Genomic DNA, 58,043 nt, shown 5'->3' with positions numbered 1-58,043 from the left:
AGGTGTCCTTACACAAGGATTCTGCCTTTTTATCTCCCTCATCTGCAACAGGGGTGCACCTCCCAGATATTTCCTTCATCAGTACTTTCACGGCCATCAACCAGATCTGAAACTGTCCTCTCGCCCCAACAGAAAGCTGCCCAATCCCCCTCCAGGTGCTCAGTCCCAATTCTTCCTCCTTTTTGTGGAACTGGGCCCTGGGAGAGCCTTGGGAACCCTCTAACTTGGTGCCCCCAAACCTTCTCACCCACCAGCATATGCTTCATTGTCTAACTTCCTGTACCTGGATGCCCCAACAAAGCTGTGTAGCCACTTACCACACCAGGGTGGGACCAGAGGCAGGGTGAGCCTCTGCAATGGAGGAGGGAGTAACACTAGGTTTTGCAGGAGCTGTGTCTGTGGTGAATCCAGGACATTCATCCCTGCAGGAACCCTGATCCAGGGCCACCTCCCCTCCCCTGGCTGGCCCCAAACTAATTAGAGGAGACTCTGGGCAAAGGAGCTGAGACATTTTGGCACCTTGCAGGAGGGTCCCTACCAGCCCTCCAAGCCTTTCTGATTTCCTCAGAGGCCCTGTGAGGAAAGCTCCCCTTGTGTCTGAGTACCCGAAGACAGGCCTCAACGTCTCCATCACCGAGAACGCCACCTGGGTTCCAACCCCTCGGACAGGTCTGGGCTTTTTCAGCCTTCCCCTTGTACTGTTTCCAGACCTGGGAAAACACACCACTGAAGCCACTCTCTACCCCAGGCCCGGTCCTCATCCCCAGCAAATGAAACCATATATCTCTCTCCAAAACAGACACCTTAGTATGGAGCTTGGAGCTTGTTTCCGTCCCCATCCCAGTCCCCGGGATGAGTGCTCCCAGAACCCCTCCTACCCCAGGAATCTGGCCGAGCCCCTCACGAGTCGGGATTGTAGTTATGGATGCCACTGGGGCCGTGTGCGACCAATCTTTCCCGGGGCCAGGGCTTGCACACAGGGCCCATTCCGTGAGAGCTTTTAGGGCCGAAGGGGGACACGACTACACAGGCCCCTCGGTCATTAAGTGAGCACACATTAGCCGCCTGTTGTGTGACAAGCTCTGTACTGTGCTTTGCGGGGGGACACCTCATCTGTGCCTGTATCCGGACAAACGAATTCGTTACTGATCTTTGTGAAAAGAGCCAGCCGTTCCACGAAGACGGCAAGTGAGCTGTAACTGTTGTGCCAGCTGCAGGACAAAACACCGCTAGAGAACATTCTCTGATGAGGGTGGCAACACGCATCAAGGTGACACCCGGGTGCACCTCCCCGCCACACCCAAGATGGCCACCTGCCGGGTTCCCCCGTCCCTGAGTTCCACGCAGGCGCACTTCCGCCTGCCACTCCCAACATGGCGGCAACAGCGCCCCGGGGAGGGGCCACGAGCGGAAGTGGGTGTGACAGGGACGGGAGCCTAGAGGGCCCTCTGAGGCGTGACGCTGGGCTGTCGGAGCCGCACGCAGGGAGGGTCGAAGTCATGATCCCCCCGCAAGAGGCGTCCGCCCGGCGGCGGGAGATCGAGGACAAGCTGAAGCAGGTGGGGCTGGGGAGGCGGGGGAGGAGGTGAGGGAAGGGGCCGAGATCCGGGCCGGGCGTCTACTCAGGGAGGTAGCAGGAGTGGGAGGGGGCCGGGTACCAGGAAATCGGGTCGGGGCGAGGCTGTGGAGCCGGGATGCGGTGATCTCTGGCTTCTGGTGATGTCCTCCCCTCCCCCCCCCCCCCCCCCCGCAGGAGGAGGAGACGCTGTCCTTCATCCGAGACAGCCTGGAGAAGAGCGACCAGCTCACCAAGAACATGGTGAGTAACCCCTCAGCTGGGCCTCCAGACGCTGGAGTGAGAACCCTGCGACCCAGTGGTTTTGCTACATAAAGCCTGAGGGTTCTGGTCTGGGTGGCGATGGGTGGTAACGTCTGGGTTTCTCTAGTAACAGTGTTACACTTCTCTTACACTCTCTTCCCCTTGCCCGCCCCTTCGCTGAGGATGCTGCAGCCCCCCACTGGCCTGGACTTGCTGCTTTCTGCTTAAGTTCTCCATTCTAATTTCTCTTCTTACAAAACATTAGTGAGACTGACTTAAGTGGGCTGGGTATTGGCCATGCGTCACCCTCAATTCAAGTGCAAGTATCACCGGTGGGGTTACCACTTCTGAGATTACTGAGGGCAGGAGACTCAGCTGTCACTCTGGGGAGCTGGAGGGGTAAAATGAGCCAGAAATCAAACAGATGTGGGATCTAGCCCTTGCCCCTCCACTTATTTGTGTGTGGCTCCTGACAGGTAACTCTGAGCCTCAGTTACCTCCTCTGCTAAAATAGACGATGCCAATCTCCATTGTAGCTGTGAAGGTCATGGAAGCTAATACATGGAAATGCCTCTTGCACAGTATCTGGTATACAGTAGGTACTCAATAAATATGAACTTCCTTTCTTATTCCTAAGAGAGCCTGGAAAACCCAAACTGAGTAGTAGATAGAAATATGGATATGTATTCAGTAACACAGCCATCAAGTGCTAGTCCTTACTTAATGAGATTTACCCTTAGAGAGATGGGGTTTGAAGGTACCAGGAATGCATTGAGGCTACTCTGTATGAAACTAGTTTCTGTTCAGTCTAGGAAAGCATCAGAGAGAACAGAAATTGAGATTTGGCTTTAAGGGGTGGAAGGGAAACCATCCTGAGGTGATTTTCTAAGGAGTTAATGTAATGCTTGCCTTCAAATCAAACTTCAGCCAATTTATTTGGGCCACCTCTGATCTGCCAGGCATGTGGTAGATCCTGGAGATACAGTGGGGAATAGGTATACCCTGTCCCTCTCCTCTTGGAGCCTACTGTCAAGAAAACCAGAGATAAGGCAGCAAATGCCGAAGACCTGGCAGGGGACAGAAGCAGTGCTGGGGCAACCCTGAGGCAACCCTGAGATCACAGGACTTCCCCCCGCAGGTGTCTATCCTGTCATCCTTTGAGAGTCGCCTTATGAAGCTGGAGAACTCCATCATCCCTGTGCACAAGCAGACAGAGAACCTGCAGCGGCTGCAGGAGAATGTCGAGAAGACCCTGTCCTGTCTGGACCACGTCATCAGCTACTATCATGTGGCCAGTGACACTGAGAAGATCATCAGGGAGGGGTGAGCTCGGGCCAGAGGGTCACATTCCTAACACCTCTTGGACCAGTAGGCTTTGGAAGGGGGGTAGAATATATATGAGCCTAGAGTCGCCTGTGTTAATTCTGTTCTCCCCTTTCCAAATACCATTCCCTTAGGCCTTCCTCTTCATCTTCCATCTGCCCGGGCTAATATGGCTCTTCTCCTTTCCAGGCCCACAGGTAGGCTAGAGGAGTACCTGGGAAGCATGGCCAAGATTCAGAAGGCTGTGGAGTATTTCCAGGACAACAGCCCAGACAGCCCAGAGCTCAACAAAGTGGTAAGGGGCCAGCAGAGTGATGTGAAAGGTTCGGAGACACCAATCCCTGCTCGGGTCTCATGAGTGACACTAAACCAGCTGAAAGATAATATAGTAGAATAAACAGAAGTATATAATACCATGCACATACTACAGACATTAAAATCTCTTTTTAAGGAATTACAGGTATACATGTTGATTGCATTTAATAATTTAACTAAATTATAAGTTGTTGTTTAGTTGCCAAGTTGTGTCTGACTCTTTTGCAACCACATGGACTGTAGCCTGCCAGGCTCCTCTGTCCACGGGGTTTCCCAAGCAAGAATACTGGAGTGGGCTGCCATTTCCTTCTCCAGGGGATCTTCTCAACCCAGAGATCTCCTGCATAGGCAGGCAGGTTCTTTACCACTGAGCCACCAGAGAACACACATTACAAGTTACCTATGAAATATAAATTTAACATTTGATTTTTATAAATGCATGGGTATTTTTTTATGGTAGTGAAAAGTACGTAATATAAAAATTACCATTTCTAACCAGCTTTAAGGGAACACTTCAGTGACATTCACGTTGTTGTATAACCATTGCCACCTGGCTACACAGAACACTGACAGGATCAGTACGTTGTTACACTAGTAACCCAGAGAGGACACACCAGTATAACCAGTATACTGCAGCCCGGACTGCCCACTGCCCACATTGGTGGGCAGCCTGGACTCAGAGATTGGAATGTCAGGGGTTGGAGAACTTTGTTCTTGAGGGTCTCTACCAAGTTCAGATCACAGAGTGAGGAGCTCTGTGCTAGAACTTGGGCGTGGGGGTGGGCTAGAGAAGGAGAAGAAAAAAAATACACAACTCCAGGTTTACCCCAGAGGACTTCACTTTTCAAGTAAGCAGAAACGCTCCAACTCCTCTATTTTTAAAGCATCTGTATTGAGATATAATTCACATACCAATAAAATTTTACCCATCTAAAGTATAAAAATTAATAGTTTCAGCAATCAGTAATTTAGTAGTTTTAATAATCACCGAGTCATGCAACATCCCTGGGATAAATTTCATAATATATTCATCCCCTGTAAAAAGAAACACATTGGCAGTCACTCTTCTTCCCTCGCCTCCCCCGTTCACCCAGCCACTAGTACTCACTCATCTGTTTTCTCTGTGCATTTACCTATTCTGGACTTCTGTAAATGGAATCGCACAATATGTGACCTTCTGAATCGAGATGCTTTCAAATTGCCTGATAACAAGGTTCACCTGTGTGTTACCGCGTGTCAGCGCTTCATTCCACTGTAGGGCAGAATTATATTGCATTCTATGGATCTACCACAGTTGGTTTGTCCATCCGTCGCTTGATCACTCCACTTTTCCGTGGTTATGAGCAGTGTTGCTATGATCGCTTGTGTACATACTTTTGTGTGGGCATATTTTTTTGATTCTCTTATCTGCTCTGAATACCTATCACTTATCAGATACATGATTTGCAAATATTTTCTCTTATTCTATGGATTGGCTTTTCACTTTTTTGGGGGGGGAGGGGGCGAGGGGCTGCTCACAGCATGGCCTGCGGGATCTCAATTCCCTGGCCAGGGATTGAAGCCTCGCCTCCCTCCGTGGAAGTATGGAGTCTTAAGCCTTGGACAGTCCGGGAAGTCCCCCTGTTTTGGCTTTTTTGATGGCATCATTTTCAGCACAAAAGTTTTTGACATCCAATTTATGTTTTTTTCTTTTGCTTTTCTAACAAGGGTTTCTAACAAACCCTTTTCTAACAAGAACACAAATTAATGGTGGAATGAGAAAATAATCAGCTGACATCTGTAAGCACCTACTTCTGTAAAACTCGGGGTTTCACCTGTGAACATACATTTTAAGAGAACACAAGGGAAAGGAATAATCAAGGAAGGCTTCCGAGTGTTTCTTCTCTGGGAAAAGGGAAGTGAAGGCGGACGAGGGCTGAGACCCCGAAGCAGGAAGGGAAGGGAAGGGTGTGGGGAGGCGCGGGCCAGCTGAGTGCTGGAACAGCTGTGGACCCTCATCTCTCCCCCCACCCTCCCTCCGTCCCATAGAAGCTGCTGTTTGAGCGGGGGAAGGAGTCGCTGGAGTCCGAGTTCCGCAGCCTGATGACCCGGCACAGCAAGGTTGTGTCCCCAGTGCTCATCCTGGATCTGATCGGCGGTGAGGACGACCTGGAGCTCCAGGAGGAGGTGCCCCTGGAGCACCTGCCTGAGAGCGTGCTGCACGACGTGGTCCGCATCTCCCGCTGGCTGGTGGAATACGGCCGCAACCAAGGTGAGGCGGCCCGGGCACTGGCAGCAGGGCCGAGGGAGTGGGCCTTCCCTTTGTTTCTTTAATCCACTTGCATGTCTTTTGATAAGGAGTTTAGTAGGAAGCAACGTGAGCCATAAATCCCTAGCATATGTGTCAAACTGTGAATCTAGCAAATCCAAGCGTTTCTTTATATACCTTCCTTTCCTGTTTCTTCCCTTTTTTTTTTTCCGATTAATTATAAAAATTTCAAATGGCACAGAAAGGTTTAGGTGAAAAATGGAAGTTTACCTCCCCGCTTCCCTGATGCCTACAGCATAACCCAAAGATGAGTACTGTTAAGGTTATTTACACCCTTCCAAAAAGATCTTTATGTGTGTGTGAGAGAGAGAGAGAATAAATATGTATGTATCTCCCCCTCATTCCCAGGTGGAAGGAAGCATACTAAACACTCTCCGACCATTGTTTTCTGGTTTTTGTTTTTAACTTAGTGACATGCCTTGAGAGCATTCCATATCAGTACATGTATTTCTGCTTCCTTCTTTTTGACAGCTGCATAATATTCTGTGGTGTGTTGGTCCCATCATTTCTTTGGCCTGTCCCAGGATTTTTAAAAAAAAACTCCTGAGTTAAGCAAAAATTTAGAAAAACTAATGAATATTCAATTTTAAGCTACTTAGTCCTCCACATGGAGAAGGCAATGGCACCCCACTCCAGTACTCTTGCCTGGGAAACCCCGTGGACGGAGGAGCCTGGTAGGCTGCAGCCCACGAGGTCGCGAAGAGTCAGACACGACTGAGCGACTTCACTTTCACTTTTCACTTTCACGAACTGGAGGAGGAAATGGCAACCCACTCCAGTATTCTTGCCTGGAGAATCCCGGGGGTGCAGGAGCCTGGTGGGCTGCCGTCTATGGGGTCGCACAGAGTCGGACACGACTGACGTGACTTAGCAGCAGCAGCAGCAGCAGCAGTCCTCCACGTTCTTCTTCCCTTTCGTAGTGTGTACACGTACCAAGCTGTCAATGTGCCTTATCACTGTCCCCTTCCTTCTCGAGGACTGCGTGGTACCAGGTCTCAGGGCTGCCTGTACCAACCACACAGGCTTCTCTGTGGCTCACAAACAGCACTCTGGGAGCCAAGGGGTTGGCAGGAGTGATCCAGAGGCTCCCTTGGGATAAGGGAGGCCAGTGGATGCCTCCAGACCCCTCTGCCTCCTTCAGCAGGAGCCTCTGTTCTTTGGTCCATTTTTCCTGCTAGTGACACATTGGTTCAGAGCTGCTGAAATGTACCATGGCATCTGTATCTTTTTTCCTCACTCATTTGAACTTTTTTATTTTCTAATTTTCCAGTATTGGTAAAGTGCCGGAGTGAGCATGCTTGTACTGCTTTCTCTTCTTATTTAGGAAGTTCTTTGGGATATTCGCAAAGGTACAGTTATCAGGTAGAGCTGTCTGAACAGATCTGTCACCTTCTTGCCATCTTACATTCCTCTCCAGGCAGATGGGGCCGGTGGACTGACCCGTTGACAATCCTCCAGCTGTTTGTTCTTCTTTAACTTCATTTATCTTAGCTATTTGACAGGGCTGTCACGATCCTCTGATTTTTTTTAAATTGCACTTCATTCACAGCTGAATAAATGGTCTGTTTTTTTCATTTACTGACATTTATTGTCTCTTTGCTGCCTATACATTGCTCACATCCTTTGCATGCTCAGTCGCTGAAGTCATGTACGACTCTTTGCAACCCCATGGACTTTACCTCACCAGGCTCCTCTGTCCATGGGATTATCTAGGCAGGAATACTGGAGTAGGTTGCCATTTCCTTCTCCAGGGAGAAGGACTTCCTGACTCAGGAATCGAACCCGGGTCTCCTGCATTACAGGAAGATTCTTTACTGACCGAGCCACCAGAGAAGCCCAAGAATACTGGAGTAGCCTATCCCTTCTCCAGGGGATCTTCCCGACCCAGAAATCACATCCTTTGATTTGATTACCAAGTTGAAGCTGGGTGTTAAGATTGTATTTTTTTAATCTAAAAAAGACTTAACCAGGAATTCCCTAGCAGTCCAGTGTGTTAGGACTCTGCTTTCACTTCTGGGGGCCTGGGTTCAATCCCTGGTCTGGGAACTAAGATCCCACAAGCCTCGGGTTGTGGCCAAAAATAAACAAATAAAATAAAAAATAAAAAAACCTTACTTTCAAAGGGAGCCCACTGGCAGGGTCCAGTGGTTAGGACTCTGCTTCCACTGTAGGAAGCACGGATTCGATCCTTGGTCGGGGAACCAAGAACCACATGCTGTGTGGCACAGCAAAAAAAACAACAACAGCAAAAAACAAAACTTACAACTAACTGTTGGTTGTGTTGGGGGATAGTTTCCCTCATAAGACTTTGCCTGATTTGGGACAAGGACACATTGGGGGCTGCTAGGAAGAGGTTCGCAGGTAGCAATAGCAGGTACCCACTGCTGCCCTGAGGAGCTGTGTCTGGAGGGGAGAGGGAGGCTCCGGGGCCAGGAGCAGGGACCTCATCTGTCGCCCGTCTCCCCTCAGATTTCATGAACGTCTACTACCAGATCCGCTCCAGCCAGCTGGACCGCTCCATCAAAGGCCTGAAGGAGCATTTCCGGAAGAGCAGTTCTTCCTCCGGGGTCCCCTACTCCCCTGCCATCCCCAACAAGAGGAAAGACACACCCACCAAGAAGCCGGTCAAGCGGCCAGGTGAGCCCCCACCTGGCCCACCTCAGAACCACCCAGAGGGCCATGTGGGACCTGGGTTGCCCAGGCCCCCCCGGGGTGAGCAGGTTGGCCGCTCTAGAGCTTGTCCTCACAGTACCCCTGACCGTAGGTACCCGGGACAGAAAGCAGGTGTCTGCCCACCCAGCAAGGCCTGGTCCAGTGAGCTCCTTTCTCGCGAGTCTGAGAGCTGCATAAGTGTCCTTGGAGCGGAGGGTCACAGGCCTGGAGAGGTGGGCTGACGGGGGCGCCCTTGGCCTCTCTCCATTGTCTTGTGAAAAGGCCAGGCCCGCCGCCACCACCAAAACTGTGGGATGGGACAGGGGCAAGCACGGCGGCCATCACCTTCCAGGAAGCCCAGGCCGCTTGACGTGACGCGTAGTTAAGAAGTGGAGAAAGGGAGAGTGTACTCTTTCACAGTCCATCCATCCAGAAAAAAACAAACCTAGGCCATCCTCGCCGAAGGTCACAGTCGGGCTTTTGGGTTCCACTCGAAGCTGGTGTCCAGCCATGGGGAGTCGGGGGAGGGTTGTTGAGGTGGGAGAGGCCTGGGCTGCGGGTGTCCTGGACGAACAGCTCACGTCTGTCCTTCTTCCCATCATCGTGTGCCCCGTAGTCTGTGCTCCAGGTACACAGTGTCCCCGCGTGTCATCTTCGCTCGGCAAGCCTAGCTGTGTCTAGCTGCTGAGAGGTGTTGCCCTCGAGAGGCTGGGGTCTTCCGGGGTGAGGGACTGCTGCAGACCCCAGGGAGAGAGAGAGCCAGTGAGGCCGGGGGCTGCTCCCGCCTCAGCCCACCCCGTCCAGCTGCTGTTGCCGGCACATGCGCAGAGGCACCGGTGGGACCGTCCTTCGTGACAGCGCATTTCTTCCCTGCCCCTCAGAGAGCAAGATTGCCTGTTCACAGTTGCCCTGAAAACCTGCTCCTCCTCAGGCTTTTGTTCAGGGTTTGGAGACACAGCAGAGCAGAGGCTGCCCGCAGGCAGGGCACCAGTGGGCAGGGCGTGAGGGAAGCCGGGGGCCCTTCCCCTTCAGTGTGGATGTCCTGGCCGCCCCCCTGGGAGAACCGGCTCCAAACGGGGACGCTACTAAGGCTGCTGCATGGCCGCAGCCGCCTGCCACATGGGCCTGTCCGTCTCTGTGCCTCGGCTCAGCGAGGCTGTGGGGCTCCTTGGGCCTCGGCAAGTCTGCGCTCTCCTCCCCTCTGTCTCTTCTCCGATGGGCACCCCCGGACCCAGACTGCACCCAGGAGGACTGCTGACCCTGCAGGGGAGCCAGGGTCTGATCTCAGCTCTCCCGCTGAACCTAAAGCAGCCTTGGCTTCGAGCCCCCGAGAGGAGGGCTGTAGCTGTGAGGGTCCCTCTGGTTTCCGTGGGGTTTCAAGAGTTGTCAGGAGCTGGGGGGCGGTGCTCAGAATTGATGTCGGAAACTAGGGAGACAGGCTCCCGGGACATGATTCCCAGCTCTTGAGGAGCAAAGCTGGGAGGTGTGGTGGGTAATCAGACACCGACTTCGCCATCGTCCGAGGTAATTGGGCGCGTGATGCATTTGGCAGCTGCCAGATCAATGTCCCCAGCCCACATCCACGTGGACGTGCTGGCGAGGCTCCTGAAGGCCGCACGGGCCCATCTGCTCCCGCTTGGCTATGGGGCAGGAAACCGATTTGCTCATTAGTGGGGCCGCTCGCTGAAGAAGGAGACAGAGGCTGAACCGGAGCCCCAGACTTGGTTGTTGGTAGCTAATTGTGGTTGGTGCGCTAGAGAGAAATGTCCCGACTCCCCCAGCCTTTTGGGGAGCTGCCAGGACCCAAGCAGCCTCACTGTGTTCAGAGATGCCGGGGGGCATCCAGGAGTCCCCAGGGGAGAGGGAACCAAGTTACTCTCACGGGTGCCTCCCCTGCCCCCAGCTTTGTTAACGAGGCAGCTGCACATACCCGTTTTGAATGCTGTTTTATTCCCCCCACCCCCACCATGTTCTGCCCTGAGCTCTCTCGCTCCCGTAGAGGTAGCTGACCCGAGAGGCTGTGGGCACCGCAGCGTTGTTTTCATTGTTCTCACGTGTGATACTAACTGTTGGTTTTTTCCCCCCATGCCAAGAGCATGCCCCCTTTCCTGCGGCCCTCCCCTCCAGCTGTCTGTGTGGTGGCCTCTGTTAACTTCTCCTCGGCGTTTGAGTCGTTCCCAAGAGCTCTGATGGTTCGGGTCCCTCCCCTGGTGTGTGGGCCACTCTGCCTCTGAATCTCCAAGCCTCCCACTGCTGTCCCTGGACGCCCAGTCCCATTTCACCACCTCCTGGGTTTCCTGCTTTCAGCGGGCTACTGTTTGGCCGCTTCTGGCACTGAGCAAGCCCGGAGAGCTCAGCCTGCCCTTTGGAGAGAAACCGAGGGCCTCAAGGTGTCCCCAGGATCTGCCTTCTGGGCTCGAGCTCCATGACTTGCTCCTCTGTCCCAGGGCCTATATTCTAAGTGCCACTCAGTACTGGGTTTTTTTATTATTATGTTTGGCTTCTCCTGGTGGACCTTTGCCCATCTCATCTCCTTCACCCACTGCACTTCCTCAAATGAACTCAGACCCAGAACCATGAGGGTCGCTGGCAGAACCAGGAGCACCCCTGGGGGAACGAAACGGCTCCGTTCCTCCGTCTCCTCTGGCAGGGCCTCCGGCGGTCCCGGGAGGGGCCCGCTGGGAGAGATGGCCGCTGGGCGTGCTCACTGCTGGGAGTGGGCAAGGGCCTCGGGGGAGGGGGCCGGTGGAGGGCTGCTGCTGTTTTCTCTCGCTCATTTCCTAGGTCTTCTTGTCTCCTCTCTGTGTGGCTCTGGTGACAGGGACGATCCGTAAGGCTCAGAACCTTCTGAAACAATATTCCCAGCATGGTCTAGATGGGAAAAAGGGGGGCTCTAACCTCATTCCTCTGGAAGGTAATCACCCCGTGTTCCTCTCCAGTTCCCTCCTCCTCCACCGTGTGTCCACTCCCGTGGCAGGGCAGAGCCTCCACCCCCCAGAGGGCCACTGGCGCAAGCCTGAAAGGGGCGGGGGTGCAGGGGGGGGAACTGAGGTCCCCGGGCCCGCTGAGCCCCACTGGCTGGCTCGGGGGCAGCCTTTGTGGCCTCGGCCCAGTCCTGTCTGGCTGACGGTGGCTCTGCCCCCCAGGAGGCTTCCCACCCCCTCCCCATCCTGTCTCTGTCTTTGTCTCCCGTTTGACAGAAAGTTCTGTCACGGGCAGCCCTTTCACGCTCGGACCAGCAGTGGCAGGACCAAGCCGGCTGCCCCACCCCCCACCGCCCGCCTTCAGAAAGGGGAGCGTGTGCCATGGAGACGGGCAGCCTGTATTCCCCCGTCTCCCATCAGAGGAGGGATAGCCCTGCCCTGGTGGACCAGGTCCGCCTTCAAAAGAATGACCCTGGGGGACAAAAGGAGCCTGTCCCCATTCATTCAGCAGTGACATTTCCCTAACTGGACCTCTCCCCAAATAAGTGAGACACAGCCCCTGGGGCTGAGCATCAGACCTTCCGCGGCTGCTGGAAACTCTTCAGAAACCCTCTGTGGTCCTCACAGCTTTCTCAGCCTCCAGGTTTGGGAAACCAGCTCCCAAAGGTGGTCCAGGCATATGCAAGTCGGGCTTGAAACGGCTGTTCCCGAGGTGGTCTGAGGCAGAGGAGGGGCTCAGGGCCCTCTCCAGTGCCCCCCACACCCCATCTCATATCCCCGCCCTGGAGATTGAGGGCCTCTTCTCAGCCCCACCCCCACCCCGAGAGGCAGCCACCCCGCCCCTGGATAAACGCTGCTTGTGTTTGCGGCCGACGTCTCGCTAGGTCACGAGCATGATTTCCGAATTAAGCACCTGTCCGAGGCCCTGAACGACAAGCCGGGGCCGCTGGCCGGTGAGTACCGCAGCCCAGCCCGCAGGCCGCCGCCGCCGCCGCGCTCACGGCCACCCCCCAGGAGGCCTGCGCCTGCCCACCCAGCCGGCCTCCGCTCCGAGGACGAGCCAGGCCTACTCACCTCTCTCTCTCCCCGGTCTCCCTCTCCCTCTCTCTCCCTCTCTCTCTCTCTCTCTCTCTCTCTCTCTCTCTCTCGGGCACTAGGTCTCCCTGCCTCTCTCCAGATGGGAGAGCAGGCTGGGCTCTCGGGGCCTGGGCCGAGGGCAGAAGCTACCGCTGCTCGGCAGGCGGCCCCTTGGAGGATAGGGAGCGCCCACACCTGACTCCAGCAGCAGCTCCAAGGCTCTGACCCCCTCGGAGCCCATCCCTTGGCACATATCATCCAGTTGCCTGTGGACATCACTGCCCCAGCCTCCAGTACCGTGAAGGGACCCCCCGCTCCTCCTGGGGCAGCTGACGACCTAGCAACCCTCCCTCTCTGGGGCTCACATGGCCTGCTCTCCAACTTTGATTCCATGTCAGCTAGCCTCATAGACCAGAGCCCACCGCCTTTTTACACATTCCAGAAGGCCTGGCCGGGCTGGTGTCTGCTTTCAGAGGCCCAGCATCTTCGGAGGTGGCGCCAGCCTCCTCAGGGTGGACATACCTCTTGCCCATCCCTGGGTATTGTCTTCCAGTACAATTCAGAATCCCCCGTTAGAGGGTCAGACGTGTCTTCTCCGGGAAGTCAACTGAGGGGTCTTCTTGTCCTTGCATCCAACTCCCCCACACCTCCCGTACCTGGCACTCTGGGACAGTAATACTGCCCACAGCAGAGCTGAAAATGAAGCTCAGACCAAGGCTGGACTCAGCCCCTGTTTTTCCCCCTCGAACCCTGGCGGCTCTGCTGGAGTCCTCTCAGCTTTCTGCCAGCAGTCTTCCTCCCATATGCTGCCAGTCTGGCTGCAGCCCAGGAGCTGGAGAGATTCATGGCCCCCACCCCAGCAGGGAGAGGGGCTGCCCCAAACCAGTAGCTCAGGAGCCCTGCTGTTCCCCCAGGGAGAGACGACATGCTGGACGTGGAAACTGATGCCTACATTCACTGCGTCAGTGCCTTTGTCAAGCTGGCTCAGAGCGAGTACCAGCTGCTGACGGACGTCATCCCTGAGCACCATCAGAAAAAGACCTTCGACTCTTTGATACAGGTCTGGCCCCGCCCTACCCCGACCAGACACCCCAGCGAGAGCTGTCCCTGCAGAAGCTTGAGTCCGGGCCAGGTTCATAGCCCTTAACTCCAGCCGCTGCCTCCACCCCAATCCTGGGGCATTTGAACTGGGTGGTGTGTCCTGATCCGAGGCACACTCCCCCCCACACCCTTCTGGGTGCGCTCACCGGCCGTGGGAGCTGGCTGGCTGCCCCTCCCCTGAGCCCTGCCCCTGCCCCACTCTCTCAGGACGCCCTGGACGGGCTCATGCTCGAAGGCGAGAACATTGTGGTGGCTGCCCGCAAGGCCATCATCCGCCATGACTTCTCAGCCGTGCTCACCGTCTTCCCCATCCTGCGGCACCTCAAGCAGACCAAGCCTGAGTTTGACCAGGTGCTCCAGGTATGTGGGGGCGGGGGGGGGCCTTGGGGACGCCGGGAGGAGGAGGAGTCCCGCTGTCCAACAGGGCCTCCCAGGAAAATCGAATTCTCTGCTCAGAGTAGGGGGCAGCGGCAGCTTCCCTGGGGACCTGGGCAGGTGGAGGTGCTCTCGGGGGAGTGAGGAGAAGAGACAGTCCCCGGGGCGGGGGGCTGGGAAGGAGCAGGGCTCTGTCACCCTGCGCAGCCCTGTGGCTACATCCTCAGGGCACGGCCGCCAGCACTAAGAACAAGCTGCCCAACCTCATCACCTCCATGGAGACCGTGGGAGCCAAAGCGCTGGAGGACTTTGCCGACAACATCAAGGTGCCCTTCCTCTGTCCACTGCCACCCAGGCTGGCCAGCTGGCGGGGCTGCGGGCAGGGCCACCGGCGACTGGGCTCAAGAACTGCTTCTGAGAGCAGGCCTCCAAGCAGGGCGGGCCTGCCCTTCAGGAAAGCCGGCCGGCCATGCTGCTGGTCTCCTGTCAGTACCCACGGGCCTCCCCTTTCTTTCCCAGGGTGTTCAGAGGCCCCCATCCGAGGCATCAAGCTCCTTTAGGTCCGACTTGCTCGTTTTTTTTAATGCCGATGGGGTGTCCTGACACTTGTCTGCCAAGAGGTGGCGCTGTGGGCCCACAGACTGGGGTGCAGGGTGGGCTGGGACCTCCTTAGGAGCTGTTTCAGGGACTTGGGCTGTCTGTCCCACAGAACGACCCGGACAAGGAATACAACATGCCCAAGGATGGCACCGTGCACGAGCTCACAAGCAACGTAGGTGCTGCCGGGGACTCCTGGGGCAGGCAAGGGGCACAGATGGCAGGGTGGGCGGGGAGGTGCTGAGTGCCCCCTGCACACAGGGCCCTTCCCCGGAGGCCAGGCCCACAGGGTGAAGCAGGAAATTTGCTGCCACCCATTTCACCAGGCAGACGCCTGCCCTCACCTGTCCTGGAACGATCAGAGGGCATGCACCGTGGGGGCTGATCCAGCCTTTGGGTCCTGCCCCTTGACCTTCTTCTTGGCCCCATTTTCTCCCCACGCAGGCCATCCTCTTCCTGCAGCAGCTCCTGGACTTCCAGGAGACGGCGGGCGCCATGCTGGCCTCCCAAGGTACTTGATACCTACCCCTCCCACCCCCGCTCCATTCCTCCCTCCGGGCTGGAGACTTGGGGTTAGCCCCCCAGGGGGCAGTGGCCCTCTCTGGGTGAGGAGATTCCCCCTGCCCTGGGGGGTGGAAAGAAGAGGTGGCCTGTGGCGGGATTCCCCCCAAGCTGCTTGGGCCATCGGACGCAGCATCAGGAGAGCGGGGGTCTGACCACCTGCCCTGGCCTCCGTCCCCTCCTGGCTCCCTCCACTGTCCTCGCCCTAAAGTGCGGAACCCACTTGTCTGAGGGTGTCTTTCCTGCCCTGCTCCCCCCTCCTGCATTTCCCCACCTCCTCTTGTGTTGCCTGTCCTCCTACTTGGTCTCACACGGCTGACCTTTGAGCGGGCTTGGCTGGCATCTCAGGGCCAGCCTGGTGTCTTCCTGTGACTGGGGTTGGGAAGTCAGCATGTGGGGAGGAGTGTGCTGAGACCCAGCCCTGGGCCTTCCCCCCGCATCCTGGGGGCGGCCTCTGGCCTGTCGTCATCCTCCTGATGTCCACTTTCCAGTGTGTCCCTGGCCTGCGGGGGTCCAGCCTGGGCCGTCCTGCTGTCTGTGTCCCGGCGTCGAGGGGCGTGGGCTGCTTGGCTCGGGTGTGGCGGCCGTCTCTAACCTGTTTTGCACTTTGCATCTTTCTCCCTCCTTTGTCTCCCCCTTCCCCTCTGTGCGCACTGCCTCTCACTGCGTAGTTCTTGGGGACACATACAATATTCCTTTAGACCCCCGAGGTAAGCAGCGGGGCTCTGCAGCCCCATCCTCCCCCTCTGAAGCCCCGTGGGTGAGGTTCCCTGGGGACAGAGACACCTGGACAGGCTCCAGGCCCCAGTCGGAGCAGGGTCAGAGGGGCACGGGTTCTCAGGGTGCCCCTGAGCCTCTCAGCTCCCTGAGCTCCAGTTTCTGTCTCTGGGCTTCTCCAGGCAGCATCCTGCTGTGCCCAGCACCCTGACTATGCCCTTCAGGCTGGTCCAGCACCTCCCTGTCCCGTTCCTCCACTTCCCACCCCATTGGCCTTCGGCTCTCTGTGGGCAGGACACCTCTGGTCTGGTAGAGAAGGTTATGGGCAGTGGGGGAGAAGGTGGAGAGGCCATGAGGGGCCTGTTCTAAAACTCCGCTGCTAACAAATGGGATACGCGGGCCTTGTAGGTACCACCCAGCATGGGTTGGGGGCAGGGGCTGTCTCCACACCCATCCTGCCCGTCTTCCTGCTGGTCCTTGGGTGCCAGCTCATTAACCCCACCACCCAAGACCATGGAGGGACCTCCCCGGATTCCAGGAAGAGTCCCAAGAAGCACTCCCCTTGGCGGGAAGGGAGCCCTGTAGCTCAGAACATACCCAGCTCTGCCCGAGGAAGCCTTAGGCCCCTCCCAGGGTTTCCCCAGCTGCTCCCTGGGCCTAGGGGAGGCCAGAGAGGGTCTTGGCCGCTGCCATCACCGCGGTAACAGGACTTCTCCTCTCACAGAGACCAGTTCCTCTGCCACCAGCTACAGCTCCGAGTTCAGCAAGCGTCTGCTGAGCACCTACATCTGTGAGTGCTCCGCACCGGCCCTACCTCCGGCGCCCGGCCTCCCTGCCTCTTCCCTTCCTTCTCCTCTTTGTGTGCTTCTGCTAGTCCTGGTCCCACTCCTAAGGGGCCCCCACCCCGCCCCGACCTTTAGAATTGCAGCCTAACCTCTGGTTGGGGGGCTGTAGGGGCTGGGCCAAGGGCTCCCGAGTCTGGCAGGGTCTTGGGTCTGGGAGGGACAAGGAGTGACGGGTGGGAGTTGGTTTGCGGATCAGACTGCCGTGGTTGGTATGTGACCACATCCTTCCCTGTGCAGGTAAAGTCCTGGGCAACCTGCAGTTGAACCTGCTGAGCAAGTCCAAGGTATATGAGGACCCGGCTCTGAGCGCCATCTTCCTGCACAACAACTACAACTACATCCTCAAGGCCCTGGAGAAGTGAGTGGCCGCGGGGGCTGCTCTGTGGCTCTCACCTGCCTCTGCCCGGCCTCCTGGGGATGGCCGTGCCCCCTGGTGTCCCAGTGGGGAGGGCACCCCTTTACCTTTGGCGGGCCCAGGACCCAGGGAGGTGGGAGGCAGGCCCCGCCAGGGTTGCTGTAGAGGCCAGCAGCCTGTGGGACCTCCTCTCTCTCCCCTCCCTCCTGCTCCCACCCCAGGTCCGAGCTGATCCAGCTGGTGGCCGTGACCCAGAAGACTGCCGAGCGCTCCTACCGGGAGCACATCGAGCAGCAGATCCAGACCTACCAGCGCAGGTGGGGAACCCCCCGACCTGTGTACCCACCACTCACACTTCCTTCCCAGAGCCTGGGGACGCTGGGCCCGGTCAGAGTGGGGTCAGTGATGGGGAACTACTACCCTATAGACCCCAATCCTCTGCTTTGTAATCACATTTGTTGGGGGGGGGCCCCTCCCACTCCCTACTCCTTGGCAGGGAAGGGGCCCTTTGCCAGCCTGTTCAAGGGTAGTCTGCCAAGGGTGACGGCTAAGAATGGTTGACTGTCAGAGATGTGGGTAACATTTTGGCCAAGCAAAGAGCAAGGTCACAAGGGCCCTTGAACTTGGCTGAGCCTCACTCTCCAGGGCTGTCTCTGGTCCTTTTCTCCTGTTTCTTAGTTTGTGTGTCTCTCTCCCTTCGGGTGTTTCTTCCCCGTGACTGGATCTCCCTCTTCCTTCTTGTTTATCTGTTCTCTGCTCCTCCTTTCTCATCTGCTTCTCCGTCTTAATTGGCCATGATACCGACATGAAGTGCAGTTGGTAGTGCTTGGTAATTTATTGAGTGCTCTGTTTCCTGTCCTTAATTTTAAAAGTGAGCAGCTTGAACATTTTTATTCCCGAGGTGGGGGGGGGGGAATCTCAGCTGTGTTTTGCTTAGTTTTGACCCAAACTGATCGCTGCCCTCACTGCCTACCCCAGTAGATCAAGAGATTTTTAAAAAAACAAAACCATCCGGCCCCAGGAAAGGGAACAGGCGCCTGAGGCTGTCCCTTTCCTGCCCTGTGCTTCCCTTTCTGCCTGACAGTTGGTTAAAGGTGACTGACTACATTGCCGAGAAGAATCTACCTGTGGTCCAACCTGGAGTCAAGGTGGGCTGAAGGTCTGGGCTGGGGAGGGGAGGGATGGCTAGTGGATCTGGTGCTTTGTGTTGTCTCTCTGGGAAAAAAGATAAACAACCAGGATGAGAAAGTAAGGATGCCTGTGGCCCCGAGGGCAGAAGGGAAGGAGGCTGGGCGTGGGTGTCCGGGGGAGGAGCCAGGGGCGGGGCGACTCTGGTCTGAGCTCCGCTTTGTCTGCCATCTCCCCCGGCCCCCCAGCTTCGGGACAAGGAGCGGCAGATGATCAAGGAGCGTTTTAAGGTAAGTCAGGTTCTTGTCCCCTCCGTCGATTGATGCTGCTCCCGTAGCAACACAGACCCGAACATTTGTCTCTGAGTCACTACTGTTTCTCCCTGTTTGGTGGCCAGGGCTTCAACGATGGCCTTGAGGAGTTGTGCAAGATCCAGAAGGCCTGGGCGATTCCCGACACGGAGCAGAGGGACAAGATCCGCCAAGCCCAGAAAAGCATCGTTAAGGAGACCTACGGGGCCTTTCTAAACAGGTGAGCCCTCCTTCTCTGCCTTCCCAGCCCCACGCTTCCCTCTGCCCCAGCTGGACCTCTGGGCTCTTTCCTTTGAGAAAACATGGAGAGAGGGTGGTGGGTTCGGGTGGCAGACCCAGCACCTATGGCTTTGGTGTGGGGCCAGACCAAAACATGACTCAGGGGCACCCTGTTAGGAGGGCCTTAGGCTGAGGCAGGGCTGGGGAGGGGCTCGGCCTGCCCCCCTGACCTCAGCACCTGGGCAGGTATGGCAGCGTGCCCTTCACCAAGAACCCGGAGAAGTACATCAAGTACCGCGTGGAGCAGGTGGGGGACATGATCGATCGCCTCTTTGACACCTCGGCCTGAGCTGCCGCTGCCCCTGCCTGGCTCTGCCAGAGCAGCTGTGTTACTGGACAGATAAACAAGTGTGGACTTGCCTCTGGGCCGGGTGAGTGTGGCATCCTTTGCGACAGGGGCCTTTCTCTGCCACCCGGCCAGGAGCCCCACCCCCAAGTCCTCGAATCCTGGTCTGCCCTTCCTCTCACAGCCCCCATTCCCTACCCAAGCAGTGCTCTCCCAGAACTTTGGGGTTCCTCCACACCTAGGGGTTCATGACCCTGACCACAGCCTGCAGCAGCCACGGGATGGCTTCAAGATGAGAAGGACAGAGAAGGGAGACCGAGGTCTGTGTCCACCGCTGCCTCGCAGGAGGAGGAGGGCTGAGTAGCCCTGCCCCCAGGCAGCTCGGGACTGGGGTGGAGAATGCCCCAGTCCCTCTGAGGGTCGGGCTCAGAGAAACAGGCCACACTGCAGCCCCAGGCCCTGGAGAAAAGCAAGGGGGTTGATCTGCTCTCAGACTCAGTGCAGAGAATGCCTGCCCCATCCCCACAGTCCTGCCACCTGAGGGGTTCTGCCCCCAAGGTGAGTCCTGGTGGCTGGAGTAGAAGTGCTCTCCCTGCCCTCTGAGCACTGGGCCGGAGTTCACAGAAAGGGTGCTGACCATCCTGGGCCTGTCTCTGGGGCTCCAGTGCTCCTGACCCGGGGCCAAGCGGCAGCGGTTGCAGGAGGAGCAGTTAGGCAGTGTATGGGGACGGGGTGACCAGCGGACAGTGGTGAGACGGTCTGGAGCAGAGCAGGGCTCGGGGACGTGAGATGGGGCCCACCTCCTCCAACAAGAGTGAACAGCTGAGCGCAACAAAGACAGACCCCAGAGGCGCCCTTGCCCTGGGGTGATGTGTTTATTCCACACTCCTTGCTTATGTGCTAACAGAAAGGAGAGCTCAGGGTGGCCTGGAGTCCTTTAGGCTGAGGGAAGAGAGTCCACCTCCCTTCCCCTCCGGAGGCTCCGTCACAGCCCTCGCTCCCCAGGTCTGCAGCCCCGGAACCTGCTGGTTACAGCCTGGGCTGCCCGCCGTGGGGTGCGGCCGCTCCAGGGGCTGGGTCCGACTTGCATGTCGCCCACATCCAGAGCACAAGGAAGATGAACTGGCTACACGCCACCCCTACCACATACACCTGGAAGAAGATGTGGTCAGCAGCCTCAGCCCAGCTCCTTCTGGACCCCTTCCCTGCTCCGGGGGCTTCTGTGTGGACAGGAAGAGTAAAAGAAGACATACTACACGCTCTGTGCACACACAAGGGTGAACCCCAGAGAGTGCTAGTCTGTGTCCCCCTTCATCAGATTCACAACTAATGAACATTCGGGTCTGGCCCCTTCTAGATCATCGTGAGTTGGGAAGAAATACCCTCTGAGAGAGGCTGTGCAAGGCACAGGGTTATCCTGTGCTAAGTCACTTCAGTTGTGTCCGACTCTGTGACCCCGTGGACTGTAACCCACCAGGCTCCTCTGTCCATGGGATTCTCCAGGCAAGAATACTGGAGTGGGTTGCCATACCCTCCTCCAGGGGATCTTCCTGACCCAGGGATGGAACCCATGTCTCTTATGTCTCCTGCATTGGCAGGCGGGCTCTATACCCCTAGTGCCACCTGGGAAGCCCAGGGAGTCTGCAGTCACTGGGCCTTAGGGAGGCTGATCTGCTCCCTGCTCCAGACCTGCTGCTTCTAAGTGCAGCCATGGTGGAGTCCAGTCAGCGGAGCCGGCAGAGATGGGTGCAGGAACCTCCAAAGATCCCAGTGACCTGCAGCCCCAGTCTGCCAGCTCTGCCCCTAGGCCTGCTCCCTCAGCCACCCCCCCAGGAAGGGGCCCCAGCCGCTGCCCACCTTCAGGGTTAGGCCCTGGCTTCCTGTGGTCGTGCCGCTCCCTGTTCAGCGCCGGACTGGAGCTGTGCTCGGCCCTGAGGTTGCCCCGGACCAGGAGCCCAGTCAGCAGCACAGTCTCGGTGGTGCTAACAAAGAGCAGCAGCAGCAGGATGGTGAAGTAGTAAACTGGAGAGGGGGCGGAGAAGAAAGGTCAGGAGCCAGGCCTGGCCTGGCGGGCCCCAGGACCTGAGCAGAGGCACCCTGGCTCCGGTGACAGCAGGCAGAGGCGGAGTGAGGCAGGCCCAGCACAGAGTGGTCTGGCCTCAGGCTGGGCGAGGGCGGGGTCCTTACCTAGCAGGGGGTTGCAGGAAGAGGAGCTGGGCAGCGCCTGCATCAGGGAGGAGTGGAAGACGAGATAGCTCAGAAGCAGGGTCACCTTGTAGGCGATTCGCTCAGTCTGGAGGGGCAGCAGCCCCCCGCACAGGTCAGCCAACAGCAGTGCCTCCCCCGGGACAAGGAGCGTTAAGATGGCCTTTAGCGCTGTGTTCTGCAGGCGCAACTGGTAGGAAGACAGGGTGTTCCAGGGGTTGGGCATAGAAGAGTGAGATCATGGCCTCTGACTGTGCATCCCCAACACCCCCCTCAGTCCTCGGTAGCCACCTCCCAACTCACCGTCACCTGGAAGCAGGGTACCAGCTGCTGGGATAAGATCTGGGTTTTCAGATCCTGGACCATGAACTCCCTCTTGACACTCACAATCTCATTCACCGCGTGGACCTGGAACTCCAGCTCCGTCACTGAAGGGGGAGGGGTGAATACGGTGAACTCGGAAAGAAATAGCCTGTCCCTGCATGTCTCTGGGGAGTAGGGGCAGGGACGGACTGGATCCTGGGGATGATGGAGCCCTCTGATGGTTGCTGGGGGCAGACTTGGAAGCTGGTCTGTCCAAGGGCTTTCCAAACTGATTTTGCAATACCCCAAGTTTTCTCCACCTAGAGGAAGGGCCATCTCAGATTCACAAAATGAATTTTCATTGTAAAAATAAACGCATTTTGCACCACTTCACAGAGGGGCAGGGGACATGGTCACAGACTCACTCACCGGTATATCATCTCACACCTGAAATACTAGGATTCATGGGGCAGCAGCTGTGGTATTTCCCAGAGGGGAGGGATGGAAAGGAAGATGGGACTACTCTGCCGAGTTGAACATCACCTGCTGGGTTTGTGGGATATTCAGTGAGTGGCTAAACCTTCAGGGTGTTTCCAGGAGTGAGGCTGCAGCAGCCTGCGCCTCTGGGCTGGACACAAGTGTGCAGTTTGGCCCAGGCTGTTGGGAGCCGTTGCTTTGGGGGTGGGGGAAGAAGACTGGAGGGGCCCACAGCCTACAGCAGGCGAGGACCGGGAGATGCGGCCGCTGTTTGGGAAGTACACAGTGAAAGAAGCATGCGCAGCTCCCCTAAGCCGGGGGTTGGACTGGTGTGAACACAGGCCTGGTCCCCCAGGTCAGGTGTTTGCTGGGGGCCAGAGGCTTCCCCTCCCCTCTCCCCTCATCCCCCAGCTCCTGTCCTGTCAGTACCAGTGTTGCTGAAAGCGAAGAAGGTGAGGTGGCAGTCGCTCTGGTCCCTGGGGAAGTGGAAGAGCTCAAAGTCGCAGTTGGTCTCCGTGGTGAGGGCCAGGTGGAACTCGATTTGGCCGTCCCTGTCCACTCGGGCCTGTGGGCTCTTGTCCTGCCAGTTCACCCAGAGGCTGCAGAGGGACAGGCACCCCCTCAGAAGGGGGAGGAGGGGGAACCCCAGCATGTTCCCAGCTGCCATCGGGGTTCTAGGGCACCATAGGGCACAGGAGTCATGCCAGTGGTCTGGCGGGGCCACCAGGAGGGCGATATTCAGTAAGAGGACCTCCCAGCTCCAAATGAGGAATAGAGAAGGCTGTGCCTGGCCCATGCCTGGGAAAACAACCCCCGCCTCACTTACGCCTCCCGAACAGTGAGTCTCGGCATCCAGAGCACGTTCCAGGGCAGCATGACTGTGTTCTGCTGATGCCCAGTTGAGTTCAAGGCCAGGCGTGTGTCCAGCCAGGACTAGGGACACAAGGATGCTACTAAGGCTCCCACTCCCCGTGTATATATGCCCCTGGGCCTAGCAGGTTGACAAAGGCCAGTACTTCTGTGCTGGAGTCGTACCAGTCTCTCCCTTCCTCAGCCCCCACCCACCATGGATGCTCACCAGCCGAAGCAGCAACGTGGAGGACACCGTGTACCGAAGGATGTCCTGGGGGAGGGTAATAGTGTGTCACCTCGGGGGTGCGCACTATGTGGCAAGAAGGCAGGAGACCCTGGCATTCACTAGGCTGAGTCCTGTTCCATCCCCAGCTCAGTACTTGGGCCCCCCGGGTCCTCAGGACACTTACCACGTTAAACACATTGGACACGAACACCCGCACGTCCACCACCAGGGGCTTGCTTCCGTTGCCTGGGATCTGGATGGGAGCCAGACCCTCCTGGGTTAAGTTGAGGTTGGAGAAGGATGGCCAGTCTGAAGGATGGAGGTCGAGGTCACCCTGTGCCTTGGGACCCAAATCCCAAAGCTCAAGACCTTATGCTCTCTACCTACCAAACGCTGGCACGCTAAAGCCCTGCTGCTGAGCCAAAGGCTGAGTCGTTCCGAGCCCGAGGAAGGTGACATGGAGCAGGAGCCGCAGGGCCATCGTGAGAGGCTACACGGAGGGGCTGGATGGAGCAGCAGCGCCTAGGCTACAACCTGTTTCAGTCACTTCTCTGGGGGACTGGGCAGTCAGTTGGAGGCAGCTGTTCTGTGCAATGACCCTGGAGCCTCAGGCTTGGCACACCTGCACCCCAGGTTCCGCAAACACCGAAAGACAAAGCCCAGGACCCAGCCCCCCACCCCACCCCACCCCCGCCTTGCATCTGCCCAGGCTTCCAGGTCCCCTCTCCATTTCCACCACCTGGAACCAGTTTTTTCACATTCAAGACTCACCAAGCAGATGAGGCAAGCATGGGACCCCTGCCTAAACACACACACACACCTTTCCCTGACAGGTCCTTCCAATCTGGGCAGGTGCAGCCTGGGTTTCCACAGCAGGCACCTGCCTGTCTAAATACCCAAACCCTTACCACAGTGCTCTGTGCCCAACCATGTGAAGGTGGCACACCCTTGAGGGTTTCCCTGCCTCTCCTCAAACAACCAATTTCACGTAAAACGCTTTGGCTCAAGGACTCCAGAAGTGGGCCAAACCTGGGGACAGGTAGAGGCTAGCTTCTGACCAAAGCCCCTGGGGTATTTCTGTTCTCTGCAGGATTCTCAGGCTGCCCCAGGCCAGCAGTGCCTTAGAAACACCACTGTGCACCCTGGAGCAGGACCGATGGGCGTGGGGGTGACTTTCCTAACCTAAGGATAAACCCACCTTGGAGACCAGGTCCCAGACAGCTGCAGGGAGGGAAGGAAGCTCAAGCGCTGAAGGTGGTTAGGCACTGATCTGGTTGGCGTGACTCCATAGGGCCTCAGAGAGCTGGCAACAGGCGAGGACCTGCCACACCCCTGCACACAAACGCTAATGGGAACACACATAATGTCCAGGTCTGCCAAGTCTGTCATTGGCTGACTTGTCCAGCGCGCTCTAGCAGTCAGCTTGCTTTTGTGCCGCTCACTGGCGGCTGCTGTTTCCTCATCTATATACACTTGGTGCGTCTAGGTGGCCACGTGCAAAGAGCCTTAGGTCGTCTTAGGTCTCCCCGCGCTCCCCAGCATCGGTGAGGGATTTCTACGCGGATTTTAACTCTGCTGCCTTCGGTGCAGGCCCCTCTCTTGTATTCATCCATCCAGAGCTCCCTTGGGAAGTCCCAGAGTTTCTCACCACGGAGCCTGGGGACCCTGAGACATGCAGAGACAGCGCGTCACAGCACGTGGAATGGTTTGCGCATTTTATTAACAAATGAAATTTCCTCCACGATCCCCCAACCTCTGACTCCAATCTTTCAACACCCAAGCGTACCCCCTAAGTGCCCTCAGGTCAAATTAACTGTCAAGATGCCTTTGGGGGCCTTTGGGTCCCTCCAGGACAGGTCGGGGACGGGGCTGGACGACTGGCCGCGGAGAGGCGCCGGCACAGGGGCAGAGGGCCCGGCGGTCTCGCTCACGTGCGTCAGGTCAGTGGAATCGCGCTCCAGCACGCTGCCGCCGTGGGGATCCCGGGGCGCGATGCACACACGGCCGGAGGCTCTGCGCGGGGCGCGGTGCAGCAGGCCCGCACAGATCTCTCGGAAACCCTTGCGGAAGTGCTTGGAGACGAGAGCGTAGACGATGGGGTTGACACAGGAGTTGGCATAGGAGACCAGGTGCGAGAGGATACGCAGCGCGTAGGTGGCGCGCGTAAGAGGGAAGCGGCCGAACCACACGCAGAGGATCAGCGCGTGGTGAGGCATCCAGCAGAGGCAGAAAAGCGCGGCCACGATGATGATCATCCGTGTCACCTTACGCTTGGCGCGCCGGGCGCCCGAGCCGGCGGCTACCGGGTCGACGGCGCGCCAGAGGTAGCTCAGGGTGCGCGCGTAGGTCAGGCCGAGCACCAGGACCGGCAGCAGATAGCTGAAGACAAAGGTGCAGAGGTCCATGGCTCGGCGGCGAGGCGCGCTCCACGCCGGGTGGCACACGGTCAGGTTGGCTAACCGGGACTGGCGGTAGTAACTCAGGTACGGCCCGGAGAAGAGCAGCGAGAGCCCCCAGATGAGACCGATGGCCGCCATCGCGTTGCGAGGCGTGCGCAGCTCGCGGGAGTGCAGCGGATAGCGGATGGCCAGATACCTGCGGGTCAGGCCAGAAAGCGAGACGTCGGGTGAGCCGGCAGGATCCGCGGGAGCCAGGCCGGACCCCTCCACCTCGAGTCCCACACTCACAGTCCCGAAAGTTCTCTAGCGCAGCGTAACGCCGCACAAGCCCAGAGGGCGACACAGAGCATCCCATCCGGGACACCCTCAGCCGCGCCCACACGTGGGCAGTAGCAAAGGCTACTCATTTGTTCTTTCTGAGACTACGACCACTGTCAGACTCCACCCGGGCGGGCAGCCCCGAGACCAGACCGGCTTCGGGGCTCTGGCAGGCTGTGATGACTCACCAGTGATGTTGTCCCAGAGGTAGGACCCAGGCGCTCTGAGGCTCTAAGAGACAGCCTGGAGATACCTCAGACAAGGGGACTTCTTACAGAACCCGATGCTCTCTGGGTCCCACTAGCCTATCAGAATTGACACACTTGGAGTTCAGTGGAACCGGGGGGGGGGGGGTGCGTGGGGAATGTGGCTTCACCTCGCTGCCTGTCCAGGGAAGAAACATGAGGACAGAGGGGGCCAGGGAGATAGAGTCAGACCAGGATTCCTGCCCCAGGAATCATCCTGGTGTCCTTCCAAGCTTCAGCATTCAGGGCGACCCTTGGGCCCACTCCTCTCCTGCCCTTGACTCTAGGCCTGTTGGTAGGGCACAGAGGTGGAGTGGGGTAGGGTGGGACCAACCTAGGGCCCCTCGGGCGGACTTGCTTGGCGTTTGGCATGGGCCCTCACAAAAGACCCAGATTCTGTGGTCAGAGCCAGAGTAGACTGTGCCGAGCAAACTGTGGTTTGGAGGCCAGCGAGGGGGAGGTGCCCGAGCTTGAAGAGAGGAGACAAACTGCTGGCTTCAGGCACGGGATTACAGGATGGGCTACTCGGAGCGAATCACTTATAAACCTGGTTTGGTCTGTAAACTGGGCACAGCAATCCCTCCTGTCCCAGCCTCTCAGGGGCCTTGACCCTCAAAAGAAACTCAGCATGGGAAAAGGCTTCGTACCCGGAAAGGCTATGCTTTGTCAGACACCGAAGGGCTGAAGAGCTGAGGTCCTGAGTCCCTGAGGAGCCTGGAGTCCCTGAGGAGGCACCTAACAGAGGGACACCAAGGCCCACACACCTGCTTGTCTTTCACTCCCTTCTGCTTCTCCTTCCTTCCTAGCCTTCTCTCTCTACTCTCTGCACATCCCTCCTTGACCCTCAAGTCCAGCCCCCTTCCTCAGCCCCAGCCTGCGTGCCCCACCCCCTGGGATGCCAGCTCACCGGTCCAGGGAGACAGCGGCCAGCGTGAAGCTGCTGGCATGCATGGTGAGGAAGATGAGGAAGTGCACCGCCTTGCAAAGCAGCGATCCGAACACCCAGTCGTCCAGGGTGTAGATGGTGGCCTGGAAGGGCACGCAGCACACGATGAAACACAGGTCGGCCACGCCCACATTGAGGATGAACAGGTTGGTCGTGCTGACCGCCTGGGCACCGCGAAGCAGCACGGCCAGCACCAGTGCGTTGCCTACGGTGCCTACGAGGAAGATGAGCGCAAAGAGCGTGGGCACGATGACCCCTTCGGGCTGCCAGCTGCCCCCGCCTCCCGCCTCGCTCGTGTCCTCGGTGTCCAGGCCGTCCGAGCCATTCATGCTGCCGCCACCCCCAGGGCTGCCTGCGCTTCGGCAGCAGTCTGGGTCCTGGCGATCGCGCCGCTCCGGGGGCTCCAGCCGCCGCAGCGCCCGGCGCGACTCGGCGGAGCTGCGGACGGAGTGAGCCTCGCCGCGGCTGTGGCAGGAGAAGGGGGTGCGCTGGGATCAGGGGGAGGAGCGAGCCGCCGAAGGGGGGGATGATCCCGCCGGCAGCCGACCGCGCCAGGGGAAGGGCTGCCCAGGGGCCACGGCGCGCCCTGGCTAAGGCACAGGCAGCCCACCCCGGGGTCGACGGCCGAGTGCGTTCCTGCTCCCTGGCCCTCTGGCGTCGTCGGCGCGCTCCAGCCTCCGGCTCCAGGCTGTGCCGAGCGGAGCAGAGAACCAACCTCCCGGGCAGACGCCGGAGGGACGGACCGCCGGGACCTGCGGGTGCACCCGCCCGCTACCCGGCGCGTCTCTCTGCTTCCCTGCAGCCTGGCGGGCGCGTCGGACCTCCCGGGGCAGGCTAGGGGGAGTCCTCCAGAGAGTTCCAGGTGACCCCTAAACGTGGAGGTGGGGGTGACGAGGAGTCGGGGCGGATTGGGCTGGGGGCTACAGTTTTCCCGACCTGCGAGTGGGATGCCATTGCCGCGTACGCCACGCCTCTTCCCGCCTTTGATTCCCAGGATCATCGCGCCTCACAGGAACCCCAGGGAACAGCCCAGGGAAAGGTGGAAGGATTTCGTTCCCTTCTCTCCCCCACTGAGCGTTTCCCACTTCAGGTCAGTCCAGTAAAAGTTTACGGAGCATCTCCTGTGTGTCAGGCTCGGTTCCTGGCGCCCTGTCTCCGTTTCCTCAATATTACAATATGAGCTAATAACACCTTCTAGAGGGCTCTGATGAGAATGGGAGGAGATGTGTGTGTGAGACCTGAGGCTAGTTGGTAGAATCTGAATGAATCAAACTCTTCTTCTCTTTTTCTTTTCTCTATTCAGATATTCAACAAGGTGAAATAAAAAGGAAACACAGAACAGCAGAACTGCGACTTCCCCAGTGGTCCAGTGGTTAAGACTCCACAATGCCACTGTGGGTGGCCAGGGTCACGGAACTCAGATCCCGCATGCCACATCTAAGACGGGCACAGCCAAATTAAACAAACAAACCATAGCAGAGTTATTGATATGCATCAGCAGCATTTTCTGAGATGGCCAGGAGGGTGTTTAGGTTGCAGAAACACTTAAATATTTATTTATGATGTTGACACGGTGGTGGTTTAGTCGCTAAGTCGTGTCTGACTCTTTGTGACCCCATGGACTGTAGCCCACCAGGCTCCTCTGTCCATTGGATTTTTCAGGCAAGAGTACTGGAGTGGGTTGCCATTTTCTTCTCCAGTCCTGTTCCTGGGTTCCTAGTCCAAAACTTACCTTTTTCCACTCCCTCTCACCCAGGACCTCAGCCTCGGGAGCCCAGCTGCTTGCTCCTCTTGGTAAGAAAACCTTATTCACACCTCTGCCCTGCCTGCTTATTCATTGATTAGGAAGATAATAACCTTTCATTTTTCTGAGATGCTTGCCATTCATGTATTCAATACACATTTATAGAGCACCTCCTCATTTCCGGGCACTGTTCTGGGTCCTCAGGACTTACCAGTGAGCTCTACAAAGATCAAGGTCCTTCGTGAGCTTCCTTTGTAGCAGGGGAGAGAGACAACAAATGTAACTCAAGTTATTAATCAGTTGATAAGTACTTGCAGGAAAAGTAAATTATAGAGTGAGGGAACTAGGAGTACCGGAGTGGTGGTGATGGTGCAGTTTAAAATGGGGTGGTCAAGCAGACCTCATTAAGAAGGTGACATTTGAGCAAAGACTTGAATGAGGAGTGGGAGCTAGCCTGGCTGATATCTAAGGGACTTGAGTTCCAGATAGAACAGCCAGTGCAAAGGCCCTAAAGCAGGAGTGTGTGTCCCTAAGCAAGGGGGAGGTATGGCTTGAGTTGAATGAACAAGGAGATTGGTAGGAGAGAATGTGAGAGGCACAGCATGCAGGATTTTTTCCATTGTGAGGAAGGCTTCTAGTCTGAGTAAAAAGAGAAGCCATGGCAGAGTTTTGACTAGAGGACTGACATGATCTGACTTAAAAAAAAAGGCTTTATTGAAATATAATTCACACATCATGCAGTTTACTCATATACAGTGTTTATTTGCTTTTTCGTATAGTCACTAAATTGTGCAAACATCACCACAATCAATCTTAGGACATTTTTGTTCCTGCCAAAAGAAATCACCTCTTAACCCTAGCCCACCACTCTTCTGTCTCTATGTATACAGTCTCTTTTCCAGTCACTCATGGGATTTTCCAGGCCATTTTCTCTTCCAGGGCATCTTCCCTACCCAGGGATCGAACCCAAGTCTCTTGGGTCTCCTGCTTTGCAGGCAGATTCTCGACCGCTTGAGCCTTTAGGGAAGCTCTAAAAGGTTCTTGCTGTCAGTTAACTACAGGTTGGAGTTTCCGGAAGGGCATTTTCTTTTGTTGATAAGCACTCCTACACTAGCCCCGAACTTTCCTCGGGCTCCTCTTCCCCACTTGAATCTATAGCTTACCTGTTCCAGACATTTTATATGAATGGAATCACACAACAAGTGACCTTTTGTATATAACTTCTTTCACTTGGCATAATGTTTTCAAGATTCATCTGCACTGTTATCAGTAAGTACTTCATTCCTTTTTATGGCCACATAATGTCCCATTGTGTAATAATTACATTTTGTTTATCCAATTCATTTGTTGATAGACATTTAGGAGACTTTTTTCCCCCCTTCTTTTTTTCCCCTGGCCATGTAGAATCTCAGTTCCCTAACCAGTGATGACTGAACCAGTGCCCCCTGCTGGTTCAGAGCAGGAAGTTCAGAGTCTTAACCATTGGACTGCCAGGGAAGTCCCAGACTAACTTTTTAAAAAAAATTATAATTTATTTTTTTACTTTGCCGACAAAGGTCCGTCTAGTCAACGCTATGGTTTTTCCAGTAGTCATGTATGGATGTGAGAGTTGGACTATAAAGAAAGCTGAGTGCCAAAGAACTGATGCTTTTGAACTGTGGTGTTGGAGAAGAATTTTGAGAGTCCCTTGGACTGCAACGAGCCCATTTCCTTTTGGAGAAGGAAATGGCAACCCACTCCAGTACTCTTGCCTGGAAAATCCCATGGACAGAGAAGCCTGGTAGGCTACAGTCCATGGGGTCGCAAAGAGTCGGACACGACCGAGCGACTTCACATTCACATTGGACTGCAAGGAGATCAAACCAGTTCATCCTGAAGGAAATCAGTCCTGAATATTCATTGAAAGGACTGATGCTGAAGCTGAAACTCCAATACTTTGGCCACCTGATTTGAAGAACTGACTCACTGGAAAAGACCCTGATGCTGGGAAAGATTGAAGGCAGGAGGAGAAAGGAATGACAGAGGATGAGATAGATGGATGGCATCACCAACTCGATGGACATGAGTTTGAGCAAGCTCTGGGAGTTGGTGATGCACAGGGAAGCCTGGCGTGCTTCAGTCCATGGGGTCGCAGAGTTGGACACGACTGAGCGACTGAATTGATAATTTATTTTTTCAGTTTTAAAAAAACTTTGGCCATATTGTATGGCTTGTGGGATCTTTAGTTCTCCGACCAAGGATTGAACCCACGCTCTTGGCAATCCAAGTGTAGAGTCCTAACCACTGGACTACTAGGGAATTCCCTAGAAATTATTTCTAGTCATGGTAAAATACAAAAAACACAGTTTGCCACCTTACACATTTTGTGTGCAGTTCAGTAGTGTTAAGAATATTCACAATGGTGTGCAACCAATCTCCAGAACTTTTTGATCTTGCAAAACTGAGACTCTATACACATTAAACACTATCTTGCCATTTCCCCTTCCTTCAGCCCCTGGCAACCACCATTCTACTTTCTATGAATTTCCCTACGCTACATACCTCATATAAATGGAATCATACCATGTCTGTCTTTTGGTGACTGGCTTACTTAGCACAATATTTTCCAACTTCAATCATGTTGTAGCAGTGTTAGAATTTCCTTCCTTTTTAAGGCTGAATAATATTCCATTGTATGGATTAGACCATATTTTGCTTCCATCTGTTGACTATTGTTAATAATGCTGGTATAAACATGGGTGTACAAATATCTCAAGACCTTGCCTTTAGTTCTTTTGGACATATACCCAATAGTGGAATTGCTAGAGCATATAGTAATTCTTTTAATTTTCTGAAGAGCTGCCACACTGTCTTCTACCATGGATGTACCACTTTATATTTGCACCAAAAGTGCAGCAGTTACAATTTCTCCATATCCTCACCAATACATGTTATTTTCTAGTACTGTTATTTTAAAAATAGTACCCCTTCTAAATGGGTGTGAGGTGATGGCTCATGGTGGTTTTGATTTGCACTTCCCTCATGATTAGTGCCTATCACCTGGTGGCTCAGATGGTAAAGAATCTGCCCGTAGTACAAGAGACCCAGGTTCGATCCCTGAGTTGGGAAGATCCCCTGGAGAAAGAAATGGCCACCCACTCCAGTATTCTTGCCTGGGAAATCCCATGGGCAGAGGAACCTGGTGGGCTACCGTCCATGGGGTCGCAAAGAGTCGGACACCACTGAGTGACTAACACTCTCCTTTCTAATGGTTACCACAGACTTACTTCAAAAATGCACCATTTCATTTAGTCTTCCTAACAGTCCTAATTGGAGCTTCTCTGTGGCTCAGTGGGTATAGAATCTGCCGTCAATGCGGGACCTGAGTTCCATCCCTGGGTCAGGCAGATCCCCTAGAGAAGGGAACAGCTACCCACTCCACTCCAGTATTCTGGCCTGGAGAATTCCATGGACAGAGGAGCCTGGCGGGCTACAGTCCATAGCGTCGCCAAGAGTCGGATACGACTGCACCACTTTCACACATTCACAGATGAGGGAAGAAAGGTTTAGAGAGAGATTAAGCTGTTTGCCCAACATCTCCCAGCCATAACGACAGAATTAGAGCTCGCAGTGCTATATTGCAGAGCAAAGGTTTATAGCCTTCCTCGCTTCAACACTCCTCTCTGCTCGGACTGCTCGGGGGCGCCCCAAAGTCCAAAAAACGGCACAGATTCCCATGCATCTGAGAGTTCCTGCCTTACGGCCGGCTCCAGAGGAAGGCGCAGGCAGAGGCGGTCCCCTCCCAGGCGGGGTGTTTCCTTCCTTAGGGTGGGAATCCCATCTCCCAGGTTCCCGGGGAGGAAGACACTCTGGGATCCAAAGCTCTCCGAGACTCAACGGGGTCTCCCGCGCAGGGATGCAAGAGGTGGGGGGGGGGAGGATCTAAGGGTCCTCCATCCAAGGAAGACTGCCGCCAGAAGACCTTAACAGCTACTGTGTCCTCGCGCCTCCAGGGCCCCCAGCCCTAATCCCGCTACAGCTGCAGACGCAGAATCGGCGTCCACGCGCAGGCGCGCTACCACAAGTGGCCGTAGCCTGCGGGCAGGGCCGTCGGCGGCGGAGTCCGCCGCTATCCCGTCAGCCAGCCGAGCCGGCTGGGCTCTCTGCCACCCGCGTCGTCTCGCCTCCTCTATCCCGTCCTGCTCTGCGGCGCAGGGGCAAGATGGCTGCTGAGAAGCAGGTTCCCGGAGGCGGCGGCGGCGGCGGCAGTAGCGGCGGGGGCAGCGGCGGTAGCGGTGGTGGACGCAGTGCCGGAGGAGAGGAAAATAAGGAAAACGAGCGGCCTTCGGCTGGCTCGAAGGCACACAGAGAATTTGGGGATAGCCTGAGTTTGGAGAGTATCCTACAGTAGCCGGGCCTAACTCGGCAATGACTACGTGTCGATCTGGCGGGCGGGCGGGCGGGAGAGGCGGCGGGTCCGGCGCATCCTGGGCAGGAGAGGCCGAGGGCTGCACTTGCTCTCGCCCCTACTTTTTGGGCACTTAACAGTTCCAGGATCTGCTCTTCGACTGGCTTTTCTTCGCATCTCCTCTGCCCTCCGCCCTGGGGAAGGTTCTCTTCTTTCAGGCGGCACCAGAAAATGGGGCAGTTTTCGGCAGTTTCCCCGCAGTTGCCCAGTTTGGGGGGGGGCTGGTGGTGGGGCTGACATTGGCCACTCTGATGAGCTTGGCACCTGGGGCCGCTGAAGTGGAGAGAAGGAAACTGCAGTCTCGACGTTTTGGCTTAATAGTTCTGTCTGACAGCCGTCGGAGAATGCATAGTAAAAAGTACAGTTTGATGCTCTGCAAGTGGAGGCGAAGGTTGACTGTTCCAAGGAAAAAGCTTATTGCCCTTTTTGAATATGAATCATCGAAGATTGTTAACGTTACTTGTGTAGTTCTCTTAATATGTCTCTTAGGCATTTTGTCTTGTCGAGAGTCAGATGAGCTGTTGAAGAATCGGTTTCTAGTTTTCATCAGAGTGTATCACAGTTGAGTGTTTATGATGTAAGTTTGTGGCTTTTTGAAATGAAAATGTAGGCGAATTTCTGAAATAGTACATTTAGTTTGACTTTTTAACATACTGAAGTTTTCAGCAGATTGAAGTTTTACTTTTTGAACTGGTGATATCCTTCCAAATGGATGTTAGAATGCCCTGATTTTACTACAAATCTTATACATTCTCGTCTCTCTTTAGTTGTTGAAATAGCACTTTCATTGTTCAGTGTTTTCAAATATCCCTATAAAGAAGCATTGAGGAAACTTGAAAACTAAAATGGTAGGCAAAGGATATTGGACTTCCCAAAGTTTGGGACATAATCTTAAAATATTTAAAAATTCTTAAAGAGGAGAATTTTGTCAGTGCTTTTTTAAAAGAAAAACTGGTATTTTAATGCAAACTGTGGCCTGGTTTGGTTGGCATGTGCTCACCACAGACACAGACAGCATCACAGCTGTTAAGGAAAGTCAGGTTTGGCAGTTGTAGAAGGTTATGCAAATAGAGTAGTAGTACATGTCATTTATAACCTGAATCTGCTTAAATGAGTAAAAACACTAGGTCCAGGTGTAAATCACTGGGAACCACCCCAAATGTAGTCAGCATTTATCAGTAGAATCCAGCAGCTTTATTTAAACTGTTGGGTCTCATTAATCCTCAACAATTAAGGATGCCCTCCTTTTTTAGTTTGAAGTAGTAACTGAAAGTTCAGGCTATCGGGTTTTTTACATGCTTAGCCCTGTCCTCTGACAAGGTAGCTATTGAAAATGGTCACTAGAGATTTCACTAGTTAATGTATTAAGCATTTTAGAAATGTTTAATGAGCTGTGATTTGATACAAATATAGATTAATGGAACTAATATGGATGAATGTTTTGGATTATTTGGATTCTTGGCACTGTAGGCTTTTCCTTAATCTTGACTCTAGTTCTTCAGATTATAAAGGAATCCCAGCAGCAGCACGGTTTACGGCATGGAGACTTTCAGAGGTACAGGTTAGTATCACTTGCAAGATGTATAGACATCTCTGGCTTTTTCAAACTTGGTTTGCCTTTGTTACTACCCTCCCTACTGTGCCTTACCAGAAGGTATACCTGGAAAGTCTAATTCTTAACTTATATCAAATCCTCACAAAGATACTTAATTTTCTAATTTAAAAGGAACGAATCTTCTTTTTATCCATTTTGCCTTACGATGTTGCAGATACATGGAAGCTTCAGGTGAAAATAACAAGGAATTATGGTGATTTTTTTTTTTTTTTTAATTTAACCACGTTACAGAATCCAGGTTATATCCCAGCTCTTGGCATTTGCTGTTCTGATTCTTGTCCTTGTAGTTTTGCTTTTTTCAGAACATAGCCTTTCATGTCCAGATTCTCTCACCTAACATATTACTCAGTGGTGTTCCATTGCAGGGGTGAACCACAGTCTGCTTTTATCCCCCAGTTGAATGGCTGTTGGGACTCCAATTTTGGTTTTTTTTCCTAGTTATTATTAATCTTTTTAATGTTGGATTTTCAATTAGATTTTTTGGTAGTAAAGTATAACATAAAAATGACTGTGTACATTTTACCCATATTTCTGTCTTTTAGTGTATAAATACATTTGTGTATGTGTGCCTACCAAATAGTATTTTTGTTTTTCTAGTCTTTTTCTACACATTTTTTCCATAAGTTTGCTCACATTGTGTATACAACTTTGTATCCTGCTCTTTTGCCGGACATTATATATTAAGTATTTCTCCATGCTTATAAAAATGTTCTATACGTGTGATTTTTATTAGTTGTGTTATAACCTGATACAAATCTATATCAACTATATAGACATACCATAGTTTATTACCTGTTCCCCTGAATTGGTTATTTATATGGTAGCCAGTTTTGTAGGCTTAAAAATTTTGTTCCCGTGAATCTGATCGTTCTTCTTTGTATTTCTGATTATTCTTTAGTGTAAAAGTAGACTGTCAGTTCAGGAAGTGTGAACATTTTTAAGGATCTTGTTAAATGGATTGCCAGAAAATTTTTACCAGTTTACATTTCTACCCATAATGTGTGTGTTCCATTTGATTTTTATGTAAAAGGGTTAAGTGATAATTAAAGCATAATTATTGAGGAATTGGGGGAAAAGAACCATAGTTCATAGATTTGATCAGACTGTTTTTGTTTTTTTTAAAAAACCGGTTCCTTAGTAGCTTTAAGACTGAGATGTTGAAGTTACCGTTTAAATATCATTTTATATTGTAAATTTTATGCTGTTTTGAGTAAGAGTGGTAAAATTTTGCATGTATTTTTACACTAGCTTAGTCAAAATACTTTTATTGCACATCTATATGTTAGGCACTGTGCTAAGACATTGGGAGAAATTTGCAAATAAAATCATCTTTGTATGATAAAATCATCTCAAGGAGTTTATATTAGTGAGAGATTTAAGAACATGATTATTATAATATTCTCAAACTACAGTAGAAGTAAGAATTAAAAACTGCATGAGTACAGAAGAGAGAGGCTTGGCATAAGAGGTGATGTTTATCATATTTCTTGGTGATATCCTCGTTCACCTCATTTTTCTTCAGATACGCTTGTGGTTCCTTTTTCCATGTCTTGTCATCACGGTCTCTGTCAGGATGCCCCTTCTTCCCTTTTACATCCTTCAGAATCCTCATTCTTTCAAAGCCCACCATAAGTCCACTTCAGTGAAGGGGGTTAACAAGAGGAGAAAGGTTACTCATGTCACTTTCAATTTTCCATTTGCCTTGTTTTTGTGGTTGCCATTTTATCTGCATGATTCTCTCCAACTTGAGTGTGGTTCTTTGAGAATGGATACCATGGCCTCTGCCTCTTCATGTTTTCTGTAATACCAGTCATACTGCCTTGTGTGTTTCCATTCAGTAAATGTGTGCAAGAGGATGGTGGTATCTATAGCAACCATAAGTAGAATATCCCAAACTTTTGACCTTGCCTTATTATAGTACTTACTATTGAAAGTACTATCAGCTCAGCCGAATGGTTTTTGGTTGTGGTTTCTTACAGGGGCTACTGTTCGCGTAGACAAAGACGTCTTCGGAAAACACTCAACTTTAAGATGGGGAACAGACACAAATTCACAGGGAAAAAAGTAACTGAAGATCTTCTGACTGATAACAGGTATTGACTGCTCAGAGCTGAGTACATCTTGTTAATACATTTATGGAACACTTACAATGTGACAGATGTGCCACACACTTGAGTTATTGCATGTGATTTTTGTAGCAGCTCTGTGGAATGGGCATCTTTACTACTCCTCCATTAGGAGGAAACTGGGACTTCCCTGGCTGTCCAGTGGTTAAGACCCTGCACTCCCAGTGCAGCGGATACAGGTTCAATCCCTGGTCAAGAAGTTACCCCGCATGCTGCACAGCATGGCCAAAAAAAACCAAAACAAAACAGAAAACAGGCTTGCAAGAGACTCTGTAACCTGTTCAGAAATAACTGTGGTGGAATGGTAAATGTTGAAGTCAGTAATTAGACTAATAATCTAATTGGTTATTAGGTAAGGTTTCTGGAATGCAAATTTCAGTGTCTGTTCAGTTCAGTCGCTTAGTCGTGTCCAACTCTTTGCAACTCCATGGACTGCAGCATGCCAGGCCTCCCTGTCCAGAACCAACTCCTGGAGTTTACCAAACTCATGCCCATTGAGTCGGTGATGCCATCCAACCATCCTCTGTCGTCCCCTTCTCCTCCCACCTTCAATCTTTCCCAGCATCAGGTTCTTTTCAAATGAGTTAGCTCTTTGCATCAGGTAGCCAAAGTATTGGAATTTCAGCTTCAACATCAGTCATTCCAGTGAACACCCAGGACTGATCTCCTTTAGGATGGATCTCCTTGTAGTCCAAGGGTCTCCCAAGAGTCTTCTCCAACACCACAGTTCAAAAGCATCAATTCTTTGGCGCTCAGCTTTCTTTATAGTCCAGCTCTCACATCCATACATGACTACTGGAAAAACCATAGCCTTGACTAGATGGACCTTTGTTGACAAAGTAATGTCTCTGCTTTTTAATATGCTGTCTAGGTTGGTCATAATTTTCCTTCCAAGGAGTAAGCGTGTTTTAATTTCATAGCAGCAGTCACCATCTTCAGTGATTTTGGAGCCCAGAAAAATAGTCAGCCACTGTTTCCACTGTTGGCCCATCTGTCTGCCATGAAGTGATGGGACCGGATGCCATGATCTTAGTTTTCTGAATGTTGAGCTTTAAGCCAACTTTTTCACTCTCCTCTTTGACTTTCATCAAGAGGCTCTTTAGTTCTTCTTCACTTTCTGCCATAAGGGTGGTGTCATCTGCATATCTGAGGTGATTGATATTTCTCCCGGCAATCTTGATTCCAGCTTGTGCTTCCTCCAGCCCAGCATTTCTCATGATGTACTCTGCATATAAGTTAAATAAGCAGGGTGACAATATACAGCCTTGACGTACTCCTTTTCCTATTTGGAACCAGTCTGTTGTTCCATGTCCAGTTCTAACTGTTGCTTCCTAACCTGCATACATGTTTCTCAAGAGGCAGGTCAGGTGGTCTGGTATTCCCATCTCTTTCAGAATTTTCCATTGTTTATTGTGATCCACACAGACAAAGGCTTTGGCATAGTCAATAAAGCAGAAGTAGTTGTTTTTCTGGAACTCTCTTGCTTTTTCGATGATCCAGAGGATGATGGCAATTTAATCTCTGGTTCCTCTGCCTTTTCTAAAACCAGCTTGAACATCTGGAAGTTCACGGTTCACATACTGTTGAAGCCTGTCTTGGAGAATTTTGAGCATTACTTTACTAGCATGTGAGATGAGTGCAATTGTGTGGTAGTTTGAGCATTCTTTGGCATTGCCTTTCTTTGGGATTGGAATGAAAACTGACCTTTTCCAGTCCTGTGGCCTTAAATCAGTATATCTCAAGTGAAATCTGGCCACGTGTAAATTACTACATAAGAGTTTTGTATTTCATTGCTGAATGTATACATGGTTGTTAACATGACAGGATTACTCTATCAAGCAAAATATGTTAATAGTCTGTGAGTCAGTTTCTCAGACTTACTTATCTGGCTGCACCAGGGATTAGTTGTGGCATGTAGGATCTTTGATCTTTAGTTGAGGCATGCAGTATCTGCTTCCCTGATAAGGGATGGAACCTGGGCCCCCTGCATTGGGAGTGTGAAGTCTTAACCATTGTACCACCAGGGGAAGTCCGTCTATAACTGATTTAAACCAAGAGCTCAAAAACAAGAGATGCCAACTTCACCTTTTAAAAGCAGAATCATTTATATATATAACTCAGCCGTAAAGAGGAATGAAATCTGCCATTTGCCACAACATGGATGAACTTGGAGAGTATTATGTTAAGTGAAATTAGAGAAAGACAAATACCATAGATTGTCAAGTCTAGGTGGAATCTAAAAAACAACTGAACAAATAAAACAGACTCATAGAGAACAAGTTGACGGTTGCCAGAGGGAAGGGAAGTAGGAAGGAGTGGGTGAAATAGGGGAAGGGGATTAAGATGTAAAAACTACCAGTCATCAAATAAACGAGTCATGGGGATGTAGTGCATAGCATAGGGAATATAGTCAGTAATACCTCATACCCTGCACCTGAAACTAATGCGGAATTTTAAGTCAGTTTTACTTCAGGAAGGGCTTTCCAGGTGGCGCAGTGGTAAAAAATCTGCCTGCAATGCAGGAGACGTAGGTTTGATCCCTATGTCAGGAAGATCCCCTGGAGAAGGGAAGGGCTACCCACTCCAGTATTCTCATGGAAAATCTCATGGACAGAGGAACCTGGCGGGCTATAGTCAGTGGGGTCACAAAGAGTCAAACACGACTGAGCAACTAACAACAGCAAGTCTGGGTTTGCCAAGTTTGAGGTGGTAGCAGGTTTTTCAATGAGATGTGTCTAGTGGGTGGTTAGAAATCTACTGGAGGTGCTGATTTGGGAACCGTGGTTGATACTGTGAGAAGAGCAGCTCATGGAGGAAAGCAAAGGAGGGCGTAGGGAAAAGTTGAGAGGCCAAAGATTGCTCCTCAGAGGATATCTGAGTCTGGTGCTCCTGGCCTTTGCTGTTCAGTCGGCCTGTTCTGTCTCTGATGTAGATATTTGCTTCTGGTTCTGATGGATGCTGAGAGAGCCTGGAGCTATGCCATGCAGCTCAAACAGGAAGCCAACACCGAGCCCCGAAAACGGTTCCACTTGTTGTCTCGCCTACGCAAAGCAGTGAAGCACGCTGAGGAGTTGGAACGCTTGTGTGAGAGCAATCGTGTGGATGCCAAGACCAAGTTGGAGGCTCAGGTTAGTGTCATAACATCAGCTTTGCTTTATTGTGGAGATTAGAGATGTGACTTTAAAAATAGATATGTAGTTAAACAGAACAGAGTCTCTTCGTTGTATGTTGGTAATCAGGGGAGGAAAAAACCTAAAAACCTAATCTTGGTTTTAAAAGGTGAAGTTGGCTCTTGTTTTTGTTTTTGAGCTCCTGGATTTTAAGAATTGGCTCCAACTTTTAAGAAAGCCCTTGCTTCTTTTGATATGTGTGTGAAAAACTTATATCTGGGAAGTTCACAAAGTAAGAATTTTGTTCTTAATGAGTATTTGAAAAGGGATGAAAGAGATTTCAAGTTTACATTCAACTTTTGATGCTAATAATATAGCCCAGAAGTGGGTTGTTAAGTAAAACAAAAAGAGCAAATTTTCTTTATTTTGAAGTTCTCTCCTGGGAAGTAAATGAATCATAAATTACCCATGGGTCACATTTTATTAGAGAGACACATTTTTTGATTTTTTTAGAATCAACCTGAATATCTCTATTCTTGACATCAGAGTTTGAAGCGAGTAGAGGTCGGGCTGTACCCTGGTTCCTGGGTATTGAAGCAGTGTCTCTTTTCCCGTCACCTCACAGGCTTACACAGCTTACCTCTCAGGAATGCTGCGGTTTGAACATCAAGAGTGGAAAGCCGCCATTGAGGCTTTTAATAAATGCAAGTAAGTCCTCTGGCCCAAAGGCTGTGGCCAGTTTTGATAACAGTCACATGCAAGCTGCAGATCAGCCAACGATTGCTTCTGTGAAAGTTATTACAGTTTCTTTCTTTTTGCCTTCTCTTGAGAAATGTGGATTGTTCTCTTTCAGCCTCAGAATCTGCCAGTTCTGATAGTTGATCTGTGTTCCTTGTGAGTTTATTTTCTTAAAGCAAGGCTGTTGTGAACCATGATGTTCCTTTCCTGGCAGGACTATCTACGAGAAGCTAGCCAGCGCCTTCACAGAAGAGCAGGCTGTGCTGTACAACCAGCGGGTGGAGGAGATCTCACCCAACATTCGCTACTGTGCCTACAACATTGGTGAGTGGGGAAACCAGAGGCGGCCTGCGGAACCTGGAGAATGGCTTTAACTTTCCTCCCTTTCCCCTGCGTCCATCTTTGGTGTGGGTTTGCATTGACGAAAAGAGTACAGTTGTCGGAGTCAGCTCTGCTCAAAATCCAGAGGCAATTTCTCAGCTTCAGTTTTGGCTCCACCAAATCTGTGCTCACCCAGAGCCTTGTGAAAGGACTTAGGATTCACTGAAACTCGCTGGTGGACGGAGAAGAGCTTGGAGTTGAATCTTGAGAGTTCTTGAGGAAACAACCAAGACCCTTGAGGATTTAACACTCAATCTCTCTCTCTTTTTCTCAGGGGACCAGTCAGCTATCAATGAACTCATGCAGATGAGATTGAGGTCTGGGGGCACTGAGGGTCTCCTGGCTGAAAAATTGGAGGTAATCTAGTACGTGCATTCTTTGAAAGTCCTTGGTTTGAAAAAAAGTCCAGTAAAAGAAGTAACACACAATCCCCTCATCCAGGGATAATTGCTATTAATATATGCACATTTATATCTGTGTTTTTAATGAAAACTTTTTGTCACTTAATTTTTTTTTTTTGTGCCGTGCCTTGTGGCTTGTGGGATCTTAGTTCCCCAGTCCAGGGATATGTAATATGTGAGTTACAGGAAGAGACAAACGATAGTTCCCCGTGAGCTTCACCTTGATCACTCACATCCACAGTTGAAGCTTTAACATTTTGTAACTACTTTCTAGGCGTTAATCACTCAGACTCGAGCCAAGCAGGCAGCCACCATGAGTGAAGTGGAATGGAGGGGCAGGACGGTTCCCGTGAAGATTGACAGAGTGAGGATCTTTTTACTGGGTTTGGCCGACAACGAGGCCGCCATCGTCCAGGTGAGGAGCCGGGACCTGTTGTGTTCTCTTAGGTGTGTCTGCAGGTTGTTCTTGTGTGTTTAACATGTGACATTTTGTTGCTGCTTAGGATTTGGGTAACCATCTCAAGATGCACGCTCTTGAATAGAATTATTTTGAAAGCTGAGTTTATCGAGGAGTTCTTCTGTGTAGAGGCCAAAGAAATTGACAGTGACAGCCTTCAGTGAAAATGGGAGCAGCAAAGGGCTGCTTCAAGTCAGGGGTGACATTTGGCCCAGCAGGTGGTGCAGCAGCGTGGCTGTTATGTCTTGTGTCTCTCTGACCTCCAGCCCTGAAGGGTCACCTCTTGTTCCTGGATCCTTGAAAGACAGCCTGGCTAAACCCGATCTGCTTGTTTTACGTGTGGTATTTATGCAGTATTCATGCAGAGCCGTACTGCCCAATGCTCCTGCTGACATAATTATTACCTGATTGTGGGTGTGAACAACCAAATGAGTTCCAGAAGAGAAGAGATTCTGGTGATCTTGGTTTGTATGGAGTAGACAGTGATGGAGGCATTTTTTAGAGCTCCTTCTCTGTATTAGGCGAAGACCATCTGAAAAAAAGACCACGCTACTCCCTGAGTGTCCAGCCTCAGCAGGGACCAGTGGCATTTCATGAGACTTCACAGCAGGCTGCTGTCCCCAGAGGGATATGTGTGTGAGGCGCTTTGCTGGTTGTGCTGATGGGTTGTGTTAACCATCCAGGCCTTTCAGTGACTTGTTCCAAAGTGGCTCCTTTGGCTGGGGGCAGCTTTCAACAACTGAAGGATTTCTTTGTGCCTTTTGTCTGTATTGCATATGGCCCCTCACTTTCCCCTTTATTTGCTTACAGGACAGAAGATTAGAACAGTGACCAGAAAGTTGAGTTTTCATTCATCTAAAGGACTAAACTTTCTCTGAGAGAATTTCATTGGCACTTAACAGTATAGAGGTCTCTCTTCTTGACTAGGGCTGATAGCAACCATTTGGATTATACAACTGGATTTTCTCTTTAAAGTGATACGTACTGGAAGGAGAGAGCTGCCACAGTTCTGTGCGGGGCATCAGTGACAAGGGGGTAGGAATTCTGTATAGAATAGGGAGTGAGGCGGGGGGGGGGCGTCAATGGGGGCAGATAAAATAGAGACTCCTTAGGAATGGGGCCACAGACATAGATCAGGTAAAGGACAGGACAAGTTAACATTTACTAAGTAACTTTAAAAGTTATTCATGCTTACCGTTTATACAACATAAGTGTTTATAAGAGATCAACCTACAGTCTGACTTCCCATATACCTTCATTGATACTGCATTGTACTAAAGAGGAAAATAATGTGTTTCCTTTTAAGTCCTTCATATTTGCAAGGTATAACTTTTTTATTTGTTAGAATTAGACTGAGACCCAGTTTCACATTATTTTTTTACTAACACGTTGTAAGGATTTTTCATGTTCTGACAAATTATTTCACCAAATTTGTTATTACCTGGTAGTCACTTGGACAGAGACACCACAGAGACAAGCAGGGAGTGTGATGATCCTCCTTTATGTCCTGGATACACTGCTTAATGCTCTCCTGTGTTTCTCTCTTCCACCCTGTGAGGTGGGTGATACTCATTTTACAGATGGGAAAACTGTTGCCTGTGCATAACCATATGTCTGATAGAAGGGAGTGCCTGCATTTAAAACCGTGCCCTTTTTATTCCAAAGTTCGTGTTCCTTGAAGTTTTCCACATAGCCTTTGATTCATCAGGAAGGTTAGTAACAGGATCGTTTTACTTGGCTTTGGTGAAGAGCTAAATGTAATTTCACTTTACAGAAAAGCAGAGTCCTGGACCCCTGACTGAAAATGTCGAATTTTAATGGAAATCTTAATGGAAAAACATAGTCCTTCATAGGAGAATCCTCTCCACTTCAGAAGGTTACTGAGGGCAGGGGTTTCCCACAGGGGAGGAGAAGATACAGACATATTTTATCTGGATTTATCTTTCCTTTGCTTTTTTACAAATAGAGAATAAAATCTAAGTGGGGAGGTATTTTTGCCTTATTCATAAGGTAATTCAGTTTGGGCTAAATTAGACCAAGTGAAAAACATTTCACAATTGCACATGAAGCTGTTGCCTTTAAAACTGAAGATCACTTCAAGCGCGTGGTGACTAGTTGAGCTTTATGCACATATTAAAAGGATTACTCTCAACTTGGGTCTTAGTGTAGGTGAAGGGCTGACTTCTGGATCTCCAGGTCATAGTCCCCCTTACAAAACAGTTCAAAGAAATTCCCTAGTGGTACAGTGCTTGGGAGTCTGCCTTGCAATGCAGGGGATACGAGTTCAATCCTTGGTCAGGGAACTGGGATCCCACACGCTGCAGAGCAACTAAGCTCGCACACCACTAGAGTTTGGTGTGCCTCAATGAAAGATCCCGCATGCCCGAACTAAAACCTGATGCAGCCAAATAAACAAATACTAAAAAAAAAAGTTCAGGATTGGCCAACATTTTGATAATATTGGCAAGAAAAAGCAGTGACATTATTCCAGCCTTGAATAGATGAAGATACTTATTAAGGTCAGTCATCTCATCGCAACTGCTGTTAGTTAAGTCCTTCTTTATACAGATAATGGCAGATGTCTTTTTTATGGTTGGTGTCAGGGTTATACATACCTTGTAAAACAAGTTTGGAGATGTTCCTTCCTCTGTTTTCTGAAAGAGTATGTAACTTTTTGTTTTCTCCTTAAATGTTCTTTATAATTCACTAGTGATACTATTGGGCCTGGAGTTTTCTTTGTGGGGAGATTTTTATAATTTGTTTTTGCTTGTTTTAGAAAAAATATAATTCTTTTACAAGTTGGAGGGCTATTCAGATTTTCTGTTTCATCTTGTGTCAGCTTGGATTTTATATTTTTAAAGTAATTATTAATTTCATGTAAATTGTTGGTTTTATTGACAGTTTATAATATTCTCTTATCATTTTAGTGTTCATACAATCTGTAGGGTTATCTTCTATTAAGTGCCTGGTTAATGTGCTGGTTGTGGTGAATACAATTAATTGTGGTCTTTAAGGATCTTACGGTGAATTAGGATCGCTTGAATATCCGAGACCTTTAAATAATTTGGTTGAGCAAACAAAATGTGTATTAATCCCAGGAATCCCATTAAGGTTTTAACCTTAAAAGCAGTTAACATACCTAATATGCTGTATCACACATACACCAGGTCAAGCCAGTAAGAAAATAATTTAAGTACGGTGTCAAATGAAGTTTGGTTAAACCCTTAGGTTTCAGGTGTAGCTCTGTGGCTGATTTAACTGTATTGAATTGAATGAACACTGGGTTATTACCCATGGGACAGGCCCTTTGGCTATTCGGGGCTAATCTCCAGCAGAACTGCTTGCTCGTTGGCACACTGGGCAGGTGATTTGCCAGTTCTCCTCATTGTATCGAGCTGTTCTCTGCCTGGGAGACGGGGCCTTTCATTGCAGTGTTTCCCACCGTCTGGAACTGGGTTGGAGGAATTTGGTAGCCCCCCACTTCTTGGTTGCTTGTAGAGGTTTTTATGACCTTTAAATACTAAAACAACAGTTGACTGAAAAGCAAGAAGAACGAAATAATTCAAGGAGATAATACTGAACTGCAAAGACTGGAGCTGAGGCTTAATCAACTGCCAAAATCCAGCTGCAACGGCCTTCTTTTCTTTTCTTTAGCCAAGCTTTAGATCTTCGTGTCTTTAGTATTGTCTTACTTTCTCATTTGTTGTTACTTTACTTTGTTAATACTTGATCCCACCTGAATTGTCTTGGTGGTGATTTGAGGATGTCAGGCAGCTGGGGGTGGGGGCAGGTTAAAAGTGTCTATAGGTTTGATGATTCTTATCCTCAGGTTATGACTAATACTTTAATATTTGACTGGATGGAGATCATGTCTCCTTTTTATTAAAAAAAAATCTATTTTTACGTGAGGTTTGTGTCCTTCTTTACTCGATTTCTGTTGGTTTTTTCCTAGACCTCACTGTGCCGAGTGAGGCTGGGTTCCCATCCCCTTAGTTCTCCTACGGGCGTGGTGGAGAATGTGGTTGGACTCACCTTGCTGTCTCTCAGTCACACCAAGTAGACAAGTGAAAACAGTCTGGGAGCTCTGTCTTTAAGAGCTAGGGGTCTCGCCTCAGGACACACGCAGCTGGTTTTCGTCAGCCTTGAGACGTGCCTTGGGGCTGTGGAAAAGCACTTCTGAGAGTGTTTGAAGTTTTATAAAAATTGATCTCAAGCTTGTTTATTAGGACTGAGTAACGCGTTACTTCTGGGCTATGGGTTTCTCCCTGTCGTGGGTACACCTAAGAAGGTCCAGGCCAGCCACAAATTCTTCTGCAGGGAGTTTGCCTGTGTGTGCAGGAGCAGGTTCTTGTTGGTTCGGTGGCAGACTTGAGCCGTCTGCATGTGGGTTCTGAGGGACCCTCCCTCTGCATAGACATAAAGAGGGGTTTCTTGTTCCACTGTCCCTTCAGGATTATCTTTGCCTCCGAGTTAGGTTTACAGAGTAAGAGTGGAAATAGCAAAATGTGTTCCAGGCTTCCTCTGGACATTTTGCCAAGCCCAGGGAGAACAGTGAGAGGTTCTGCTCCAGAGATGAGTGGTCTTGGTCCCTGTGCAATGTGGCTGCAGAAGCCTCTGATCCAGATCGGCCTTTCCCTTCATTGTGGTTAAAGACCTTTGTAAGATTCCCAGGGGAACAAAGAATTTTCTGGAAGCAGAGGGGAGATTTGCTGCTGTTTAGTACCTTGATGCAGAGGTTTCCTTATTTAAAGGGAACGAAGGTAATACCTGGCAGTAAAGAGGTATAGCATTTTCGCATCATATTAGTTTTTTTTCACTTGAGCCATTCCTTCCCTAAGAAAGGAGGCAGGTCCCACGTAGCTGGTAAAACCAATTGGCTCTTTTGTTTTACTTAAACACTCACTGCCCCAACTGCTGAACCCCACCAGTCTTAAAAGGGTGTCGGTGGCATGTTTGCTGGATTGCACGGTACCAGGCTGGTGCTGGAGTTCGCTTGCCTGCTCACGACGTGGCTCTGGTATGTGTGTGGTTGGTCCAGGTCTGTTTCCATATCTTGTTCCAGTTGCTAACTCTGCAGCTGCCCTGTTCCACAGGATTTGTACTTCGAGGAATTTGGCTGGTTTGATTAAATGAGTACGGAGAATCGTGCTGGCTTGAGATCCTTAACTGTGTTTTGTGTAAAGTATGTTTCTCCAGAGCCGGGCTCTCTGGTACAGTAGCCACCTGAACACATACGGCTATTTAAATTGATTAAACTTTCGGGTGCTCAGCAGCCACCTGTAGCTAATGACCCTACACTGGAGCGTGCAGGAATGTCACCGCCACAGAAAGTTCTAGAGGACAGCCCTGCTCTCGCCTGCAGCGTGTTAACGGCGTCTGGGTTTGCCTTTATAAATTTATAGAATAGCCATGCCCCTGATTTGTTCCTGAGTTACTGAACAACAAGAAAGTCAAGTAACTTATAAATAGAAAAGTATGTTTGATTTATGTTGGGTAATTTACAAGGAAGTTTTGTGTTTTTTTCTTCCCCACACTGGAAACTAGGAAAAACACGAGAGTTCTTAAGAGAAGAAAAGGTTTTTCTGAAGGCCCCTCCCAACCATATCTTAAAGGAGTGGGCAGTACTGGGTTTTCTTTTGAGCTTTTCTGGAGGTCAGTTGAATGTCAAGAGATCAGATTGGTTCTTAGTTTCTGTGGAAAGTCAAATATAATCATGGGAATGTTGATGTTCTAATGTCAGAGTGGGTCTGCCAGTAACACAAGTTCATCTCCTTTCTGCTTTTTGTCCGTTCCCACCTGCTTAGTCAGATTCTTTAAAATGATAATGTGGTTTGGCAGGTATTCAGTTAATGAATCACTTTTTGCCTTATCCCGGTTGGCTGGCACAGGGGCAACGCCCTGTGCTTTGCAGAGACTGTTATTAAATGCTTGTCAACTTCATCTGCCCTGAGATGTTCTCAGCGTAGCTGTATGGAGTAACTCCAATATGCAGGAAAACCTCATATGGCATTTAGGAGAGAAATATATCTTTGGTTGGTTATTGATTAGTAATGTCACTCACCTACTTGGAACTTAGAAGAAATCCAATGTCTACAACTCTGTTGGGTTACATTTGCAAGGGATAGAAACTTGTGCTGTGCTTCAGTGTGAGGTGGCAGTGCCCCAAATCTAGTCCATAAGGCTCCCCTGAGATGCCAGGTGCTGGTCCTGAGCACAGGTAGAGGCATTGAAGGAAAACAGTAGAAAGTTCTATGATAGAGGAAAGATGAAAGCCTCTGTTGCTTGACAGTTTAGATCAGTTGTATCAATGCTTTTTCAGTATGTTCACTTTACATCTATATATACATGCTTCTCATTTCCGTACAAATTAATGAATAAAACCATAAGAAAAATTGTATATGATGAAGAATATTAACAGTTGAAATGATCTCTGATCCAGGCTGTTTTTTGGTTGGATGTGTGTATTCATGTCTAACGGGAGGAATCAAAGCGCTATCATGCCCTCCTCGCATTGAATACCATGACTTACTCAAAAAGAAAATCTTTCACCACCTTCTGCCTTTGTTTAGGCTGAGAGTGAAGAAACCAAGGAGCGTCTGTTTGAATCCATGCTCAGTGAGTGTCGGGACGCCATCCAGGCCGTGCGGGAAGAGCTCAAGTCAGATCAGGTAGGACTCTCAGCTGAGCCCCCGGCTCTTACTCTGAGCTGAGGTTCTCTTTGGTCTGTGTGTCGCATTCCCAGAGCAGTGACTCTTAGCCACCGTTGTATTTAGATGTGACGATTGGCTAACCAACAACAGAAGCCTCCTCTGGGCTCCACCAGGTTGAGAAACTCTTTTTCCCTCTGTCTTGCTTCTCCTAATGGCTTCATGTATTACTTGTTAAGCCTTTGGTCTCAAATCCATATCTCCAGGTGGATTTCTCCAGTGCTCCCTTTTTCTAATAATATCACTGTGATTCGTTCAGGCATCTAGGCTGAAAACCTCAGAACCATTTTTGTCTTTCTTTCCTGTTGCCAAAAACCTTGTTTATTCTCCCTTTGTAATTTCCCTCTCCCTTTGTCCATTCCACCTGTCTCTGATGAGTTTTTTTCTATTATGTCTGGACTCCTAGAGAAGTCTCCTGATTTTTCTATCCAGGCTAATCAAGAGATCCTTAACTTCACCTCATCTGTAAGGTCTCCTGCCATGTAAGGTCACATCTTCACAGGTTCCTCCCTTTAGGGGCGATTATTCAGTCAACCACAAAGGCAAGAGCTAACAGCACAAGGCATAGAACTTGGGTCTAAGACACAGGTCCTAAAATGGAGCCATGGACTGTGGACTGTCTGCTTTAATGCTTTGAGTCTAAACACTGGACACAGTGGACAGGAGGCCTCACTGGCCATTACTCTGAGTTCTCATTCAAGTCTGGTTTTTTTCTTTGTCAGTGGAAACTGAGTGACCTTGTCGTTCCAGAAAAGCCCAGGAGTTCTCTGATGTTTGAGGACTTCAGCTTACTAGAGTCTGTGCCTGTGTCCCAGGGCTGTTTGAGGTCCACACCACTGAATGCGGTGGTCAGAGCCAGGGATGTAATCAGCCATTTTATCTCTACCTTTTCACTTTCTGCAGAAACAGAGAGATTATACCCTAGACGTGGAGTCGGGGAAGGTATCTAATCTTCAGTACCTGCACAGGTAAGAGATGTGACATTTTTACTTTTTAACCTTGCATGATATATCATTGGAACAAAAGAGTATGCACAATGTTTATGTACATTATAATTTATTGATACATATTAAAATATGAATGCATCTGTGCACATTTTTGCATATGAGATTTGCACATCCGTATAATGTCCCGTTTTTGTACAACAGAAGAAGTAGACTGTAACCAGTAACTTGGAAGCTCCCCGTGCCCCGCCTTGTTGATCCCTCCCCCTCTTCTAGAGCTCACTGCTCTCCTTCTAGGAGCGCCAGGCTCCTAGAGTGACTCTCCTTTGTGTTCTGAATGTTTTATGTTGTACTGTCCACATTTAAGTTCAAGTTCAACCCAACTTTAATTCCATCTAGAGTTTATTTTTGAGTGAGGTGAGGATCCGCGTCACCTTTTCCACGAGGGTGACGGATTGTTCCAGTGTGCGATTTATGGACCGGTCTGTCCTTCCACGCTGGTGTGCAGGCAGACATTGCACACTCCTTGCATGCTCGCTTTCTGGACTCTCTTCTGCTCTGCTGACTTATTTGTCCGTACTGACACCAGCGCAGTGATTTACTGTAACTTTATCATAGGTCTTGGTGTCTGGTCCAGCACGTCCCCCACCCCGACCAGGTTTCTCCTCAGGCACATCTTGACTGTTTTTCTCCCTTTGCTCTTTCATACGCATTTTCAAATTGCCTTGTCAAGTTTAAGTTTTTTAAAAGATAGGTCATTTTGTTTCGCAGAAGAAAGGAGGAAGGAAGAGTGACATTTTTCAAACTTCCTGGGAAGAAATAAAATTCCACTTCTCCTCAGGTGCTCTTTCCATGTGACCTTGAAATTTTTAATGTCTTAGTCACTGCTTACAACTTTTTAGTGAACCTGGCAATATTTTCAGTCATTCCCAACGACCCCCCCCCGCCCGACCCATTTTAATAAAAACAAAACCAAAAAAACTCCTCTCCCTGCCTTAATCTCCATTCTTAGAGGATTTGGTATTATGTCGCATTGACTGCCTTATGGTTCAGATGCACAGAGTATTAGCAGGAACAGTCCTTATGTCCCTTCTGTTTCAGCAAGCCCATGAGAAAAACAAGGCTTTAGGAGGTTAAGGGACACATTGGTAGTTAACAGCCACAAAGAGGCAAAGGCAGTTGTCAGCCTCCTAGCCTTGAAAGACCAAGAGAGCTTCAGTGGGGCTCAGGATACTTCCAAATTGTGAGGATCCCTTGCCCTGGGATCTATCTTCCCACCTCCACATGTAGCTGGTATAGGGATGGTGATCAGTTAGGACCAGAGGCCAGCTTTGGGGTGGATTAAAGTCAGGAATCCAGTAGCTCTTGTATTCTAATAAAACTCTGGTACCTTAATAAAGATGTATCTAGATTCCTGTTCTACTCAGTGAATAAGTTATTTGTTTTGAGAGTCTGATTTTTCTGCAGAGCTCTAGGAAAGCCCATCTCATGACTTTCCCTCCTACTTCTCAGATGCAGCCACTTTTGGGGATTCCCTGGTGGCCCAATGGTTAGGACTCTGCACTTTCAATGAAGGGTGCACAGGTTCAGTCCAGGGTCAGGAACTAAGTTCCCACAAGCCTTGTAGTGTAGCAAAAAGAAAAAGAAGGGGCCAATTTTAATTCTTTTAAGAAATTCTTTTGGTATTTACCTCCATGTCTCTAAATGACATGTGTACGTTGCTACTTCTTGATTTTTGGTTTTTAGCATTTATTACTACTTTCTTCTAGAGCCCTCTCACCAGTTCTACTCCTGGTCTTCACCCTGACCCCTCTGGCCTTCCACTTGACTCACACACAAGCTGTCTCATTTCTGATGCTGTTTTATTTATTTAGTCCTTATTTAGGAACTAACTTGCTATCCATCTCTCGTCTTAAGGACCAGCAGTGTCCTCTGAAATTAGTAACTCTCTAAAGATACAGAAGATACAATTCAAGTTAAAATCAAATTTTGTCATAAGGTCTCATACTGGTCCCCTGCAAGTTCACCACTGAACAGCAGCTAGAGTCGAAGGCCCTTGGAGCCTGAGGCCCAGGCCTTGCAGCCCTGCCGTGTGACACGCCCTCACCCCCACAGCTCCCGAGAGCAGCCCAGCTTGTGGTCCAGTGCTCTTCCCAACACATCTGCTTCCCTGAGCATCACCTGAGCTGACATGTGGTCCATTCCAGCTACCTGACTTACATCAAGCTATCAACAGCGATCAAGCGGAACGAGAACATGGCTAAAGGGCTGCAGAAGGCCCTGTTGCAGCAGCAGCCGGATGATGACAGCAAGCGCTCCCCTCGGCCCCAGGACCTGATCCGGCTCTATGACATCATTCTGCAGGTGATCCCAGAGGGCTGGGAAAGCCTTTCCTGTGCGTGGGTTGGATACAAAATGACATAGCAAAAGGGTTGTGATAGCCAGGAGCTGTTGGTGACTCGGTGAAAGACAGAAGTTCTTGTTTTCTTACCAGTTCAGCCGTCATGAACCCGATATCCAGACATGTTGATCTCTCTTGTTGTTTAGACTCTTAGTCATGTCCGACTCTTTTGTGGCCCCATGGATTATTATAGCTCACCAGGCTCCTCTGTCCACGAGATTTCCCATGGACAGAATACTGGAGTGGGTTGCCATTCGCTTCTCCAGGGGATCTTCCCAGCCCAAGGATCGAACCCATGTCTCTTGCTTTGGCAGATGGGTTCTTTACCAGTGAGCCACCAGGGAAGCACGTGTAGATGTGTAGACACTAGTAAACCCCCAGGTATTCATTCACTGAGCACGTCCCTGTGCAGGCTGGTCTCCCACGTGCCTTGAAGTGTCCTGGGACCTGAGGCCACGCTGCCTCGGCCCCCTAGGAGTGCATCAGTGAGTGAGTTTGTGAGACCCCTGCCCACAGTCAAGGTGTCTGTGTAGGTGCCACATAAGTGGGCCATCTGAAATGAGAGTTTAGAACCAGAGGGTTCCCCTCCAGCTGAGAGGGTCCAGGGAGTCTCTGAAGAAGGTGAATCGTGACTGAGAGAAAGAGGCCGCGTGAGCTTTCAGCGTCAGGAAGGTGGAGGTGGCCCCAGATGTGTCTGCAGCCGAGTCGCTCATCACAGACGTCCCCATTATCTGAAGCCCAGGCTCGCTCTTTCTGCCCACGTCTGTTCTTCCAAACCTTCTGTCAAACACTCAGTGTGGGTCCCCCTCTTCATGAGTTTTCCTGTTATATCTGTTGTGCAGAATCTGGTGGAATTGCTCCAGCTTCCTGGCTTAGAGGAGGATAGAGCCTTCCAGAAAGAGATAGGCCTCAAAACTCTGGTCTACAAGGCTTACAGGTAAGTTCCCTTGGGATGGGCAGGGCTCCCCTCAACCATTGGAAAGTTCTAGAAGCCTTGGGAGCATGTCCCTGGAAGGTTGGGTTTTGGTTTTTGAAAGACATGAGCAGAGATGAACGGTTATGACCTAGATGTGTGGGCGGTGTAGGTAGCATTTGCAGCTGGACAACATCCCTCCTTCCTGCCTGTCTTCAGCTTCCTCCCCATGCCTTTTGGGAATCACAGCTTTTTTGCAGAGTTGGCAGTGAGTAAAAGACAGTGGGTCAGCTTTGGACCTACACTGTCATCTCTAATTTCAGGGAGGAGTCTGCGGGTTAGCCTGGCAGACTGGAACAGTGAGAATGGTGAAATCATCTCCCACCCCAAGGAGTGATCCTGATGTTAAAGAGATTTGACAATTATTTAGCCTAAACAGCAAGGAAAGCCTTGATCTTGGGTGATTGTTGCTTAAGAATACTGTGGCTCTTTCCTTCCCCATCAGGTGTTTCTTCATAGCTCAGTCCTACGTGCTGGTGAAGAAGTGGAGTGAAGCCCTTGTCCTGTATGACAGGGTCCTGAGATACGCGGACGAAGTGAATTCCGACGCCGGGGCCTTCAAGAACAGCCTCAAGGTGAGCCATCGGCCTCGCCTGTTTCTAAGCCCTGAGCGGTTGGCCGTGAGGCCTTCTCAGGCGGGTCCTGCTTCGTCAGCCATGGGATGTGGTGCGCCCGAGTGCCCGGGAGCTGTGGGTATAACTCATGGCAGCATTCCAGGCCCACAGAGGACTCCTGTACTAAGACAGACAGCCTTCGTCCCATGCACAGCGCCGAAGTACCGTTCTCAGGCTCGGCTCCCTGCTGGAACTGCTTCCATGGTGGATGTCTGGCTCTAATTGGTATGGGATGAGAATTGGGGTTTTTGTTATATTTATTTACTTTTTTGCACTGGGGCTTTTTTAAGCCTTTCAGTGGTTCTACTCTGCAGCCAAGTGGAGAACCACTTGGCTCTCCACACGAGTGCGTGGGGACCAGCAGCAGCAGCATTTGGGAGTTTGCTGGAAATGCAGATTCTCAGGCCAGGGCCCCGGTCTACAGAGTCTAAAAGTGTATTTTACTTTAGCAAGACTGCCAGGTGATACGTCAAAGCTTACGTGCCGATCTGGTGTATTTTACTGATTTTTGAATGACAACTAGATTTTTAAGCTTATGGACTGTTGTGAGGTTACAGAGATTCTTAAAGCACTGGTCCAGGGGACCCGTGTATATTTTACAAGTAGAAACTATTCAGAAAAGCGGGGCTAAGGTTACTGTTACCAATGTTACGGCTAATGTGGGAGTGTCTGCCTGGAGCAGCCCTAGGCTCAGCAGTAGAGAAAACTCTGGTTTCTGCCTTCAGAGAGCTTGTGGTTTTGCTGCAGCCACAAGACTTGCCTAGGACCCACCTCCGAATACAAAAGAAGGAAGCGAAATAGGAGTAGGTGGGAGGCAGGTGACCAGTAGGGGGAGAAGGGGTAACCAGTGTGACAGCATTATCGGGTGGGGTGTTGTTGGAATGTGGAGACAAACCAGTGTGGATGGTCTGTCTCCCAAAAGAAGTAAGAGGGGTTGAACGAAAGCCCATCTGCCCTAACATGCCAGGGTTTAGGTTAGGGGGAACTAACAGGAAACAGAGATGTGAGGGGTACAGCAGTATCCAGACCTGACCGATCATTCCAAATTCTGCCGAGTGAGAGGCTGAGAAAAGAGAAGGGCCGTGGGTAGAGGCTGAGGTTCTCGAGCCGGGCGGCCGAGCTCTGGGTCCTGCCCTGCGGCCACCGGGTACATGACTGGACACGTTCTTTGGCCTCTCTGTGCTTTGTCTTCTCACCTGTAAAATGCAGGTACAGACTGTCGGGATTATCATGAAGATGAAACTGACAATTGTGTGGATTGCTTAGGGCAGTGCCTGGCACATAATACATTTGGTGTATGATAAATGTGTTAATGTTATATTTGTCATTATTGTTATTTCCAGGCAGTATTACTTAAGACGTGGCATAGATTTCTCCCCTTGAAACAGGCTAGTTTCTATGTATTGCTTTTTTTAATAGGGAAAATGTTTAAATTACCTGAAATCCATGGAAACACCAGTCGGGTTACTTAGCTCAGGTTAGTTTGGTGCACCTCTCTGGCCTGGCACCGGCTCATGGGTCCACGTTTTCCTCGTTGTTACAGGACCTGCCGGACGTTCAGGAGCTCATCACACAAGTGAGGTCGGAGAAGTGCTCCCTGCAGGCGGCTGCGATCCTGGGTGAGCCACGCGCCTCTTGCCTGCGGCCTGTGTCCCCAGACTCCCCTTCTCTGCTGCTCCTCTTCTCTCCACCCCCTCCGCCACTGGTGTTGCTTTGGTTCATCTGTGAGATTTTAGTTTTTTCCTGCCATTACCTCTGCCCCAGTGTGGCATCAGGTTATGTGGAAGAATCTAGAGGAACCCTGGCATGTGGTTCCCCCTGCCTGTCCCAGGGAGCCGTGCCAGGCGTGCTGGACTGAGCACGCTGGTTCTGAGTGTGTGGTCTGTTATTGGCACCACTTGTCTGCCTTGGGTTGGAGAGGGCTGACTCCCCACAGATGGGCTGTCTTTACCCCTAGGGTTTAGAATCCAGGTGGGTGATAGGTATCATTCGAGCCTGTTGCATTAAGTCCATGTTCTCACTGAATCCTGTGAAACTTTCAGATACAAACGATGCCCACCAAACAGAAACCTCTTCTCAAGTCAAGGACAATAAGGTAAGTCTAGGCTGTGGCTTTTGAAGAATAAACAGGATTTCGTGACTCCCTAGGAATGTATACTTCTCTGTAGAGCAGGGGACCCTTCATTTCTCAGGAAACATCCTCCCTTCCCTGCTTCTTTTACTCCGGACCTGAAAACTGCCTGTGTAAGGGGTGTTAGGTGTCATGTAAATGGTCCCAAATAAAGTTAGGAACCTGCTCTGCACTCTGGCCAGGAGCTCTGACTCAGACTTCGGACAGGCTTGTAACCCACTCCAGCCCACCACTCTCACCCTCTCTAGATTTCAGTAACTCTCAGCTGTAAGTAAAATGAGGACATAATAGCCCCTCACAGGAGGTTTGTGGGGATTAAATGTTCCACTGATGTGCTGTGATTAACTCTGGGTTCCTGCTTTGGTTTGACTTCCAGCCCCTGGTTGAACGGTTTGAGACCTTCTGTCTGGACCCTTCCCTTGTCACCAAGCAAGCCAACCTGGTGCACTTCCCACCAGGATTCCAGCCCATCCCGTGCAAGCCTTTGTTCTTTGACCTGGCCCTCAACCATGTGGCTTTCCCACCCCTTGAGGACAAGTTGGAGCAGAAGACCAAGAGTGGCCTCACTGGATACATCAAGGGCATCTTTGGATTCAGGAGCTAACTGGGCTCTTCCTTGGGGCAGGGGGAGAGTCTGACTCTCAGTCTGTGTTAGAAAACCCCGCAGGTTCTATGATATTAAGTCCAGGTCCGCGTTGGCCCAGGGCAGGACTATACCATCCTCAAGCCTGCCTTCCTGTGTCTCATGTGTGTGTACACTTCCGTTCTCACCCAGTGTGCTAGAAGGACACCCTGTTGTCTTCTGGTAACTGGGTGCAGGGTCCTGTGTCGCCTGCTCCGGGGGAGGGGCCCCTGCCCCCTGGTCTCATCTGAGCCGTGGTCGGTTACCTTCAGTCAGGAATGATTTCATGGAGTCCACACCTGGCATGGATGGGGGCTCGCATGCTTTGTCGTGTTTCTTCAGTACTATGGATTTGAATGAACTCATCCTTGCTGTGAGCACCCAGGAGCCCTTGAAGAGTTGGTCTGAGACGAGGAGACGTTGGCAGCGTCACCCCAGGGTTACAGTCAGCCTTATTCCCCTCCACCTCCGAGCGAAAGTTAAGAAGTTTCAGAACAAGCAAAGAGCTCTATTTTTAGAAGAAATATGTTACCCTCAGAAATGATGAAAACAAATCTTCTATTAAAAGGCAAAGATGCTGGTTGCTCTGCCCGTTCTTTACACTCCCTCTTTCCCGTCTGGTCCCGGCTCTCTCCTTGGGAGCCTTATTGCACAAGCCTGCCTTGTCACATGCTTCCTGACTTCCTGGCAGGGTGGGTCTGTCTGATGCCTGATAAGAGTGTGGAGGCCCTACAGGATTTCCCCGCCTGTAATTTTTATATGCCATCATATTTTAGTCTGTTTCCTTCCTTATTCTTGTTTTTTCTCAGTCACTTTTTTATCTCTATTACAGCATCAACAATAGAATTCCCAAAAGCAAGGTCAGACAGCAAGGAATAAAAGTGACTTAAACATGAGATGCATGAGACTCTTTGGGCTCAGTGGTGCCGCTGTCTTCCCGGTGGACCGCGGAGGGGCTTGCCGGAAGTGGGAGGAGGAGCAGCCGTGTCTGCTGACCTGAGCGGAGGTGCTTGGGGAGACGTGCTCCTCTCCCTCTAGGGTTTGCTTTGGGTTAGTGAGCCTCAGGAGGAGAAGGCAATGGCACCCCACTCCAGTACTCTTGCCTGGAAAATCTCATGGATGGAGGAGCCTGGTAGGCTATAGTCCATGGGGTTGCTAAGAGTCGGACGACTGAGCGACTTCAGTTTTACTTTTCACTTTCACACACTGGAGAAGGAAACGGCAACCCACTGCAGTATTCTTGCTTGAAGAATCCCAGGGACAGCGGAGCGTGGTGGGCTGCCATCTATGGGGTCGCACAGAGTCGGACACGACTGAAGCGACTTAGCAGCAGCAGCAGTGAGCCTCAGGAAGTGGATCTTTTTTTTTTTCAATTGGAAATTTCATTATCTGTGCCATACAAGTTAGGGATATCCTTTCCTCTGTTCCTACTTCCTGAAGATACAGCACAGATGACCTTAGGTTGAGGTCCTGGATCTGGGTCCCAAAGACCCAGACGAGCGGTGGGCAGAGGGCTGGGAACCTTCCCTCTTCCTCACCCCCATCCAGCTCCCCAGCGCCCTTGGCAGCACCAGGCCTGGGGTCTAAGGTTCTGTACCTCCCTCGCCTCTTCTCAGTGCTGACCTGGGCTGCAGCCTCAGCTGGGGTGTCCTGCAGCTTTGGGAACCCAGTTCGAGGCCCTGCTATGT

At 51.2% G+C, this 58,043-nt stretch overlaps 4 protein-coding genes across 33 annotated transcripts; 2 read left to right on the top strand and 2 right to left on the bottom strand.

The window, feature by feature from the left end:
* Positions 1-1,463: 1,463 nt before the first annotated feature.
* On the top strand, positions 1,464-19,047 carry EXOC7 (exocyst complex component 7). 28 transcript variants are annotated; one of them, XM_081575433.1, is made up of 22 exons: positions 1,464-1,559; positions 1,754-1,819; positions 2,296-2,414; positions 2,958-3,142; positions 3,332-3,437; positions 5,486-5,708; positions 8,235-8,402; positions 11,239-11,331; positions 12,226-12,294; positions 13,333-13,478; positions 13,727-13,879; positions 14,122-14,220; positions 14,604-14,666; positions 14,936-15,002; positions 15,724-15,762; positions 16,494-16,559; positions 16,852-16,972; positions 17,191-17,286; positions 18,054-18,117; positions 18,346-18,387; positions 18,495-18,628; positions 18,874-19,047. In XM_081575433.1, exons 3-22 carry the CDS (start codon positions 2,337-2,339, stop codon positions 18,974-18,976), a joined length of 2,115 nt encoding a protein of 704 aa, XP_081431559.1. In that variant the 5' UTR covers positions 1,464-1,559; positions 1,754-1,819; positions 2,296-2,336; the 3' UTR covers positions 18,977-19,047. The 28 variants fall into 28 exon arrangements, with proteins under 28 accessions (XP_081431559.1, XP_081431547.1, XP_081431566.1 ...); XM_081575421.1 differs by lacking the exon at positions 2,296-2,414; XM_081575440.1 differs by lacking the exon at positions 12,226-12,294.
* A 757-nt stretch (positions 19,048-19,804) lies between these two features.
* ZACN (zinc activated ion channel) lies at positions 19,805-23,622 on the bottom strand. The gene is made up of 9 exons (XM_081575452.1): positions 23,424-23,622; positions 23,221-23,345; positions 23,037-23,081; positions 22,785-22,891; positions 22,388-22,557; positions 21,482-21,606; positions 21,161-21,368; positions 20,831-20,995; positions 19,805-20,193 (listed from the first exon to the last, which is right to left on the bottom strand). The coding sequence occupies exons 1-9, from the start codon at positions 23,515-23,517 to the stop codon at positions 20,003-20,005; spliced, it is 1,230 nt and encodes a 409-aa protein (XP_081431578.1). The 5' UTR covers positions 23,518-23,622; the 3' UTR covers positions 19,805-20,002.
* Positions 23,623-24,739: 1,117 nt separating this feature from the next.
* On the bottom strand, positions 24,740-27,408 carry GALR2 (galanin receptor 2). Its single transcript, XM_081575420.1, has 2 exons — positions 26,906-27,408; positions 24,740-25,631 (listed from the first exon to the last, which is right to left on the bottom strand). Exons 1-2 carry the CDS (start codon positions 27,271-27,273, stop codon positions 24,836-24,838), a joined length of 1,164 nt encoding a protein of 387 aa, XP_081431546.1. The 5' UTR covers positions 27,274-27,408; the 3' UTR covers positions 24,740-24,835.
* A 5,465-nt stretch (positions 27,409-32,873) lies between these two features.
* On the top strand, positions 32,874-56,938 carry SRP68 (signal recognition particle 68). Of its 3 annotated transcripts, none has more exons than XM_081575417.1 (16): positions 32,874-33,064; positions 34,630-34,696; positions 36,730-36,843; positions 39,809-40,004; positions 40,612-40,694; positions 40,939-41,048; positions 41,380-41,462; positions 41,781-41,921; positions 48,533-48,631; positions 49,574-49,638; positions 51,822-51,978; positions 52,858-52,952; positions 53,434-53,563; positions 55,146-55,221; positions 55,645-55,697; positions 56,110-56,938. In XM_081575417.1, the coding sequence occupies exons 1-16, from the start codon at positions 32,890-32,892 to the stop codon at positions 56,335-56,337; spliced, it is 1,872 nt and encodes a 623-aa protein (XP_081431543.1). In that variant the 5' UTR covers positions 32,874-32,889; the 3' UTR covers positions 56,338-56,938. The 3 variants fall into 3 exon arrangements, with proteins under 3 accessions (XP_081431543.1, XP_081431542.1, XP_081431545.1); XM_081575416.1 differs by having other exon boundaries at positions 51,822-52,009; positions 52,811-52,952; XM_081575419.1 differs by lacking the exon at positions 36,730-36,843.
* Positions 56,939-58,043: the final 1,105 nt, after the last annotated feature.

This window comes from Giraffa tippelskirchi, chromosome 3 (assembly GCF_054371585.1).
Source record: "Giraffa tippelskirchi isolate mGirTip1 chromosome 3, T2T-mGirTip1v1.2.pri, whole genome shotgun sequence".
Classification (NCBI taxonomy): domain Eukaryota; kingdom Metazoa; phylum Chordata; class Mammalia; order Artiodactyla; family Giraffidae; genus Giraffa; species Giraffa tippelskirchi.
This window is presented reverse-complemented; position numbering and strand designations above follow the sequence as displayed.

Bases quoted from the DNA above. Each gene is read 5' to 3' on its own strand.
- GALR2 (XM_081575420.1), bottom strand. From the start codon at position 27,273: ATGAATGGCTCGGACGGCCTGGACACCGAGGACACGAGCGAGGCGGGA. The intron at 25,632-26,905 runs GTGAGCTGGCAT...CCTGACCCGCAG, and splicing joins GCCGCTGTCTCCCTGGACCG to GTATCTGGCCATCCGCTATC.
- SRP68 (XM_081575416.1), top strand. From the start codon at position 32,890: ATGGCTGCTGAGAAGCAGGTTCCCGGAGGCGGCGGCGGCGGCGGCAGT. The intron at 40,005-40,611 runs GTTAGTGTCATA...GTCACCTCACAG, and splicing joins AGACCAAGTTGGAGGCTCAG to GCTTACACAGCTTACCTCTC. The intron at 55,222-55,644 runs GTGAGCCACGCG...TGAAACTTTCAG, and splicing joins GCAGGCGGCTGCGATCCTGG to ATACAAACGATGCCCACCAA.
- EXOC7 (XM_081575421.1), top strand. From the start codon at position 1,500: ATGATCCCCCCGCAAGAGGCGTCCGCCCGGCGGCGGGAGATCGAGGAC. The intron at 14,667-14,935 runs GTAGGTGCTGCC...CTCCCCACGCAG, and splicing joins TGCACGAGCTCACAAGCAAC to GCCATCCTCTTCCTGCAGCA. The intron at 18,388-18,494 runs GTAAGTCAGGTT...TTTGGTGGCCAG, and splicing joins TGATCAAGGAGCGTTTTAAG to GGCTTCAACGATGGCCTTGA.
- ZACN (XM_081575452.1), bottom strand. From the start codon at position 23,517: ATGGCCCTGCGGCTCCTGCTCCATGTCACCTTCCTCGGGCTCGGAACG. The intron at 23,346-23,423 runs GTAGGTAGAGAG...TCCATCCTTCAG, and splicing joins CTTTAGCGTGCCAGCGTTTG to ACTGGCCATCCTTCTCCAAC. The intron at 22,892-23,036 runs GTGAGCATCCAT...TTGTGTCCCTAG, and splicing joins CCACGTTGCTGCTTCGGCTG to TCCTGGCTGGACACACGCCT.